The following is a 72089-nucleotide window of genomic DNA, read 5'->3' on the forward strand; positions in this document are numbered from 1 at the left end:
TACAAGCACTGGGTACAGTCAGAAGCGCGGGAGGGTGAAAGAATTCACCAGAGACAGAGCGGGGAGCAGAGCAGGCAGAAGGACCGAAGTGCACTGCTGAGGGGAGCAGCGGGCGGCAGGAGAGGTCTGCGCCCCATGTGGGACCCTCCTCCGGTGGCCGGGGAGCAGCCGGGGATTGAACCAGCGCTGCAGGGGCTGCGGGCAGCTTCGCAACCCAGTGCTCAACCACTGGGCCACCGGGGAGGCCCACATTCTTCAGCCCAATTTATTGAGTGTGTACTATGTAACATTGTTCTGGCTGCTGGGGATACATAACTGAATAAAACAGGAAGTTTCTGTCCTCATGGAACCTCTAATGAGGAAGATTCACTCAATAAACAAACAAGTAAATACACAGCAGCACTTCAAGAGAAAGAGCATAAAGCAAGAAGTGGGTGTTGCTTTCTTATATAAGCAGCCACTGGTATTGGCCTTCCCAGTGTCCTGAAGGCGGCAGGAAAAGCCTCACGGATAAGGTGATGTTTGGACAGAGGCCAGAAGGAAGCAAAGGAGGTGAGTGTGTGGGGCATCTGAGGAAACAGGGCTTGGGCGTGTGCTCCAGATTGAGGGACAGGCCAAACCCAGGATACCCGAGGAGAGAACATGCTGTGTGGGTGCGAGGAACAGAGAGGCGGCCAGTGGGCACAGTGATGTGGAAAGCAGTGGCGCGCAGACTATGGGCCATGCGCAACCATTCCTTAATGACAACGCAAGCACTCACTGCTTGCTTTCTTTATAGCGCGTCTTAAAAATCCCGTCCATTTACCTATTTCACAATGGAGCAGAAAGGAAAACTTGCCTGGTCTTAAGTCGGTCATGAGTATAAATTAAGTTTTTTTATCTTAATATCTGCATGTCATGGCTTTGAGTCATCACCTGCAAAAACCTACCTCAAGGAAAATCTTCTTTCCCAAGTATTTCTAGGGATCTTCAAGGTGTGCACATGACCCTAAATGGGCTGCTCTGGTTGCTGAAGCTTTTGCAACTTCAAGCCCTCACAGTTCCACAGACCAGCCCCCAGGCCGGGAGGTCCACTTCTGTCACCACTCTTGAGGCTCTCTGGTCAGCGGAGCTGCAACTCCAGGGTTCTAGAGGCCATGCCAGTGGATCTGGGCCACCACTGTGCTTCAATGCTGGACACTTATGCTTGTGAGGTGAGAACAGTCCTTCTGGGTGCAGATGTGTGGGGCTCAATTCCACTGTTACAGCATCTACTGACACAGCTTTCGGTTCACAAATACAACTCTCTTTTCCCCCAAGGTGCAACCTACCTCCAACTTGTCTGGGTCAGGACATACCTGAGACTAGTTTGCCTCCAACATTCATCTACTTGGGAAGATGGGGCTTGCTCTGTCAGACTGGTCATTCTCTTAAGGTGAATTTTCTTTCCAGGCTCCCATAATCTCTGCAAGTTGGCCCCTCCAGTCCATCGTCCTATTAATAATCAAACCCAACAATGGACAAAGTTCAAGACTTTTCACCAGAATCCTTAGCCCTGACAAAAATCAATGCATGTGATATCTGAAGGTCATCACCACACTATTTACCAGTTCGGCTGCACCTTAGCTCTTACTCAGCATGACCCACTGAGGCTCTTCACTAGAATATTAGCTTGATCAATGTCCTGAAGTCTTCCATTTATTATTCAAGGTGTGGCTGTCAAGCTGTGTCAGCACAGTCTGGAAAAGAAGAGACACAGATGTTCATTTCAGATGGTATAAGTTTAACAAAGTAACAACTTTAACAGCAGCTACAGATGATACAAAAACTAAGCATGTGATTTCTCTCAGGAAACTCTATAGCATAACTGAAAGCTTTGGAGGCAGAACCTACTTCAGGTACCCGATGGCTTCCTATTAACTGAGTGACTTTGAGCAGTTGTCTAAATGGGAACACATCCTTTGTTATTGAGGGGTGACGATGTGATAGACTAGACACTGGGGCCTTAGCTCCCTTTCCCATCTGGCAACATGACAGGTGAAAAAGCTGAGGAGGCAGCTGCTGAAGTGAAGAAACCCGAAGCCAAGAGAGCTGATGCCGGTGGCGAGGGTAAGAAGCCCAAGAAGGACACCGTAGCCGAAAGCCCGTCCCAGGGAGAGGACTCTGCAGATATTCCCGACTTGTCATAGACCCCACACAGGTCAGGGACAAGCAGCTAAATCCAGGATTGAAAAGAAAAATGAGAAAGTTCTTGCTACTGTCGCAAGACCAGCTGGCGGCAAGAATGGCCACGCACAGGCGGCTGAGCTTGGCAGAACGCCTGACCTTCTCCACTGACGATGTAGCTCGAGAGCTGCTGAGACTCGGGGACAAGCCCCTCGTGAGAAGATCGTGAGGTGCATCACTCCCGGGACCATCCTGGCTGTCCTAGCCCGGCAGCGCAGAGGCACAAGGGTAATTTTCTTGGAGCAGCAGGGCAGCGGCTTGCTACTTGTGGCTGGACCACTGTACTCCGTCGAGTGTGTCTGCTTAGGGCACACTAGAAATTGTCATCGCCACCTCCACCAAAATTCATATCCCTGGTATGAAAATGCCAAAATGTCACTGATGCTTACTTCAAGCAGCAGCAGCGTCAGCCCCGGTGCCACGAAGGTGAGATCTACCACAGAGCAGCGCAAGGCAGACCGGAAAGCTGCAAACCCAAATTCTGCGCAAAACCAAAGCTGTTCTGTAGCTCCAGGACCACCGCCACTGTGTGCGCTCACCAATGGAATTTACTCTTACAAGTTGGTGTTCCCACTTTCCTACAAAGAGTCTAATTAAATAATGAGCTGCTAAAAGAAAGGTAATGATGATTTTCTGTAAAACTTAAACAGGATCATTAACCTAATTAACCTAGTAGGCACAGAGCCACTCCTAGCCTTGTTTTTTGGTAGAGAATGTATAGAATAGTCCTTATAATGCCATCTGTGCTGTGCGATTGACTTACAAAGTTTAGTATTTTTACTTTAAAATGCTTTTAAAAAGAAAATTGGCTGACATGAGATCAATTTTGTTGAATTGATTCTGCTCTGAGCTTACTAGGATTATGCTAAAATTCTATTGTATTTGTATTGTATTGTATTTGATGACTCTTTAAATTTCAGATTGAACATTCTCAAGAAACCCTTTTTAATGGCTTTACCCACCTCATGGTTTTCTAATTTCCTCAATAAAAAACAGAATAGCACTAATTAGAAACACTCAGAAAATAAAAGCCAATGCATGATAAGCCATCACAATAAAAAGCCATCGCACATTTCCTATGGAAAACTGATAAGGTGGGCGCAAAAGCACACAGGATCTGGAACTTGTACACCTGAACTTGAATTCTGGCTCTGCCAGTCAGAAGGTAGGTGGCACCTTATTTTCTTTGTGCCATTTTCCTCTTCTTTAAAAAAAGGGAAATATTATCTCAGAATTAAGTACTATCAATGTAAAAATGTGAAGTGCATGTATCAGTTCAGCTCAAGCTGAACAGAGACAGCCCGGTGGGCCTGATCCCTGGCCCCTGGGAGCTGACAGCCTGTTTGAGCTACACCTTCTCCTGACATGGGTTTCAGAAGAGGCCAACTTGGAAGGGCTACAGGACTGCATTGGTTAATTACTATGTAAACTCCTCAAAAGAAGAATGTGTCCTGACCTCTGCCAGTCTCACATAGAGCTGGTCTGGGAAAGCACCTCTAGACAAAATAATGTAACTTCCTGCTCAAAAAGCATGTAAGAAGAATTACACCTCTCCAGGTGTCTTTATACTGCCTCTTAAACCTGCCATTATCATAAAAAATTCATTCACTGTTTTACTAGAGCCCTCACTCTTTAGTCACATAGGCCCAAGAACTATGACTCTCCTTTCTTGCATTCTTAACTGCAGTTACATCATGGGAAGAACTAGGTCCCCACCCTCAGGTTTAAGGACAGAGCTAGCCTTTGGGAGTAGATTCTAACTGCCCCAGTTTAACTAGTTGCTCCTGCCACAGTTTACAATCCATGTACACAGCCTGTTTTACCCTCCAGTCTTAAATTGTAATCAAATAACCTCCAGTGAGAACAGAGAAGGCCAATTACTACCCTTCCTTGTAATAAAAATTAACAACTAAGGAGAGTAAACACACCCTGCAGCCAGCCCCTCTTGTGAGGGCCGGTGCCTCTCAGTGGGGGTGGCCACAATCTTGGGGGTAAATCACCACTTCAGTCCCAGCCAGCAGCTACTCTTGAGCAAGAGTACTTGATGGTTTCAGCTACTGACATAAGGCACGCGCCACACAGGCTGCAGTCATGGCATTGATCTGCACCATGGCCAGCTCTCACATAAAGGCCTCAAAGTTGTCAGCAATGTCCTTGTTGATGTCCACCCCATACCGCGTGCCTCCTTGGGCATGCCAAATCTGCAGCTTGTGATATCAAAGCCAGCATAGACATGGAGCCGGAATGGGATCATTTCCAAGACCGCAGAATGCCACAACCAACAGCTGCTGTTTCCCTGGAGTAGTCCTTGAATAATCCCACAGGTACGTAGGGAGCTGCACCTCAGTGGCCTCACTGCCAGTCACTCTACTTGACGCCATCATGCATGGCCAGTTCTTTCCTCCATAGGTTGATGATGCAAGTCTGCAGTCAGTGAATTAACTGCACCTCTTGCCTCTTGGGTTTCTTCAAAGACCTGGCAGTGGCAAGGCACCTCTGCTAACAGTATTCACACTGGTCTGGATTGAACCTCTACATGTCATAATTATTGTCTTCAGATCCTTCAGCACAGAACATGTCCCTGTCAGCAAAGTACTGGGTGGCCACAACCCTAAGGGGAGTTTGGATAAGACCAGCAGGCTTCAAAATGACACATCCACTCTAACTTGTCATAATGTACCTTAATAATAATAATGTATCATAATAATCCTTGACTATGTGGACTCGGTCTTCAGCTTTATCTTTCTCAGTTTGAACTTAATATTAAAAGGGCAACCATTGGATTATTGTACTTTTGGGGGTTGCAATTCAAACCCAGTGTATTAAAGTCTTTTTGAATGTGATGCCAGCTACCAGCTACCTCAAAGATTCCACCTTGCACTTTCTTGATTTTAATAGTTTTAAGCTTCAGCAAATCAACCATATGACTGCATCCACTAGCATCTTAGCAATTGTTTTCTGCTGGGAAATCAGCTTGGAGCTCAGCGCAGTCGTGGCACACTTTTCCAGTAGCTTTCTCTGCTTTGTCTTCCTTCAGTCACAGCAACTGCTTTGATCTTGTTAAATGCCAACTGGGTGGCAGTGCACAAAGTTTGGAGGTTGTGGGTTTAAACTTTCCTGCTCATGTTTCCACCTGCTTCAGAAATTCTGCAGACAGTAGTCACTGAGGTGGTGCCATCACTGACCTCCACATTTGGGATTTGTCAGTGTCTCCTGAGGTCTTTGCTGCAGGATGGATGACATCAAAGGAGTTTCAAAATTGAAAATTAGAAATTAGAAACCGCTGCTTTACCTCTGCCATTCACAAAGAGCTTGCCCATGCCATGGGGGCCCAGCACAGTTCTTATAGCCTTAGTAGTCAAATTCTGCTTTAAAGCTCCAAGAATGTTTAAAAAAAAAACAAAACAAAACTACTACATGGTAAACTCTGTTAAAAACTATTACCTCCAAATTTTGGTTAAATATTCGCATTTATGTGTTGAACAAGACATTAAGGAAATTCTGTGACATAGCCCATCTTTGAAATTGATGAACATAGAAGTATACATCTATAGCATAATGGTACCAAAGTAAGCCAATCCAAGACAACTCTACAGGAATCCATGCATTTTTGCAACATTTCTAGCTCATGACTATACTAGGCAATTCTCTTTGGGCTTCTCTAGTATCTCAGCGATCCTTTCACACACAGGTAACATGCATTCACACGACTCCAGACCGCACAGTGACTGTCGCTGATACGTCTAAAGACGCAACATGGAGCTTGATTTCACAATTTCTTCTGCCTGAGAGAACAGTAGCATGTAGGTGGGGCAAGGAAAATATTTGAAAGCAGTGGTTCATCTAATGCCCTCCAAAATTATATAGTACTTTACTTTTTTCCCTCTGCTCTAGGGCGCTAATCTCAGCAGAAACCTTGCAAGCCAGAAGGCAGTGGGAGTATATATTTTAAGTAATGCAAGAAAAAAAAAAATACCACCTATCACCCAACAACACATCACCCAACAAGAGCAGAATACATATTTTTCTCAAGTATACATAGAACATTCTTTGGGTTGAACCATACCTAAGATCGCAAAAAGTCTTAATAAATTAAAAAAGATCAAAATCACGTATCTTTCTGATCACAATGGAATGAAACTAGAAATTGATAGCGCAAGCTGGAAAATTCACAAATATGCATAAGTTATATATAGCACATTCTTAAATAACCAATGCATCCAAGAAGAAAAAACAAGGGAATTTAGAAAGTACCCTGACACAAATGAAAACATAACAAAATGTATGGAATGCAACAACCAGTTCTGAAATTTATACCTGTAAACACATTTCTAAAAGCTCTCATATCAACAATCTAACTTTGTATCTTTTAAGGAACTACAAAAAGAACAAACTGAAAGCCAGAGCTAGCAGAAAAATGATGAGAGCAGAAATAAACAGAAAAAAAGCCACTGTTGGTTCATCAAGATGATGAACAAAACTGATGAACATTTAGATTAAGAACAAGAGAATAACTGTACTAAAATGATGAAAGGAATACTACTAATCTTAAAGAAATATAAAGGATTATGAGAGTACTATGAACACCGGTATGATAAAAAAATTGGGTAACTTAGATAAAATAGACAAATCCCTAGAAACACAATCTACTAAGAAAGAGAAATAACAGCTAGAGTAAGATTAGGTCAGCAGTCAAACCCGCCCACACCCAACAAAGTAAAGTTCAGGGCCAGATGCCTTCACTGAAGTCTACCAAACATGAAAAGAATTATCATTAATTATCCTCGAATTATCCCAAAACTCAGTGAGGGGAACATCCAAAACATTTTTGAGGCCAGCATTGCCCTAATACTATAAACAAACTATGAATAGATGGAACTACATTAACATCATAAAGTCCATGTGTGAAAAGCTGTTGATACTCAATAAAAGATAAAGCTTTTACTCTAAGACCAGAAATTAGAAGCCCATTTTTGACACTTCCAGTCAACACAGTGCTAGAAATTCTATACAGAGCAACTGGGCAAGAAAAAGACATGTCATCCAAATTGAAAAGGAATAGGTGTGACCTTGTATATAAAATGCCCAAAGATCTCCCACCACACACACACCCCGCTTGTAAGAATTCAGCAAAGTCAATACTACGAATAATAAAAATATATTTGGAAATAAACTTAACCAAGGAGGTGAAAGACTGTATCCTGAAAAATGACAAAATGTTGGAACTAAAGGTATCATCTGTGCTCATGAGTTAAGATGTCAATACTACCCAAAATGAGCTAGATTCACTGCTATCCCTATCAAAATTCCAACATGTATCTATTGCAAAAAGAATCATCCATCCAAAAATTGATATAAAATCTCAAGGGCCCTCCCAAATTAGCCTAAAGAACAAAGTTGGAAGACTCATTTTCTGATTTCAAAATTTGCTATACAAATTTTTACCATATCATCAAAAATTTTACTACAGTAGTCAAACTAGTGTTGTATAGACACAAAAATCAGTGGAATGGAGTCCAGAAATGAAGCCAGGCATATATGGTCAAGTGATTTTTGACAAAGTTGCCAAGACCATTCAATGATGAAGTTTTTTCAAGAAAGTGATGGGAAAATTGGATATCCACATGCAAGAAAAATGAGTTCAACAGTTGATTCACAAAGTAAATGGATCAAAGATGTACAAGAGTTAAAGCTATAAAACTCTTAGAAGAAAACACTGGGGGAATCTTCATGACAGTGGATATGGCATGGATACAAAACATACATACATGCAGTAGTTATTCCTTCAGCTTTAAAATGGGAGGAAATCCTGATACATACACCAAATATGAAGCCTGAGAATGTTATGAAGTGGAAAAAGCCAGTCCAAAAAAAAATGAGTTCACGTGAGACACCTGTTAACAGTACAAATCAGATAAAAAATAGGTGGTTGTCAGGGTTGGGAGGAGAGGGGAAGGTAGTTCGTGTTTACTGGGTACTTTCAATTTTGCATAATGAAGACACCTGGAGATGGAGGGTTGCGATGGCTGCACAACTGAATGTCATTTGCTGTGGAAAAGATGGCAACTTTTATGTATTTTACATATTTATAATTCAAAATAAAAGTAAGTTGCAATTCAAAATGTTTTGAAACTGAAAAGGTGAGCTTGCATCACTCTACCCCAGTGGTCAAAATTATTATCACCATGGAATAAAGCTTTTTTTGGGGGAAATATGCTTAATACGATCAAGAGGTAACTTGGCAGCAAATTACTCATGTGATAAAATGTGGCGAAATGGTAACATTTGGTAAATACAGATGAAGAGTACAGGGCTTTTCACTATTGTTAACTTGGAAATATTTTCAAAAAATTTGTGAAAGCTGTTTTGGCTGGCCAAGTTTTAGACTTTCTAAATAAGCCATACAACCAGGATTGCTTATACTTTTTTCTTAAGGAAAATCTAATTTTGAATTCCTCAGGTACAATTATCACCTTATTACTTGGCACCACCAAGTAATCGGTTAAATTTTCAGATAACTGGAGCATATCTCATTAAATGCCAAAATGTTATTAGTAACTTTAATGCTTTAAAAAGCACTTTCTTACCTTTCTTCAGAATTTTTAATTATCAGTCACCATCAGCTGCTTTTATAAATGGCTTATTTTTTGGTTGTTCTCACAAGTGGCTGTGATGGCATTTCTATGGAGCAGGACAGTGCAGGGAAGTTGCTGTGCCATCTCCCTCAAGCAGTTAGTGATCACCTGATGCGCTAATGGGCCTGAGTGTCACATTTGTGCTTTTAAGTTTGTTGAAAGTAAATGTGAAAAGATTCTAAGATCATGAATAAAAACAGCAGGAGTGAACGTCATGCTATCTTGGTTGTTCAAAAGCTTTTATGGGCAGTAAGATTCATTTTTTTTTTTTTTTTTTTGAAAATCAAGGTTGCCAGATCTCTATCCAAATACTTATCAGGGGATTCTACATTTAAAAGTACTATGAAATTTTCTTGCATTTAGTCATTTTGACTAATCAGATTGTTCACAATTAAATCTGCAAATTAATTAGAAAGCATCACAAAAATAGTACAATGTAGCTGTAAGCCATAATTCTTACCTCTACTCCAACTGCTCTAAACTGGTATAGTGATTTTCAACTCTATTCCTATCTCCTTTAAGACAACATTTCTCAACCTTCTTTTCATTATAGCACCCACCAAAGAGAAAATTTTATTCAAATCAAATGGAGTTTTCCTAACAAGAGAAATACTAGGATTTTGCTGGTATCTGGTCTTAACCTCAACTAGAATACTGTGATTCAATTCTGCCACCAACCACCAAAATTCAGAGACTCCACAAGTTTAAGGGCTGGGTCTTCCATAAGGCAGGCCACACTTTTGGATGCCAGCCTCACGTGGTAAGCTCAAACTCCCACTTTTGACTGACAGGCTACAAATTCGAGAGTTTCCTCAGGTTTCAGAATTCACTAAATTGACTCACAGAATTCAGGAGAGCACTATATTTAGGGTTAGTTTTATTATAAAGGACTCAAAGTAGGACTCACAACCAAGTGAAGAGACACACAGGGCAAAGGTGTGGGGCAAGCTCACGAGCTACCACACCCTCTGTGGAATCAAGGCATGTCACCCTGGTTAGCATGTTTGTTCACCAATCAGGAAGTTCCACCAAACTTCACTGTTCAGAGTTTTTAATTTGGGCCTGCCCACTCGTGTCAATGATTAAACCACTGGTGGCACAACTGAGTAACTTCCAAGACTTCCCGCTCCCACAGGTCAGGACTGCCCCAAGTCTTAACCTTATGTGGTAGGTCTTTCTGGTCACTAATGCCCTACTAAAGCTACGCAGGGAGGGGTCTAGCATGAGACTTCATTAGCATCACAAAAACAATACTGTCATCCAGGAAGTCAAAAAGGATTTTAGAAGCTCCATGTCCAAAACCTAGGACAGAGCCCAAATTTTGTATACCAGTTGAGTAGGATTAAAAACAGAAGGGTCATAAACCATTGCAATTTCTAAGTTTTTTCTTTTCACTCAGACAGTTTTCACCCTTTCCAAGACAATGAAGAGACAGCCCCCCAAAACCAGAACGGAATTTTATTGTGTAAAGTTTATAGAAGTATGACTAGTATTCCTCTGTACAAAGTACACAACAAACGGTTTTAAATACCACTGAGAGAAATCCAAGTCCTATGACAACATCTGATACAAGCATAAACATTTACAGATACACTAAAAATTTTTTTAAAATATCTTCTTTCTCCAGAGTCCATTGCGCATTTCTGAGAGACAGGGACATAACCCAGGCAAGGTCACAACGGCATTTTATTGCCCTCGATGCTGATTTTCACTGCGTGTGCAGATCTGCTTTTTTTCCTGATATCTGTGAACTTTCTCATCTGTTTATCCAGTCGACTGATGCCCTTCTTGGAGGTCCCCTGAAACTAAGAGTGGGGTAAAAATTAAAGAGCAAATTATTGAAATAATAAATGTAGCTTTGTCTTCATCTTCTTTTTATCTGAAAGTCAGCAGTTGGAAGAGTTCCTACCTCTAGGAACCAGAATATGCTTTGGTGACCTCAGGAACAACAAAGCAAGCATATACCACAGCATTAAAATACATATTAAACTTTCCCCATGAAGAATACTTTTTTTGTTGTCTGTGCCTTGTTTTAAAATTCTGCCTCAATAGATGGAAATCTCCCAGATAAGAGAAAGGGAGAAAAATAGTAACTATTATTCCCCCTCCCCCATCAGATCACATTTTAACTATGCTTTTCCCCCTCAAAGATCAAACATGGAGCTCGCCACTAGATATAAACACCTTCAAACGTAAAGAATAATGTTCTTCTAAGGCAAGAAAAGTCATCTGAGAAAAAGCTGCAGCATAGTGAACAAGCTTAGAGGGTTAGTAAAGCAAATCCATCAAGGGCTGGGGCTCCAGTTTTACACTTGGGGTGGGTGAACCCTGCCTGCTCCGCCTCAGCCGGCTCTGTAACCCAGGCGAATCGCATCCCTGCTCTGGACTCCCCTTAAGACTGGTAGGAGACGTGAAATAATGTCAAATACAAGCACAAATGCAAGTCAAAGTTTAAAATAAATACCAGTTATTACTATGACTACTTAGCAGTCATTAGTTTGTGTTAAAAAAGAACACGTGACACAGAAAGAAAAGAATTAAATCTTGTGATGTAAAGGACTTACTACTACTGGCATCTCTTCCTTCTTGCCTTTCCTGTTTAAAGATTTGTTGTTAAATTATCTCTTCTACATTTACTGTAAAAAAGACTGCATGTCTTGAAGGGATGTTGTCTCCAGGAAATCAAAACTTTTTAAGAAAAGCTGAGAAGGGTCAATTCTTTTGCCTCACTGGGTTGCTAACAATTCTGATCTTTAAAAATGCTGAGTGGGGGAAAAAAGATGGATTTTCTAATTCTTCTCTGATATTTATTACTGAATCACCTGTGAAACTCAATTCAAAGAATGTTAAAATGAGATAGAGTCTAGGAGACTCTCTGGTTGGTACTAGTGTACAGTTCTTTGGGTGGGGAGCCTCCCAAGTCTTCTTTCTCCTCTAAACTCCACATCCACCTCATATAGAGCAACGAACTCAAGTCGTTTTTGAACAAGAACTATGTTGATCATCTTTAATTTTCTAGTAACAGCTCAATTCCAAATATTATTCTATATCAATTTTAATCCTTAGCACTGATATTCTGAATTTGCATAAAATTACACTATCAGGAGGAAAGAGCTATGGTACCACCACCCTATTATATATCCCAGATTTCCTGGTCAGTCCCAAACATCTGACTTCCTTTCAGACAATGTAGCTTGATTTTCAGTAATTGCATTTAGTCACCTACAGATCTCTGCAGTCACCCAACTCCCAGTAACTCTACACACCAATCTGAACTACTACTTGCACACTCCTCCAGGATTTTCCATGACAGCCGGAGCTCTACCAGCTCCATCTAGCCTCAACAACTCGCATACTCCCTGGCCAGCGCCATCTACTCCTCTTGACAGCTTACAAGGTTGTAGCTGGCAGATGCCTTGTTACATACAGAGACATACCTTAAGACATACCAAACTGAATGACCTCTTTTATGATTCATCAACTCTATATCATTATCTTAGGACAGTAACAATGTATGTAGCACTGTTTTATCAGTAAAAAAAAAAAAGTCCTAAAAACCAAAAAACAAGAGCAGCTTAAAACATGAACAGGATGGATTTGTTTAATAACATTATAGTATAACTGTACCATGATACAACATTTAGCCACTGAAGCATATCGGTATGAGTTTTTATCATGTTAATGAAAAACAAATCCAACAAGGTGTAAAATATGATCACAATTTTGTTGAAAAATTAAAAACAAAATAAAAAACATTTATGTTGTGTACATATATAAAAAGAACTAAAAAGAAATAATATTAAAGTGTGGTTGGGGTTACAAGTGACATTAATTTTACTTGAAAATTTTGTATTAAAACATTAATTTATCTTTGTTATTTTAAAAGCACTCTGGAAAACATTAACATGAGCAAAATTAAACAGTTTCACTATGTTAAAGTATCAGTTGAAAAAAAGAGACAAAAAAATGTATCGGGCCTCCCCGGTGGCGCAGCAGTTGAGTGCTGGGTTGGGAAGCTGCCCGTAGCCTCTGCAGCGCCGGTTCGATCCCCGGCCACAGGCAAGGGTCCCACATGGCGCATAGACCTCTCCTGCCGCCTGCTGCTCCCCTCAGCAGTGTACTTTGGTCCTTCTGCCTGTTCTGCTCCCCGCTCTGGCTCTGGAGAATTCTCTCATCCTCCCGCGCTTCTGACTGTACCCAGTGCTTGTATGTATAAATAAATAAATCTTTAAAAAAAATACCGATTGCTTTTAAATGGTAGGTGATTTCCCTCTTCACAATTTCAAACTCTCCCACAATTATAAACAGGAAAAAACTGAGTTTAAAGTATTACTGAAAATATATTTCACACATCAAATTGTTAAGTTAGAAAAGCAGGACTTTGGGGAGAGGGTTACTCTAGTTTCATATTTACTTGAGTAATTTCAAAAATAAAAATGACATTTAAAATAAAAAGAATTTCCTTGGAAATTCATTCCAATTTCCTTCTTAAATATGTTTTCTAATAACACTTAGTTTGTGCATTGTGGAATGAGTGAATATTCAACCTTCCTGAATAAGCAGTATCACAAAGTTTATGAACAATATTGTAACAAAGGACCACCAGCCCCTCAAACATGGGGTTTTTTTTTGGACACAGTTGGACAAGCCAGATTCAGGAGTAGAATAATACCAACACATTATGATATTGGGAGTATTGGGAATGAAGTGCTGGGAACTCTACTTGCATTTCCTTCCCCTCATGCTGGTCACTGGTGTGCTCTAGCAAGTGAATGGGCCACCTCTTCTCACCTACCCATCAACTAAAGGGAGGGTAGGATCAGAAGCAGCAACACCCACAGTCAGGCAAATGCCCCTGAGGACATAAGGTGTGTTTCCAAAGTAGACTGGCCACTAAGATGTATTATATTTTTTTTGTGATATTGTAGACCTCAATTCTCAGACATAAATGTGCTGAGGAAGAAAAGTATTATGAAAAACAGGGGTAAAAAGACAAAATAGACAGGGGAAAAATGGTGGTGGTAGGGGAGAAGGTTATCAAGGGATATGGATAAAAGAAAAAGGAAAGGAACTAAACTAGTGCTCTTCTACTTTATTTATGCTCAGTAAATAAGAATCAGTAATAAGAAAGTATGCTTTGTTTTGAGACAGTAGCTGAACAGTAAAATGAACTGGCAGAAGGTGAATGCAGTCTGTGGAACTAGCTGCCAAAGCATGGGTCATGATCATGGATAAGTCAAAATATGAAGGCAATACACTCTTGTCAAGAGTACAGTGCAAAAAGGCACTATTATTAATCTTAGAGCACAGCAGGTAGTGACCCTGGCTTTGCCCTAAGTCTTCATTTCCAACCTGTATTGAATATGTATTAATCAAATTTATCTCCTAAATATTCAGTGTCAGGTTTTATACAGTTAAGTCCTCACATGCATGTTGGTAAGCCACTCACCACAGGTAAAGAAGTCACCTCTCTTCTACCATGAAGTGACTAATTCATACAAGGTAGACCACAATGATTACGGGCCTTAATAAAAATGGCTACCAGTCAGGAAGACCAAAATGCTTCTCAGTTAAGTAGTTCTCTATTATTCCCTAGGGTTCTCTGATACAGACTTCCGAATCACTTTCTAAGTAGCCGAGAGTACTTGAATTGGTCATGAAATGCTTGTCAGGGCCATTATTTCAGAAACCAGAAGTGGGCCTGATCTTCTCTAGTTCAGAAACACACACGCACTGTTTTCACTCTAGCTGCTTACAACTCAAGCCCATGCATAAGCATGCTTCCTTGGGGATACCTCTCAGATACACTCTGGTAGGGCCAGGCCTACAAGGGCATCCTGTTGCCTTCAATGCTGAACTTGACAGCACGGTGCACTTTGCTGAGTCGTTTCTGTTCTGCAAATCGCCTTTTATGCTTTTCCAATCGGCTTAGGCCCTTTTTAAGAATACCAGGCTAGGAACAGTAGTTTGAATGGAGAATAAGAAAAGATTACTGAGAAACAATGAAGATCACTCAACAGTACTTACAATGACAGAGAGTGTTTAGTCTACTTCACAACAGTATTACTTAAAATAGTTGAAAAAATAGGGAGGGGGCTGACGATAAATGCTGCTGAATTCTATATGTCATGATTCTGAAAAGATGACTATTACCAAAACCGCTAGGCTTTAAGAGTCTGTTGAAACAAAGGAACTAGAAGAAACTTCCTGAATTTATAATGTAAGTCTGAGTAGTTCATGAGCAATCAATGACCTGGCTACTTAAGACTAGAAAGCAACTCTCTTCAAATCAGATAAACTTTAAGGGATGTTAAGGGCAATTAAACATGAAGTAAAAAACAAAATAGTAATTTGTATCTGACATTCACCTTACTCTCCCCATTTGCTTACCCTGGATGACTCCATTTCCACATTCCACTTTGGCCTGACAACATAGTCCTTGTTTGAGGGCATTGGGACCCTTGCACGGGCACAAAATCCAGGATCTCCAGGTCGAAGAGCTCTGAGGATGGGAAGAGAACGCTACTGTTTTTGTAGCCAACCCCAGCATCCCATTCATCAGCCCACCTTTCTGAAATCATCTCTACCCTCCCGTTTTCTGTCTTAGCTGAGCCTCATCATCAAATCACTATGAGTTCCTCAACTTTCCTCCCCAAGCCAACTGCCTCTGCATTTTTAGGATTCCTTTACAACTCTATTCCGCTTCAAATGTATTCATGCTTCTCTCACCTCAAGACTGGTTTCTCTATCAGATTCTGGAGCCCAATTTATTTCTAGTGGAGTCCTGACTCATGGGTTCACTTATGAGGAAACACTAGGTAGTCAAAATGAGTCCCCCAAACTGAGTATGCCCACAAAGCAGTTTATGGTTTTGTACATGGAACTCGTAACTTTTTTGGCCCTTGCTTATAAAGATATAGATTGAGATATAGATTCACAGGCACTTGGTAAAAAATACTACAAAGAGATCCAGTACAACAAACACAGTACAGTACCAAAACCAGGACACTGATTTTGATATAATCCGTAGATATTTGTAAGTACAATTTTACTTGCATTTGTTGTGTGCGCATTTAATTCTATGTAATTTTATCACTGTGTAGTTTTGTGTGTCCACAAGGATCCCTTCTACTGTCCTTCTATAAATAAACCCACCTCCCTTATTCACGCAGTCCCACTGCGCAGGGACCATGAATATCAGTACCTTTGGCTCCACAATCCTGTCATTTCAAAAAGGTTATATAAATGGAATATACAATGTAACCTTTACAAGTGGGTAAGAAATTAGCCTTTGCTGCATCCATCAATACTTGTTCATTTTAATTGCTCAGTTACATTCAATGGTATGAATGTACCATAGTTTTTCCATTCACTTGGAAGGACATCTGGTTTATTCCAATTTGGGGCCATTATAAACAAAGCTGTACATTTATATACAGGTTTCGCACCAACATAAATTTTTTGTTTCTTTGGGACAAATGCTCAAGAGTGGTGGAATGGTGGTTGCATGGTTAATTTTATAAGAAACTGTGAAACTTTTCCATAGTAGCTGTACCATTTCATCCACAGCAATGTATTAATTATCTCTTTCTCTGCATCCTTACAGGCATTTGTTGGTGTCAAACACAGTATCTTTTATATAGCAGGTCTTTAAATAATGTTTTTATGTTGATGAGGAAAAAAAGATATGATTTCTGGTTGGGGACACTGTCTGGATGGAGTTTGCAAGTTCTCCCTAAGTCTGTGTGTCTTATTTGAACAAACCAGTTTCTTTCCACATCCCAAAGATGGAATTCATCGGCATGTCAAATTTTTCCCAGTCTGCGTAAGTGAATGAGTATGTCTGGGAGTGAAGAGTATGTTCTGTGATGGAATGGCATCCTGTTCAGAGCTGGTTCCAGCTGTGTGCTCAAGTTGCTAGGTTAGGCTCTGTCCACACTTGACCTTGAACAGGAACAAGTGGGCTAGAATATAAATGCCTGAATGAATACAAGTTATTGCTTAATATCAGAAGTGTCTGGGCCTTTATTCAAAAGTTTGGTAATGTTTTTGTGACCAGAAATATGCTGTAGGAACTTAACTCTTTTTATGGTAAAGCTGGTTTCTGTTTACACCACGGCATTGTCGGTTTCTAAGAACTTACTGAAAATGTTTAAGGGAGGACTTACTGTGCACATTTGAGAACTACCAAACAGACCAAAGTGAGACTATCATCCTTCAAAAGCAAAGCCTATTTGCAGATGTCTGGACATTCAAATCATTCAACTTTCAGGTAACTAATCTTCTAATGGTAAATGGGGAGCGGGTGTATGTGGAGGGGTGGAGAAAGAGCAAAAGAGGAAGATACAAAGGTCTGAATTGTTTGTATTTCCTTGTATACTTTATTCCATTCTTAACAACAAACTCCTATAACCCTCATGTACGTGAACAGACTTAATGGTTAACCAAAGAAAATCTCTTATGGCTCTTATTTTCTCCTGGATGTCACAGCTTCATCATCAAACTTAACAAACTACACTCGCTCCCTCTAGCTCATCTCCCATCCTCTTGAAATCTGGATGCTGCCTGATTGCCAACATTCACTATCAATCCCTCTGCAACTGTTTACAGCTTCTGTCACTGCCCACCTCTAGCAGTCTCACTCTCCTTTAGGTTCTCCTCCAACACCAAACAGCAGCTCACCTGCCAGCACTAGCTACTCTGCCTGGCTACACCCACTTTCCAAGATGTTTCGTTTATTTGTTACACTATACTTTATTTTTCTATGGAGATTAACTGTCAATCATGTCTCTAACCCAAATTCGAAGTTCTAGGCTTATGATATTTAGAGGCTAGTTCATTAAACATCTCACAATTAATAAGCTCAAAACAAATCACCTCTATCCTAAATCTACTCCCGTTCTTTATTTCAGTGAACGGTAATACCTGGATCTCAGTTATGTAGGTTAAAATTTTGGTTGGAGGGCCTCCCTGGTGGCGCAGGCAATTGAGCGCTGCACTGTGAAGCTGTCCGCAGCCTCTGCAGCGCAGGTTTGATCCCGGCTGGCCAGGGAGCAACCCACATGGTGAGCGCACCTCTCCTGTCTCGCCCGCTGCTCCCCTCAGCAGTGTATTTCGTCAGTCTGCCTGTTCTGTTCCTCGCTCTGTCTCTGGTGAATCCTCTCACCTTCCCACGCATCTGGCCTGTAGCGGGGTTCTTGTATAAATAAATCAATCTTTAAAAAAATTTTTTTTTTGGTTGGAATCTGCAAGTCCAGGCAATTCCTTACCTACTGTATCACCAAGTCCTGGCAGTGTGGTTCATGAAAAGTCAACTTTCTGCTTCTTCTCTATTATAGCCTCAGTTTAACTGTATCACTGCCTTCATTTCCTCTGACCTCTAACCTGTCCTACACCAACCTGGCCACCAGCTTCAGTGTTCCAAATCATACCTGATGACTTCACGTCCGTGCTCAAGTTTCTGTAGAATCATAAAGTGAAAATTCCTCACCTTGATTTACACTCCTTCAAAATTTGGAGCACAGCTACGTTTCCAACTTTTTCTTCTATCATCATCTCAGGCACCAGACTACTGCCTTCTGTCTATCCGCTAGTCCTAAGAGGCCTTGCCCACTAACCCTTCACATCTTTGCTTAAGCACTCTCTGTTAATTATCACTCTAAAAGTTTTTTGGATTACTTTTGATTTTTGTTCCTAGAGCTTCATACTTCCTAGTACTTCGCAAGTAGCAACAAAATAATTACTGAATTAACTATTTTTCAATCTTCTGTATATCCTCCTGAGCACCCAATATAATGCTGTGTGGACAGCCAACAAATGTAAAGCTTAAATTATCCCCCATCAACGAGAATCTAACATCACTTTACCTACTACTTCTCTTAGAGCAAAGCAGCAGGCAGAACATTTTCTATAAAGTTCAGGAAAAATGAACACAAGAACCTTACTTCTCCTCTCCTGTCAGCACCTTCTCCAAGTCTCTCCGGGGAGTCTGACCACCAGTGCTGGGGAAAAAGCAATCAGCAAGACACTAGGAATGTTAAAAACCTTATAACTAAGAGAAAAAGTAACAAAGTGAAATATCACCAACATAACTAGGTCCTTTTTACTGCATTAGAGAAATAACTTCAACATTTTAAAAGTAGTACTTATTTTAGTGATCATTTGTACATCGAGTTTTCACCAATGACCCTGCCATCCCGGATGCAACTGGTTAAAACCAGTAACATCACTTCTCCTCCTAAGATTTGTAAAAGGATTCGAAGAAAGTATTTTCTACAAGAAGACAAGTTGTTTCAGAAGTTTCCAGAACTGTGGCAGAGGACACATTCCACCAGAAGGAAAAGTCTGGGAGGCGATGTGGGTCTTCATTATAGAGTAATTACTTTTAAATTGAAAGGGCTTATGAACTACACAAACATATCAAGCTGACAGGTAAAACAAAACACTGTCATTTCTCAAAGATCTTTCTTACTAAAAAAATGATTTATTACAACATTAATATTACGCCACTTATTCCTACCTGTTCCCTCATACCTGCTCATTCTTCGTCTTTGAGGCATTTGTTCTAAATCTCTCTGCTCCCTTTCTTCTCTTGTCATTCCTTTGTAGTTTGAGGTAAGACCAAATATAGGGCGAGACCACTCATCTGTAACAAAAAAAAATCAACTATGAATTTAGTTCACAAAGTAGCAATTTCCCCATCATTCCTTAAAATAATCACACACCAGTGTGAGGTCTTATTTCAGGCATGCAGAATATTCTTTCTTTGAAGATATTATTATTTCAGGATCATTTATAGGATGAACACAGGCTAACAACACAAGGACTTTAACTAGCCCAGTTCATTCAGAAAATTCAGTGTAAAAATATCTTCAAACCTGCAATCACTACAGGAATTAAGAGAGTAACATCAGACTCTGTTACATAGTCACCAATCAGCTGTGCTGGTATTTCATAAAAACAATCAAATTTCTGAATTTACTCTACTGAAAGTAGGAAAGATTGAAATTCTTCTATTTTCTTATTGTGACAAAAAAGTCACCATGCTTAACTGTCAAAATAGTCTGTATCTTTACACATCACATTTTAATAGTGCAGATACAGAGGATGTACTCTGTACTTCCTTAAGCCTAAGCAAGTTGTTAAAGTGAAAACAAGTATTGCATGTTCAGTGTTTCATCAGTACCAGTCCAGAGGTGCCAACAAATGATTTTGTTCTGAAACATAATGGAGCTTTTACAGCTACATTTAATACATGATAAAAATGAGAAAGTACCTGTATAAAAAGAACATAGAGGTTGCACTAAAACAGAATCAAGGAGTCTTGAGGGTCTATATGCCTTTGAAAACTGACCCACCGGCTTTGCCTCAGATTCAGAATCACTGTTGTTATTAAGTCATGGGCATGAGTGAGAATATTCTGCTTCTCTCAGTCCAGGGCAAAAAAGAAGGTCTAGAACCATTGCATAAAAGCATCCAAAGTTATCATTGTAAAGCAGTAGCTGGCAGGTTATTAAAAAGTTTAATGATGTACTACTTCGCCAGTTTATGAAAAAATTCTACACTTTTCTAAGTTTTTGATAAATCTTAAAATTTCAATAGGAAATTTTAAAATTGAAGGATTTCATAAATAATATGGCAACTGATGTGTGACAATCATAGATAGCATCAGAGGCTAACATTTCTTGAGGAGTTACTATGTGCTAGGTACTGTGTTTTGTATACGTCCTCTCATTTAATCATTATGATAACCCAAAGTCAAAACACAATTCTCCGTTTTACAGAGGAAGAAACCAAGGTCTGGAGCTTAAATCACTAACCCAAAGATATGTAGTAAGGCAGGTGGTGTGATCAGGGTTTGAATCCAGGTGACTGACTCTAGGACCTGAACTCTAATCCCTTTCTCTCTACATGCTCTTGATCCATTATTAGAAATGGATGATTTTAGTTGCTATATTTAAGACTGGATAGCATACTTAAATATACACAGAAGCATTCCAAGTCTGAGGGAAAAAGTCAATACCTACAGGAAGTTATTAAAATGTTTTCTATTTACTTTGCTGACTCATTTAAAATGAATACTAGTAAAATATTAGCTTTTATACATACATTGTCTCGCTATATACATAAACACAACAAACAAAAAGCAAAATGTACATACTGATTAATTTCCCTGCCATGTCCTTGTTGGACCTTGATTCCTTGGGATGTTTATAGAGATACATCACTGCTCGTCCAATCCCACTATGTTTCAGGGTCTCCTGGCTCACACTAGGTAGCTGGGGAACATAAACACACACAGATATATTAATCACTCAGAGGCTGGGAGTTCTGCCAATCTGTTCTACAGGGTCTCTAAGACCTGGTTCACTTATAACAGAACAAATTAACAACTCAATTTTCAGGACCTACAGACCTTGAACACAAATAGAGTTCAGTATTACCACTGAGTTAAAGCAAACTTGAGAATGTGAGAAAATTTCAACTAAACATACTCATAGGTTAGCAGTTTTATGTAAGAGTAGACCAAATCCTCAGACTCTAACAGATCAAGGTCTGAACCCAAACACAGCCATCTGCTAGTTCTATGACCTTGGACAAGTCATTTAACTTCTCTGTGCCCTAATTTCCTCATCTGTAAAATGGAGACAATACACCTACCTTGAAGATTTGTTGTGAGGAATAAATGAACCAATACAAATGCTAAACACCTAGCACATAGCAGGTTCCTCAGAAATTCCTTCAGAAGTTAAGCAGCTTGCCCAAGGTGTAACAGCCACATAAAGGTGGCCCAACCAAGATTCAAATGCAGGTGTATCTGATTCTAAGGTTGGTACTCTTTCTACTTCAAATACTTCCCCAGCACCTGGCCTCTACAAAAATACTCTTTTTAAATAAATTGTCACTACTTCCAAGATCTTTTTCCTTCAATACTAAAGTTACATGAAACTTTACAAGGTTTCTTACATGGTATGTTCTTAATTAACAAACTTAAGGTTTTACCTCCTCTGGCACTCTCTGGTAGAAAAAAAGGTATAAATATATGGTAAGATATAGAGGTTGCGATAATACAAACCACATCAGATAACTAATGAAGAGCAAACAGTCAGATCATCTGCCTCTAACCTCTTGCAGAATCTTCAACAGCTCCTCTCGAATCTTTAATGCTGGCAAACTCCTATCTGGTAGAGGTGAAAGCCATTCTTTGATGGCAGACATCACACCACTGTCAATAAATGTTTCTTTTAGGTCCTGCCTATAGTAATAATAATAAAAAAAAGGGTCAAATCTATGAACCTTTAGTTTCTATTACAACTTCCTCTGAATTTTCTGACATATTTAGCAGTTTCCAAAAACTGTTTTTAAATAGTTACTCCTAATACATTATTTACCGACAACTATTCATAGGTTTCAAAAGCAATATGAAATTTAGTGCTTGTTTTTAAAAAACATTTAATAGGCAAAGATGATTTCTTAAAAATAAATCCAAATTACAGAAGGCAGGTTAATGCTGACATGAATGGTACAGACAGTAAGAATGAGTTCCAATTAATAAATAAAACTAAAAAATAATATTTAATCTGTCAGAATACTGATTCTCAAACTATTTCAGGTGAGAGATCCCAGAACTGTGCCAGTCCTTGCAGGACACCAAGGAGAATTCTGTATCTTCTACCAGGAAAAAACCCCAATTTAAATTCCTTTTTATGTACTAGAATCAATTATATTAACAGAAAACATGACAATATTACAGCTAAGACAGAGGCAGCAATTTTCTAATAGAAAGTCCTAAACCATGCTGTTAGCTCATTGGTGTACTAATGATTTGGTGGACTAATGTATTTCTTCAGCTATAAGAATGTGTTAACAAGGCTATCAAGAAAGGGTCATTCTAGGGGCCTTCTTGGTGGCACAGGGTGTGAAGACGCAGCACTATGAAGCTATTTGCAGCCACGTAACACAAGTTCAATTCTCCAGCCAGCCAGGGAGAAGACCCACATGGTGAAGCAGACCTCTCATCTTGCCTGCTGTTCCCCTTAGCAGTGTATTTCAGTAGATCCGTCTGTTCTCCCCACTCTGTCTCTGGTGAATCCGCTCACCGCCCCCCATCTCTGGCCTGCACGTCAGCTCTTGTAATTTTACTTTAAAGATTTAAATAAATCTTTAAAAAGAAATCAGTCTTCTAAAAAAAATTTAAAAGGGGTCATTCTTCTAGAAGAACCAATGACATAATTCATTATATAACAGGCCATTGTAAGCCTTATACAATATGTACAAATAAGTTTGTAATACATGTATCAGGATTTGCTCTGTTCTTGATAACATTTGGAAAATACAGAAAAATTTAATTGTCTTATAAAGAACAAAAAGTGGTTTCCAAGTTATTCTTTCACTAATATCAGTTGCATACGGCTTCAAAGGTTTAAGAAATATTTATTGAGGAAGTAATATAATTTGGAAATTAAAAATAAATTTTATTTTATTTAATTATTTTTTGTGAAGCACAACTGGGGTGTAGGCCAGAGGTACAGGGGGTGAAAGGATTCACCAGAGAGAGAGTGAGGAGCAGAACAGGTGAATTTACTGAAATACATGAAGGGAAGCAATGGGTGAGAGAGGAGAGGTCTGCTGTTCCATATGTGGGTTAGCTCCCTAGCAAGGAATGGAACTCAGGCAGTAGTGGTGATGGTGCTGAGACTTACCCCGCTAGGCCACCAGGGAGGCCTTAATTTGGAAAGTTTTACTTGTTTTTCTTTTTGTTTTTTTGGGTGAAAAAAAAAATAACAACCATGATTAATAACAATCATTCCTTAATATCTCCCGACCTCCACTGTATAATCCGAATATTAATTCATTAAAAGGGGCAAAACTTCTTTAAAAAAACAGAATACTTACTTCTTAAGATGCATGACCACAGTAGGTAACAATGTTAATTTTTTCAGTGCTGGTTTTTTTTGATTATTCAACTGTCTGTCTTCCTATCCAGGATGAAAAAGATTAAAAAGGAAGAAGCACCACAACAGTGACTGTTAATAATTATAATCACCATTACTCTAAACTTAAAACAAAACATTCATTTCTTTGAGAAACTTCAATTTTCCTATAAGAAAGACTAAATAGTGGACTTTTTATAGAGTCCCAAATTCTGTACCTACGTTGACCAAACTCACAACACTATTAGCTTTCATAGTCATCAGCTGAGAGGAGCAACTTTAAAATATTGACATTTCAATGCTTTGAAAGAATTTATGATACATATTTATATCTGAGAAAACCTGGCTTAGTATCAGGAATAACTTTCCACTTGTGAGATTTTTATGGTATGTTACTAAAGAAGAGTTTCAGGACTTCCCCATATTTATTAATTACAGAAAATTTCAAATTCTACCAAATAACTCATGTCATACACATTTAAACAATTAAACACCACTATGATTCATCTTATTTTAGCTATTTTCTCCAGCTACTGTTCTCTCTCCCCACCTTGAATTATTTTGAAACAAATTCTAGATACCTATCATTGTATCTGTAAACACTTCAGTAAATATCTTTAAAAGATCAGAATTTGTTTTTAAACATAATGGTTGGCCAATTTTCACAATTTGGGAAGTACTTTAAAATGCAAGAAGTTAAATACAACTCTTGATCACAGACAAAAGTGACATGTCAGTTTATAACACAATAAAAACATAAGTTTGTAATCTTTTATATCTGAAGAAACATCAAGTTTGCCTAACCTAATGGAAAAATCATTTCCTCATAAAACAAGCAATGTAATTTTACTTAACACTTAAGTTTTTTTCCCCTAAATATGTTACTTTAAAAAAAGCAACTTATTTCCATGCCTAAAATTTAGGCCAGTAAGTGCTTTAGTATAAAAGCCAAGGTATCTTAAATGTAATTTAAGGTTAAACCAAAAAATAAACAAAAATAAAGGGCCACACTACCACTCTACCAGCTAAATGGGAAAGAAGTGGGAAAAAGCAAAGATGCAGTGGGAAATGACTCATCTCACCTCAGCAGCTTCATTCATCCTGACAATCATGGCACTCACAACATCGTCGGCGTCACTAATGAAAGTGCCTCCGTCACGGTTGCGTCTGCGTTTGCCACTCATGCTCTTTTTCCGCTGTAGCATCATCTCAAAATCTGACAGGAAGTCCATACTAAGCAGTAACACAAAATTAAAAGAAATACAAATTCCCTTTTAATACACATTTTCTTATATAACTTAACAACCACCAACTTCCTTAATTCTGACTCAATAAATACCTTCTTTTAAAGTGCAAGTACTCCTAACTTCCTTTTAAAAGAACAGGTGATCCTAGATTTTATGTTCAACTTTTATACTAACCCACCCAAACTCTTCATATATTATATCAACACTTGCCCATTTCAGCTTTAAGAAGGAACATTTCAAATGTCCAGTTCTTATTTTTCGGTAGTGCCCACGGTTCAGTTTTAGTGACAGTATCTTTTCTTTCGTGTTCAATTATTTGAATACTTTTGTCTTAACACAGTATAAGTAGGGGGGAAAAAAGAATTTGCTGCATTTCAGTGACAGGAAGGTCAACTCTCAAACATAATCTGATTGAGGCAAAGACAGAAACCTAAAGACCTGCCAAGAGCCTCAAAAACTTTAGTTTCCCCCAATCATACTTAGAGGGCGCTCACTTGCTCTTTTTGCCACTATCATATAAATGAGATCTGATTTATATAGTTTCCAAAGGTAGTGCCAAACATCTTCAGTTTAATTCTTGCATGTCAGTAGGAATTAAAAAGAAAAAAAATGCATTTCAAAGCTTTATATTTACAACTGTAACAGTAAATTATTCTGTTTAACCCCTTTTGAGATTCCAGATTTTTCTGAACACAAATTGCAACAATCTCAACAAAAGAATGTGAAATACAATCAAGTGATATTTTAGTTAAGACTTTAGTCTTATTTCCCTTTGAGCATCTCCAAATCAGCTTTTCTCTTAAAAAAAATAAAAAGGTATTTTAAATTGTTATTTTTCAGAAGTGCTTACTTGTTCAGGTATAAATTAAGAGCCTAGCACCATATAACTCCACATATTAAGACAGATGAACACAGGGCTAATGAAAAAAACATAACAAGAGGAAATAATTTTCCATAGCACTATATAGGGAAGCATGAGGGTGAAAAATGGAACAGATTCTTCCTACACTTAATCAGGAAACAAAATAAGATAAAAAAAAATTCGACAGTCTGTTTTCATTTTAAGAATTCTTCAACAAATTCTTTAAAAACAAAGCAAACTCACTGTTTCCCTCTTTTTATATTATCATCAGAATCTGAATCTTCTGCTTCTTTCACATGTGTTTCACTTTTCTCTTCTTCCAAATCTTCTTGGTTAAAACCCTAAAGGAAGAATAAGTTAGCCATTATGACAACATACTTACAGATTTTATTCTGCGTAACTGCTCTTAACTGTTTCCATCTTTAAATTAATATATTCACAAAGAAAAAAACTTAGAGAGTATCAAAAGGTATAGAGATAAAAGCTCCCTGTTATCCTAGTAGCCATTAGTGATACTAGTTATTTCTACATGTATACATGCACTCCTATCCATATATATACTATTCCCCCTACATTAGTATACAAATAGCAGCTTACTATAGATGCTGGGTATAGTATACTGTCCTGAACGTTCCATATTTAATGACAGAATCCGGAGACCCATTCATGTTAGCTTCAAGTATCCTTATTCTTTTTAGATTTTAGACTAGTTCACCATAACTTCATTCATTTTATTCATTCATTTCCCTGGTGACATTCAGTACTTGAAATTCTGAGAAACATCTGCCATTTAGTGAGGTTTTCCAATTAACTTTTTTTAGCAAAGCATGTGTGCACCTCTTTCCACACTTTCTCATTACTACAGCAGGTTATTAATGACTTATAGTCATCAATCTCTGGACTGGAAAACAAAAGGCATTTCTGTAGCTCTCTTTGCATTCTCTTATTATGAGTAAGGTTTGACTTTTTTTCATGTTCAGAAGTCATGTATAATTCTTTCTATCAACTCTCAAAAGCCTATGCCCATTTTTTTGTGTTGGATCTTTGTCCATATTATCAGTATAGAAAATCTCTCTTCTAAAATGAGGGAAATTAGCCCTCTCTAATGACAGTAACTGTACAACCTTCCCATTTAGTTTGATTTTTATAGTAATGTTTTCCATGCATAATTTTAATTAACCAAAATGGTCTTATACCTTCTAACTTTTCTATCACACTTAGGAGGGCCTTCGCAATGGTTCACCAGGTATGTTGTTTCTCACCGACCTGAGCCTCTGGTCAAGTTAATGCTAATTCTCAAATTAGAGAAATGTATTATTCTTGCAAAGTATTGCTTAACTGAGAGTTAATTCCATGAAGGCAATGTCCAAACAGTCTCTAGCATAGAGACTCTCAAATATTTGTTGAACAAATTCTTCCTATTTTCCTATTATCTTGAATCAGACTTTAAATTCAAGAGTACTATCACCTTCTTGCTTTAGATTACTAAAGCACTGATTTCTTCTTAAACAAAAAGCTATTTAACAAGAAAGTTTTCAATTTCTGCATGGCAAGAGTTTTGTTGGATAATTTTATTAATGTTGTTCTGTATCACATTCAGAACACTGTCTAAACTTTGCATTTTTGATAAAAGCTAGGTTTGAAATTTATATGGAAATGCAAAGAACCAAGAAAATCAAGGCAACTTTAATGAGTAACTTAGAAACATAACCCAAGTATCAAGAGTTATATGTTAAAGGTACATGAAGAAACCAATAGAACAGAAAAGACAATGCAGAAATAGACTGCAAAATGTATCAGACACTTGATTTATGACAAAGATGGCACTACAAAGTAGTGGGAAAGGATGATCTGGGTTGACTGGATATTCGCAAATGTGGTGGGGAGAAATCTCAACTTCTATCTCATATATACCATACACAAAAACCCATTCCAATGTATGGTACAACTAAATATGAAATATCAATTATATCAAGCTTCTAGGGGTAACTCAGGAAACTATTTTCATGACCTGGAGGATAGGCAAAAATTTCTTAGAATTAAAAGACCTTCACAATTAGGGGAAAGATTGGTAAAGCTGATTTACATTAAATTAAGAAATTTTGTTCCTCAAAAGTCCATTAAAAACAGTCAAAAGGCAAAACACAAAAATAGAAGGTATTTTTAATTTATAGCTATAAGAGTGCCCGATTATATAGACTCTTCTGTGGTTTCTGGTCTGCTTGTTCTATTTATCACATTCCACTTATAGATTTATGCATTTCTCTTAACATTTCAGTCAATCTTTGCTTTGTACATACATATTTAAAGCTATGTTACTAAGCTAAATCTCAGTTGATATAAACTCTTTATCGCAGCAATGTTATTTTGCTGTAGTCTATCTCTTTGATATTGATACAGCTATACCAACTTTCTTTTAGTTAGTAGTATTCACATGGAGTATCATTTTTCCTTCCTTTTATTTTCAACTTTAACCTCTGTTTCAGATGAATCATGAAATTGGTATATGGTTGATTTTTAAAATCTATTCTAACATTTTTGTCTTTATAATCTACTTTAACCATCTTTAATGGGAACACTGAATAAATTTCAATTTATAGTAATTTGTGTTATGCTCAAAGTTTTAAATCTGCTCTCTGGTTATATATTGCTTTCTAATTATCTCCCTGTTTTGTATTTCTTTTTTCCCTTTTCTTGTCTTCTTTTGGATTTTTCACTATTTCATTTTTCCTGTTAGGCTGAAAGTTACACATTCCAATAGCTCCCCCCGCAACCTCCCCCCGACTGATTACTATAGGGATTACAACGTACATCCCAAATTATAAAGTCTACTGAAGTACTTTTACATTCATTTACAAAAGCTTACAAACACACTGATTCCATGTATATTGTCAATGTATAACTGCTGCCATGTGTTGCAACTCTAGATACACATTTTAAACCACACCAGAAAGGACGTTATTTTGTATAGTAATACCCATTTAGATTTATCCATACTTGTTTCTCCTTTTCTCCTCCTAATTTCCTAACTTTCCACCTGAAATTTTCTTTCTGCGTTTAGCATTTCTTTCAGTTAGCATATTGAAGAGGGGTCTCTTTATTCTTGCAACTATTTTTGTTGAGTGTTACAGAATTCTGAGTTTGCAGTTATTGAATTTACTGTCTCTGTTGAGAAGTATAATCATTACCCCTCTAAATATAATCCCATCCCCCGTCGCTGCTTTTAAGAAGTCCCTATTTTCTCGCGATTTTACAAGAATGCATTTAGATGCAGAGTTGGTTGTATTTACCTGACTTTTAAGTTACAAGACTTCTAGAATCTATGACTTTACGTAACATTTCTTTAAATACTACTTTTGCTATGTATTTTTTCCTTCTTTTGGGATACCAATTCACTATGTTAAACCTTCTCTTACATAATTTGTTTTATTCTTTTGTTTTCCATAATAATGGATTTCATCAATGCTTCCTTCTAAATAGTTTCTTCTAATTCACCTTCCAGTTCACTGATTTCCTTTTTCAAATCTGCTGTCAAATTTAATTTGTTGTTAAGCTCAACAAGTTTAAAAATTCCACTTACTATATTTTTACAGTCCTATTATTTCTATTTGGTTCTTTTCCAAATCTGCTTTATTTTTTAAACAACTTTTTGCTCTGACAAAATTTTTAACCATTCATCTCTCTGAAAATAAAATTTTTAAAGTGGTATCAAAAAGTCCTATATCTAGACCCCTTACATCTATTTCTGTTGTCTTCTGTTATTGTTTTGCTCTAATGTCCTCGAAGATCAATTATCATACTATGTATTGGAAAACTACAGAAATAATTTGAAGTCTATGATGCTACCTTTGTACTGAAAGGATTCTGCCTGCATAAGCCATGTGCTTGAGAGCTTAAGTCAAAGGGTTAAGAACCATTACAATCAAATTTCTGAGACTGACATTCTCTGCAGGCTGCTAGATGACTCAAAGCTTGCCTTAACATCTCATCATAGTCTATTTTACTTCTAGTTTACCCTTAATTCTAGGAATCCCAATCTGAAGCATGGAGTTTTCACTGCCCCTCTCAACTCAACAGGCATGGACTTCTTGCTTTTGCCTCTGAAGTTCTGAGGCTATCAAAAATACAATAAGTCTCTTAGCCTGAAGATCCCAGAAAAGGCAATTCAAAATGCCTACATTAACTCTAGGTTTTGTCTTTTGTTGATTTTTGGCTTAGTAATACTTTGCTGCATTGTTTCTCTGCTGATGAGCAGGTAGGTTTTTAACATTCTGCCTAGTTTTTCTAGTTGTATTTAGCAGACGAGTTGGTCCAATTACCTAACCTGCTATTGCCAGAAGCAAATGTTTCCTAATTGTGAGTCTTACTCCATAACACAATAAACACCTGTCATTATCTCCTAATGTGTTCCCTCCCCGCTTAATTCAATTTTGCCTGTTATTACCCTTTAACTGCTTAATACACCCTTTCATTTCACTTTCTGAATACCCTTTCTACATTTTTCTAATGAGTGCATCATAGTTGTCTGTTTCTTCTTATTGGAATCTCCCACTAGAGAACCAAGAATAAAAAATAAAGGTCAAAGAGGAAATATTTCCATCTTATGCTTACTGTAAATTCTTCTTCCTCTTCATCACCAGATTCTCCAAATATGTCTGCAATAAGATTTCTACAACAAACATAAAAGAAATTTCATTTCATTTTTTCATTTGCATAGAAACCACAAAATCTTTTTTAATAAGGTATTTTACATATAGATCTCAAAATGTCTATTTCAAAGGTTTCTTACAAAAGTACACACTCCTGTAACCACTGCCCTAATCAAGATATAAAGTTGCCTTGTAGTCCCACATATCAGCAGCACAGAGGTAACAATCACTCTGATTTCTATCATCAGTTTTACCTGAGTCCTCTTTATTTCTCCACTTAAGATGGTATTTTTGAGATTCATCCATTTCATAGTGCATAACAATATTTCAGGAACTCAATCCTGATATCCCCCTAGCCATGCAACTAGGCAACACATACCCCAACACAAAATTTTAATACAAGTTTAAAAAACTCAGAAACAAATCCTTTTTACCACCTTATATGAACCCTTGAAAACTCATACTGTCACTTACTCTTCTTCATTCCCGGACTCACTATCACTCCCAAACAGATCCTTCTCTTCATTTTTCTTATCAGACAACTCTTCTTTCCCTGCATCGTCTTCACTGTCAGAAGCCACAGTCTTCTCTCTTTTGCCTGATTTGTCTGATGTAACATCGCTGTCAGAGTCATCTGCATCAGAAACAACGCGACTCTTCTTTGCCACTGTTGAAAAATAAAGTCATTAATCTTTTTCTGTCATGGTTATTGTATTGCTAAATATGACATGTGCATTCAAACAGCAAAACTCTAAGGTCTTCTGATAATTCAGAATAATAACCAAAAGGTTCATTCAAGTCATCTTAAAATTATGTTATTTAGAAAATAGTCAAAAGATGAAGAATGAAATCACAATCATAGAAGTGGGCATTAATAGCTACCTTTGCCTTTAAAAAAAAAAAAGATTTATTTATTTATGCATACAAGAGCAGGGATGCAGGCCAGAGGTAAGGAGGATGGAGGGGTGGTGAGAGGATTCACCAGAGACAGAGTGGGGAGCAGAACAGGCGGACTGACTGAAATACACTGCTGAGGGGAGCAGTGGGCAGACAGAAGAGGTCTACTGCGCCATATGTAGGTCAGCTCCCTGGCTGGGGACCGAATTTGTGCTGCAGTGGCTGCCGATAGCTTCTTAGTGCTGAGACTTAACTCTTGCACCACCAGGGAAGCACCCTACCTTTCCTTTTGGGGAATACAAGAAATAAGTAGGGGCCTCACTGGTGGTGCAGAAGGCTAAGTCTCAGCACTATGAAGCTACAGGTAGCTACTGCAGCACGAGTTCAGGGAGCTGACTCACATGGCGCAGCAGACCTCTACTGTCTTGCCCGCTGCTCCCCTCAGCAGTGTATTTCAGTATTTCTGCCTATTCTGTTCCCCACTCTGTCTCTGGTGAATCCTCTTACTCCCCACACCTCTGGTCTTCACCCCAGTTCTTGTGTGCATCAATAAAAAATAAATCTTAGAAAAAAAAATGAGGTAGACTGATGTGCAGAATTAGAATCCCTTCTATGTTACCTACTACCACCAGAGCTAAAAAGGCTTGGCTACTCTTCTGAATCCCCAGGTTCCTTAATCACTACTAATGAGTTTGGAATCTCTTGCTCCCTTAGTAAATTGGCATGTGTGTGGTACACCTTTTCCTTCTCCTATAATAACTGTTTGTAATGGAATGTCTTTTTCATAAAAGGCAAGTTTCATAATAAAGCAATCAAGTAAAAATTGTTATACATGGAAACAAAGTTCAGGTAGCAAAGAATATTCTGCAGAGACATGAAGTCTAAATAAGAGCCCCCTTCATCCATTTCTTGTATTTGGGTATTTAACGATGCTAAAGAGAGGTGATGGTGGGGGTCCAGCCACTGTTTGGATGTTTATGTAATACATGAGCTGTCAAGGAGATTCACAGCCAATCTGGTATAGCCAGGTTTTCATGTAAACTTTCTTTGAAACACTCCCCTCCTCCTCCTCTCCCCACAAATCCAATGAAACTAGGTCTAGTTTATATTCTGACATGGAACTTAATAAATGCTGCTGGAACTAAACGAAAATGTAGGTTAGTCAATGAAAATCAGTTTCCTAGATCAAATATAGATCAAGCTGAATGAAACAGAAAAAACAAACATGATCTATCATACCAGAAAAATCAAAAATACAAAAAAACTTCATAATTGTAAGCATAGACATTGAGTAAAGCTTAACAGATATTTACATATGAAATAAAGTCCCAAGTACTTCCTTACATGCTTTCTCATCTTCACTATCAGAAAGCACGGCAGCTTTCCGCTTTGCTTTCTCCTCCTGCTCTTTTTCTTCATCTTCATCACTGTCAATTTTTGGCCTTTTGGGTGCTTCCTCTTCACTGTCAGAACTGTGAAATCTCTTCCTGTCTATGTGGGTATCTGAATGAAAGGAATCGTTCTGCATTTCCGCATCCTCTCCCTTATTCTCCCCATCACTGTCATCTGACTCTGGTTTCTCTTTGTGTCTGGAGGTATCCTCAGTTTCTGAATCACTGGCAGGTCCTTTCTGAGGCTCCTCACTCTCAGAGTCGCTGACTCGGGGCTTGGGAAGCTCCTCATTTTCAGAATCACTGGCCTGGTTCCTTGGGGGGTCCTCACTTTCCGAATCACTAATCCTGGGTTTGGGAAGCTCCTCATTCTCAGAGTCACTGGCTTGGTGCCTCGGGGGATCCTCGCTTTCTGAGTCACTGATACGCGGTTTGGCAAGCTCTTCATTTTCTGAGTCACTAGGTTGATGCCGTGGGGGATCCTCACTTTCTGAGTCACTGATACGAGGCTTGGAAAGCTCCTCATTCTCAGAGTCACTGGCTTGGTGCCTTGGGGGATCCTCACTTTCTGAGTCACTGACACGGGGCTTGGGAAGCTCCTCACTTTCAGAATCACTAATTCGAGGTTTGGAAAGCTCTTCATTTTCAGAGTCACTGGCTTGGTGCCTTGGAGCTTCCTCACTCTCGGAGTCACTGATTCGAGGTTTCAGAGTATCCTCCGTTTCAGAGTCACTAGCAGGACTTTTGGGGAGCTCTTCAATCTCTGAATCACTGGCAGGATGCTTTCTAGCATCTTCATTTTCAGAGTCACTTGCATGCCCATTAAGAAGTTCCTCATTTTCTGAGTCGCTGGCAGGTAATTTCCTGGGCTCCTCACTCTCAGAGTCACTCCCAGGCTGATTGGCATCCTCATTCTCGGAATCACTTGCAGGAGGCTCTGCGTGGTCTTCGGATTCAGAGTCACTGTCCTTCTGCCTATGCAGCTCCTCAATCTCAGAGTCACTGGCATTAAGATGTGCGGGGTCATCGTTGTCAGAGTCTGGCGCACGGCGCCTTTGGTTGAGGACATCTTCTCGATCACTTGGTTCGTTCTGAAAAATAAAGGGGAAAAAAATGAAGCACCAAAAAGTATGGTAGCAAAATGTGAGAATTTTTCAACAATGTTTTAAAATGTAGGAATATGCACATTTAAAAGTACAGTATCTTATTCAATACCTATACCGATCTTGTCCTATCCTGCTTTCAAGAAGGCCATCTCTCTGTGAGAAGACTGACTTAGATCCCAAAAAGGATATCCGGCCTTCACCAAAATAAATTTTGAAATCATTATCCAGATCACTATCTAGGAGATTTCCATTCTGAAGAGCTGGATTAAAAAAAAAAATAGGCGGGGGTGTTTTCAAACTACCTCCTGGGCAGGCCCAAACCATGCATGAAGATGTAATCCATAGGTATTTTTTCATGTATTTTTTAAAAAATGATGAAAAATTACTGCTTGTATATGTTATACAACAAACCAATCACATAGTCTTGCATATCTTGTAATATAATCTTTCTACAAGAGGTTTTCCTTCTAATTCATACTCTTGTGCCGGGATTTTGAGTTATGTGCTAGGAAGGAAATGTATTAATGTTCTATCGTGGAGTTTTGGCCCTTTACGTGTTCTGATTTTATAGTTTGATAAAGCATATGAACAACTGTTGTGTGTTGTTAGTGATTCAACCTGAAAAATAAATTTCTTGTTACTATTCACATCAAAGCTCTGAATAAGTCTAACAGAAGATGCAGAGGAAAAAAAAGGGTTTCCATTTGTATTCATCAATGCACATCACTACTTTCCTAGCTATGTGCACATCAGCACAGAAATGAATGAAAACTACTGAGGTGAAAGTCTATAAATCTCTAGCTCTTAATTTCAAAATCAGGCTTATTAGGGTTTCACTGCATTAACAAACTGACACCAATATTAGTAAAAGAGTCTATTAGAAAGTATAAAATTAAGCTTAAATGTTACCAGAACATAATTTAAAACTTTCAGACTGATTTAGTTTAAATTGCAAACTTAAAATATGAAATAAGATTTTTAAATCAGATGAGTACAATAAATCAACAGTAGAAATTGCCATTTAAATGCCATTTTCTTAATAACATAAGTAAAAAATTCCCTAATTAACTGTCAGAGAAACTGAGTACTGAGGGTCCAGAAATGTCTTATCATGTCCCATGTCACCCCACTCTTACACTCATTCACACTATAGTTAGGGCCACAATATATGTGGCACAGATGTCATTTTTTGAATTACAAAGTAAATAATAAAAATGCCATAAAACAAACATTTGCTTGTAAATTCCAAACTCATACATGAACATCAAATGAAATTCTTGTAAGAACTAAACAAATTCAGGACATTAGTTTCTCATCTACTAAGAGTCAAACTCAGCTGAATTTACATAATAACTTACCTTTAAAAATTGATAAAACAACTAACACCAAGTTACATAATAACTTCCTTGAGGAAATATATCTATTTTTTTTTTAAAGATTTATTTATTTATACAAGCACTGGGTACAGTCAGAAGCGTGGGGAGGGTGAGAGAATTCACCAGAGCCAGAGCAGGGAGCAGAGCAGGCAGAAGGACTGAAGTACACTGCTGAGGGGAGCAGCAGGTGGCAGGAGAGGTCTGCGCGCCATATGGGACCCTCCTCCGGTGGCCGGGGAGCAGCTGGGGATCGGGGATCGAACCAGCGCTGCAGAGGCTGTGGGCAGCTTAGCAACCCAGCGCTCAACCGCTGCGCCACCAGGGAGGCCCAGGAAATATATATATCTATTGAAGCTTTTTCAAATACATGTTTCAATGGGCCTTAGTACCAGAAGATGTGAAATCCTCATCTTGGATTATGTTAATACACACCACCTTAATCAGTATATGAAAGCCTGAGAAATTAATCAATAAAGTTATACAACACTATCGAGTGTAGTTCCTGGGGTGCTGCATGCTTTGACCTTGAGGAACTCCAATTTTAGCAAAAGCATGCACATAATAAAGGGAAGCTGGGCCTCCCCTGGTGATGCAGGTGGTTCCGCACAGTGCTGTGAAGCTGTCCACAGCCTCTGCAACACCAGTTTGATCCTGGCCAGCCGGCGAGGGTCCCACATGATGCGGCAGACCTCTCCTGTCTCACCAGCTGCTCCCCTTAGCAGTGTACTTCGTCAGTCTGCCTGCTCTGCTCCCCGCACTGTGACTGGTGAATCCTTTCACCCACCCGTGTACCTGACCTGTACCCCAGTTCTTGTATAAATAAATAAATCTTTAAAAATAATAAATAAATAAACAAAGGGAAGCTATATACCAGAGTGTCCTTTGTCAAGAGCTGATTGATTTTAAGATCAGAAGAAAAACAAATGCATTCCTGTAAGTACAGGAGAAAAGAAAATTCTACACAAAGATTAAGAGTTTATAATAATGAAGCAAACTCATGCCTACCTGTCCAGACTCATCTCTGCCCTCTCACCAACATCAACCCTACATATGTACTCCAACTTTATTGTGGTAAGAATCACTGGGGGGAAGCTTCTGAAGAAAAGGTCAAAAAATCTGCAGTTTGACATCCAATCCAAGAGATTCTGACCGTACTTTAGAAATTCTACTCCTGATACACGGAACTAACTTCATTGTGGTACTCCATGCCTTTACAAATGTATTCCCTCGGTTTAGAATATCTTTCCCTCACACTGTCTTTTTTATACCTCAAAACTGGGCAAAAATACCATTTCACTGAAGTTGCTTTCATCTTTCTCTTTAATAGAATGGACTTTATACAAGATAATGTGACAGTTAAGAACATGGACTTCAGAGTCAAAAAGACTTGCTAGACTACTTTTCTACTGTGTGAACGAGGGAAATCCCTAAGTCTAAGTCTCAATGCCCTCAACCTGACAGAGTTAGGAATAGTAGCTATACCTTAGAGGGTTATTCTGAGGATCAGATGAATGAAAAACACAGTACCCATGGCTATTCAATAAATTTTTAACCATACAAAATATCTCATTAATTACCCATCACAAAATATTGACCTTTCAAGATTCAGCTCAAATATATCATATGTAAAGACTGAATTGGTTACGTACTCCTCCCTCCTTCATATCCCCAAAGCATCTTGTACCTTGACCTCACTGAAAGGTGAGTTTACACATTTATCACCATAACATGCTGACCATTAAATAGAAAGAGTACCCTTCACCTTTAGTATAAAGAAGACACTCAAAATAAATAAACCAAAATGAAACAGAAACCCCACAATACTCAACAGAAAGAACCAATGCAAAACAATGGGTTTTTTTTCCTCCTCAATTTGGTAGATTCAAAGACACAAAGAAAAATATAGATGGAATCATAAGTACTGATAAGAAACAGGATAAAGAGCAATGGCCACAAAGGATATTCCAGCTACTTTAAAGTTGAAATATAAGGAATGCTGTCCTTACATTCGGCATAAACTCTTTGGAAAGAGGGCCTTCCTGGTGGCGCAGCGGGTTGAGCGTTGGCACGGGGCCCACATGGCACGGTGCAGACCTCTCCTCCCTTGCCCACCCGCTGCTCCCCTCAGCAGTGTCTTTGGTGGTCTGCCTGTTCTGCTCCCTGCTCTCTCTGGTGAATCCTCTCACCCTCCCATGCCACTGACCTGTACCCCAGTTCTTGTATAAATAAATAAAAAAAAAATTAAAAAAAAAAAAAAAAACTCTTTGGGAAGATCCAAAGGAGAGGTGATTGTCATCTTCACTCAATTCAAAGTGAAGCTGAAGTGAATGGGGACTGTCACCAATGTCAGCAGTGGATGTGTGCTTGGGTTCCCACTGTTATAGGGCAGGGAGAGGGGCAGCCCAGACCCTGAAAACCTGCCTGCTCTAAATGGGTTCTGCCATCCGCCACGTCAACACAAAACATATGAGACTTTACTGGGAAGAAACTTTAATACAATTAGGAAACAATACAGGAAAGGCAAAGAATCTAGTTTCAAAATCAAGCACCCAAAGTTACCCATCCCCTCATGGGTAAAAGTCCACCTAAGCAGGATTGGCCCAGAGCAAGGCCCCAAAGCCTGTCATAAGTCCAAAGCATCTTCCAGTGGGGACCCACAGAAAAGGGTCAGAAACAACCAGACAAGCCCGGAAGGAAAAGAGAAAAATCAAAATCAAGATAAAAGCTGCCATGGTCACCTCTCCACGGGTCTCCCCCACATCTGTGTCACCCCGTCCACGACCAAAAAGACAAGCGCAGTTTCTTCACGTGTCTCTAGGCTCCATGCGCCTCCTTTAGGTCTCCTTCTTGCTCTCCATCCTTCGTTCTTCCTTCCTCAGTCTCCTCTGCAGCTTCTTCTCTCCCTGCTCAGCTCCACCCTCCCTTGGGTGGGGCAGGGAACCTGGAACCTCCCCCTTTCCTGGTGACCACCCTGTTACACCACTGTGCTTTGCCTACAGACAGAAGATAAGAAAATCAATGCTTCATTTCCAAGCAACCTCTCCCTCAATGGTTCTACATAATATTTTTTTCTGTGAGACCTTCATAAGGGGTACGGCCTACTTTCCTATACAGACAAGATTCACAGGCTTCTGGATTTTTAAAAATATGTAACTCTCTTTTTTGGTTTTATTTATTTATTTATTTATTTATACAAGCACTGGGCAGTCAGAGCCGCGGGAGGGCGAAAGAATTCACCAGAGCCAGAGCGGGGACCAGGACAGGCAGGGGGACCGAGGCACACTGCTGAGGGGAGCAGTGGGCGTGGCAGGAGAGGTCTGCGTGCCACGTGGGACCCTCGCCGGCGGCCGGGGATTGAAACGGCACCGTGGAGGCTGCTGGCAGCTTCGCAGCCCAGCGCTCAACCACTGTGCCACCGGGGAGGCCCAATATATAACTCTTTCAATTTGTTTTTCATGGAACAGAAACTGCTAACCACAAACCACACAACTAATTTCATGCTGTTCAAGAAAAAATCCAAGTAAAATAACAAAAATTAGAACTACAAACGAGTTATAACTAGATCACATTTGTGCTCAAACTGCTGTATTAAAAAACTGTGTTTTCACCTTTCTGCCATGTGAGAACACAGGGAGAAAGAAAGTGATTATTTATGAACCAGTAAATGGATCCTAATCAAACAATGAACCTGCTGGTTGAAACAGGGCAGTATCTGGGCAAGCTATAAAATGTGTGGCTATCTTTTTTTTGAGACCTGCAAACGAACCTGCATTGTTATTAATACTCTGATTCATGGAAGTTATTTTTTAACAAAATAGAGGATGTCCTCACTTTTGAATGTTGCAATTTTCTGAGTAGACCTCAAAGGGGATTTTTTTCTATGTCAGCTGTTCAAGCAGTGAAGAGAGCAATGAAGAGAATGCATAGCTGAATAAACTGCAGGCATTACAGGAAAAAAAAGAATGAAGAAAAAGTGTAGGGTAAGGAAAAAGTCAGGCTTTTCTGCCCTCCCGCCATCAGGATAGATGATGGAACCCTGCTGTCTTGAATGCATGCCTGATGGCGGGCACCTGGAATAGGGTGTAGGCATAGGTAGATGGGATTCACCTGGGCTGAGACTGGGCTTTTAAGGGTGGCGTCACGGGGATGCCAGCAGAAGCCAGGAACAAACAGAAGCTGAGAGAAGAGGAGAAGCAGAGAGAACGCCAGAGTGAGGATTTGCTGGGGGCTGGGAGGACTGCCAGCCTCCCGGCCCCCCAGCACCCCTGCCTGCCATTTGCCTGGTAAATCCCAATAAAAAGTCTGTAAAAGCCACTGGAGGACTCTGACTCCTCCTTTACCCGGTCTGCTGGGTCAGAAAACCTGCCCTGTGGTCTTTCTGACCCTTACAAAAAGCAAAGTGCAAAGAAAAAAAAAAAAAAATCAAGTTTGAAGAAGAATTTCAAACCAAAAAATGAAAAATTTCAGAAGAAAAAAGTCAAAAAAGGGGAAATATGTCACAAAAATGACAAAAGGAAAAGCATTCTTCCAACCAATAGTTCTAGAATCTCTACAGAGTAACAAACTTTGGCCTACACCATTAAATTTGGGTTTGAAATTTTTCTGACCTTCTTTCAAATTTACTGTATGATTATGCTTTGCAATAAATCACAGCCTTTTCCACATAAATTTTTATTTAAAAAACTGTTTCCAGTGATGACTATTCAAAGACTTCAAAATTTTTCCTCCTTTTCCCTATCTTCCCTACCACAAAAGGTCAGTGAAGATTGTGAGTTCACAAACATACTTGATGAAAATCCCACTTATATCCTTTTAGCAACCCAGGTAAAAAGTGACCTAAAAACAAATAGCTTAAACAAGTAATCAACCAATTATTGCAATTGTTTACACATAGGTTTCTTTTTAAAAACCAGTCTAAGCTCAACAATATCACTTTTAAATTTTATTTCATATGGCAAATCTCTTTTGCTTTAAAAGAATGTGGTCTCATGAAATTAACTCTGGACTAGCCTCCTAAGAAATAGTTTCTGCTCTGGTTACTACAAAGGATAATTGTAAAGTGACTAACAGAAACCAGAATGAAACCCCAAAATATGTCCTTGTGACAAAAAAATTATTTTGAGCTGAAGGCAATTAAAAACAGGAAAAGATCTCTCTACCCTCCCCCTCTTTTTTGCCTAAAAGCTGAGTGTAGGGTAAGGTAAAAGTATCAGGCTTTTCTGCCCTCCCGCCATTAGGATAAATGAGGGAACCCTGTGATCCTGAATGCATGCCTGATGGCGGGCACCTGGAGCGGGTACACTTGGGCTGAGAGACTTAGGGCAGCATCACAGGGACGCCAGCAGAAGCCAACAACGAACGGAAGCAGAGAAACAGAAGCAGAACCACGAGAAAGAACGCAAGAGAAGACCAGAGAGCCCAGACAGAGTGAAGACTTGCTGGGGGCTGGGAGGCCTGCCAGCCTCCCAGCCCCCCTACCTGCCATGTACCCAGTAAATCCCAATAAAAGCCTGCAAAGCCACTGAGGGCTCCAGGACTCCTTTACCCAGTCTGCTGGAGCATAGAAAATCTGCTCCGTGTCCATTCCTGCCCCTACACTGACTAAATTATCCTTTTACTGGGGACAGAATGTTACAAGGGATGTCACTGCAGGAATCTGCAAACAAACTTTACGCCATTCATTCCTTCCAATCTAATTACCTTCCCACATGCTTAAAGGCTAACAAGGTACAGTATAATTACCTTCCCCAAATCTGCTGCCCTTTGACACCTAAAACTGTTTTCCCTTGTCCTGTAATTTCTCCACAAATTATCCCATGTTGAGGACGCTTAAAAACTGGAATTCTAAGCAACCACTTTTAAGTTATTCTTAAGTTTCTCCTGAGTAATGTGTGCTGCACATGTTAACAAACTTGTTTTTCTCTTGTTAAAGAGTTTCAGCTGAAAATTCAAGATGGCATTTCCCTCCCCCACAAAATATAATGGGCATTAATTTTCTTTTTTTTTTTTTTTAAAGATTTATTTACACAAGAACTGGGGTACAGTCAGAGGTGCGGGAGGGTGAGAGAATTCACCAAAGCCAGAGTGGGGAGCAGAACAGGCAGACTGACGAAGTACACTGCTGAGGGGAGCAGCGGGCAGCAGGAGAGGTCTGCTGTGCCATGTGGGTCACCTCTCTGGCCAGCAGAGAATCGAGCCCGCACTGCAGAGGCTGCCTGGGGGGACAGCTCCACAGCGCAGCGCTCAACCCACTGCGCCACCACGGAGGTTCCTATGGGCATTAATTTTCAAAACCCTTACAAAGATTTTTATTTATTCTCAACAATATCTTTTTTTAAAAAGCCTGTTGTCAAGATGGTGAAGCTGAGGCTCAGAGAGATGAAATCACTTTTTCAGAGGCTGACAGTTACTAAGTAGCAACACCCAGGTTTAAAGATACACTCTGGCAATCACATGACACTGCCTCTCACTTTAAAGAGATGTGGAAGTATAAAGTAGTATCATCATCACTCAATTCAGATCTGCTATTACACCATCTAGCCCAAACTTAATTCTTCATTTTCATCTTCCATTAAGCTACTCCATTTCCAGCCACAAAAATTATTCTTGAAATAAAACAGAACAAGTCCCTCCCAATTCCAGGCTCTGAACCTCACTTCTCCATCTGACGATGTCACATTCATTCCTCAGACATGGCTGAGATTTATCTATTTACCCCACACTCCCACAGAACATTGTATGTGCCCTTTATATAATTTTTAATACTTAAAAATTTGATGCATGCTCATAAAAATGAATGATCACATAAAAGTGATGGTGCATTCTCTATAATTATTGTCCCTTTGGTTTATGCAAATACTGAAAAGTAAAAAGAAAATTAAAATCACCATTACAACACAACTCCAAAATCACCATCATTTACATTTGGATGCAAAGATTCTCTTTCCAATCTCTTTCCTTTGTGAATTTTAAAAAAGTAAACTAGGATCTAGAGTCACAACAACTTAATACCTTGTTATCTTTTAAGAAACATGTGAAATTCTCCCATTTCATTAAATAGTCTCTGGAAGTATTTTAAATAGCTACACTGTCATTCTTATAAATACCCTATTTCTATTTTAATCACTCATTTTTTAATTTCATTAATATTTACTGCACCTTTATGTCCCCCAAGCCTCATTTATTCACTTCAGTGTTCTGAACCTAAAGGTGATTATGAATCTTAGAGACCATTTCTGGTTGTCAATGACTGGAGAGGATTGATTATTATGAAACCAAGACACTAAATACTCTATAATACATAGATCTGCCCCCAAATGCCCACTTACACAGAATCTCTTATTAAGGAAAGTAGCATCAGGCTGCTTTCTGTGCAGGCCACAGACAGGAACCATCCGCACACAGGCAGGAGACCCAGTAAGATGGACGAGTTCAAAGGACCCAAGAGAAAATGGAAGAGACTGCAGCAACAAATAAATAAGCATATTGAAACTTTCTGGGGAATTGTGGAATAGGGAGAGGTTCGATCAATTAGTAAAAGATATAAAAGAAGCCAAGTGAAGATTCCTTGTATGAAAGTATGAAATGATCCACTCCTCAGTGAAACTGGTCAACAGTACTTAGAAATAAACACTTAAAACATCTGGAAATGGTGCTAGTGGAATAAAGTCAACAAGTAAACATCTACCCAAGAAGATACACAAAGATTTTTTAAGTCTCTGGTATTTGAACCAAATAACTCCCCTTTTCAAATATCAATTCAGTGAGGACATTTACTTCAGAATGCTGCTGCCAAGAACTTAGGGTAATCTCCCCCTCCAGCTCTGAGGTGGAGAGCTTCCTTCCCAAGGACAGGACAACAGATTCTCAACCTGCCTCCAGCTACCTGTTGCTGAAGTTAACTTCCTAAGTGTGGTTGAGAGGAGGGACCTCCCAACCCATACCATGGGCACAGCACACTGAGAATACTAGTGTTATAGGACGGGGAGAGGGGCAGCCCAAGCCCCGCAAGCCAAATCTGTTATAGGACGGGGAGAGGGGCAGCCCAAGCCCCGCAAACCTGCCTATTCTAAATGGGTTCTGCCATCCGCCGCATCAACACAAAACATAGGAGACTTTAATGGGAAGGAACTTTAATAAAACTAGGAAACAATACAGGTAAGGCCAAGAGTCTAGTTTCTAAATGAAGCACCCAAAGTTACCCGTCCCCTCATGGGTAAAAGTCCATCCATAATGGGATCGGCCCAGAGCAAGGCCCCAAAGCCTGCCACAAGTCCAAAGCATCTTCCAGTGGGGACCCACAGAAAAGGATCAGAAACTACCAGACAAGCCCAGAAGGAAAAGAGCAAAATCAACATCAAGATAAAAGCTGCCATTGTCACCTCCCCACGGGTCTCACCCACATCTGTGTCACCCAGTCCACGACCAAAAGACAAGCGCAGTTTCTTCACGTGTCTCTAGGCTCCATGCGCCTCCTCCAGGTCTCCTTCTGGCTCCATCCTGCTTCCTTCCTCAGTCCCTTCTGCAGCTTTTCCTCTCCCTGCTCAGCTCCACCCTCGCTTGGGTGGGGCAGGGAACCTCCCCCTTTCCTTGGGACCACCCTGTTACACTAGGGGCCTGATCACCTTTGCCTCATATTGTGAGAGAATGGTTCTATGAAAGGACAGTCAAATTCAGATCACCTCAGGTTGCTACCTAGTTCCTACCCACAATGAGAGCTCAGGCTCTAGAGCTAGGGTATCACTCAGTGGGAAAACTTGCCATCATTCCCTACAACCAGTTCCTGATTCCCAGCCGATATTCTGCCTGGGAGAAAAGCATGCAGGAAACTGATTTTTTATTTTAACAATTTTTTTTTTAATTTATGCATACAAGAACTGGGGTACAGGGCCTCCCGGTGGCACAGCGGTTAAGCGCTGGGCTGCGAACCTGCGCGTAGCCTCTGCAAGCACAGGTTCGATCCCTGGCCACTGGGGAGGGTCCCACATGGCGGGCAGACCTCTCCTGCCACCCGCTGCTCCCCTCAGCAGTGTATTTCGTCAGTGTGCCTGTTCTGTTCCTGGCTCTGGTGAATCCTCTCACCCTTCCGCAGTTCTGACTGTACCCAGTGCTTGTACAAATAAATAAATAAACAAATCTTAAAAAAAAAAAAAAAAGAACTGGTGTACAGGCCAGAGGGGTGTGTGTGTATGTGTGTGCGCGCGTGAGAGAGAGAGAGAGAGAGAGAGAGAGAGAGAGAGAGAGAGAGAGAGAGAGAGGAAGGATTCAGAGTGACAGAGACAGAGTGTAGAGCAGAACAGGCAGAATGACTGAAATACACTGCAGAAGGGTTCAGCGGGCAAGACTGGAGATGTCTGCTGCGCCATGTGGGTTAGCTACCTGGCTGGAGATAGAACTCATGCTGCAGTGGTTGCAGACAGCCTCATAGGTTGCCTCTTAACCTCTTGTGCCACCAGGGAGGCCCAAAAGGAAAAAAAAAAAAAAGACTTAAAAGGAAATGAAAACTTCCTCAGACAACAAAAGGAAAAGGAAGTTCTTCAGGATAAAAGCAAACTCAGATGGTAATCTGAATCTACACAGAAAAAACTCTGGACACCAAAAAAAATTAATGTAATTAGTAGAGAATGCCTATTTTCTCCTTTCTTATTTTAACATATTCAAGTTAAAGTTGCATAAAGCAATTGTTGGACCTATAATATGCAGAAATGTAATATATGTATAACATTTGCTAATGACAGTACAAAGGAGGTAGGTGGGAACTAAGCTGTTATTAGGCTAAAGAAATGACTTCAGGTAACAATAATTTTAACAATGTAATGTTGAATTTTTAACATTAACAGATGTAAAATGTATAACTACAATAAACATTAAAAAGGAAAAGAAAATAAAGCAACATTTCTAGTATCATTAGAATTAAGCTACTGTAAATCTTAATCTAATTTCTATAAAATATGTTTGATAAACCCACCACCAAAAACAGTGTTCAAAAAAAACCGAAAATATTTAAAACATTAAAAATGCACAAAAGTAATAAAAATAATTACAACTATCATTTATCAGTGGACACAGATGTTAAAAAGATGTAAAGTGTGACACCTAAAACAGAAAATGTGTGTGGGGAGAGTAAAAATGTAGAGCTCTAGTATGTGTCTGAAGTTGTTTTAAGTTTAAAATAGTCTGATAAATGCTCTAAGTAATCCTAGAAAACCACAATGCAAACACCTATAGTAAATACACAAAAGGCAAAAAAGGAAGGAATCTAAACATACTAGCACAAAAAAGATCATCAAATCACACAGGAAGAGCAAGAAAGGAACAAAGGAGTATAAAACAATCAGAAACAATGCCTGAAATTGGCAACATTATGTCCATATCTATCAAGAATTACTTTAAATGTAAATGAACTAATTTCCCAATCAAAAGACAGAGTGGCTGAAGAAACAAGACCTAACTACTGTCTAAAAAAGACACTTCAAGGACACACACAAACTGACAGTAAAGGGATGGAAAAATAAAATCCCATACAAAATGAAACCGAGAGAGCAGGACTAGCCGTACTTATGTAAGACAAAATACACTTTAAGCCAAAAACTATAATAAGAGTCAAAGGTATTATAAAATAATAAAGGCACACCCAACAGGAGAACTAACACTTGCATATATTTATGCATCCAACATAGAAGTACTTAAATATATCAATCGTGTATTAACAAATCTGAAGGGACAAGTAAGACAGCAACACAAGCAATATATATATACTCTATTTTCGACTACGGATGATAATCATCCAGGAAGAAAATGAGCAAGGAAATTTTGAACTTTTTTTTTTTTTAAAGTTCTTTTTTTTTTTTTTATAGAGGCATGTTTTTATTTATTTATTATATTTGTTTGTTTGTTTTGTTTATACATGCACTGGGTACAGTCAGAAGCGCGGGAGGGTGAGAGAATTCACCAGAGCCAGAGTGGGGAGCAGAGCAGGCAGAGGGACTGAAGTACACTGCTGAGGGGAGCAGCGGGCGGCAGGAGAGGTCTGCGCACCACGTGGGATCCTCCTCCGGTGGCCGGGGAGCAGCCGGGGATCGAACTGGCGCCGCAGAGGCCGCAGGCAGCTTCGCAACCCAGCGCTCAATTTTGAACTTAAAACAACATGTTAGACTAGTAGGTCTTAACAGGCATTTTACAGAACATAACATTCACTACAGAATATATATTCTTTTCAAGCACACACGAACATTCATTCTCCAGGAGAGATCATGTTAGGCCACAAACAATTCTTAATAAATTTAAGACTAAAATCATATCAAACATCTTCTCCAACCACAGCGGTATGAAATTTGAAATAAATTACAGTGAGAACACTTGAAAATTCACTAATATATGGAGATTATGGTCAAAGAAAAAAATAAATATTTGAGTCAAAAATGGAAAAACATAGTAAAACTTTTGGGATATATAGGAAACACAGCTGTAATAGCAAAAGTTCTAGAGAAAAATTATTTCGTTAAGAAAATAAAAGGATCGGGGCTTCCCCGATGGCGCAGCGGTTGAGCGCTGGGCTGGGAAGCTGCCCGTGGCCTCTGCGGTGCCAGTTCGATCCCCCGCTGCTCCCCGGCCACCGAAGGAGGGTCCCACATGGCGCGCAGACCTCTCCTGCCGCCCGCTGCTCCCCTCAGCAGTGTACTTCGGTCCTTCTGCCTGCTCTGCTCCCCGCTCTGGCTCTGGTGAATTCTCTCACCCTCCCACGCTTCTGACTGTACCCAGTGCATGTATAAACAAAACAAATAAATAAATAACCATGCCTCTAAAAAAAAAAAAAAGAAAAAAAGAAAAGAAAAGGATCTCAAATATATAACCAAACTTTAATACTCAAGGAACAAATAAAGTCCAAAGTTAGTAGAAAAAGGAAGATGAAGACCAGATGTGGAAAATAATTAAACAGATCAAAAGAACAGAAAAGACCAATGAAAATATAGCTGTTTTTAAAAAAGATAAAATACAAACCTTTAGCTAAACTTACCAAGAAAAAGAGAACTCAAAATTATAAATTCAACAGGAGACATTACAACTGCTACCACACGAATATAAAGGATCATAAAAGGATCCTTCATAGGATCATAAAAGATTAAGAACAATTATATGTCAACAAATTGGACAACCTAGAAGAAGTGGATAAATTACTAGAAACAAACACACAACCTACCAAGACTGAATCATGAAGAAATAAACAATCTGAGCAAACCAGTTAAGAGCAATTAAGGAGACTGAATCCGTAATCAAACTGTCCAGCAAAAATTCTTTTAAGAAATGACTTCACTGAATTCTACCAAACACTCAAAGAATTAATAACAATTCTCAAACTCTTCCCAAAAACTGAACGGGAAGGAAAACTTCCAAACTCATAAACCAACATTACCCTGACAGCAAAATCAGACATGGACAATATAAGCAAACTGCAGACTAATATCCCTGATGAGCACTAACAAAAATCCTCAACAAAATATCAGCAAACTGAATCCTATAGTACATTAAAAGGATCATACAATATATCAAATGGAATTTATCCAGGGATGTAAGGATGACTCAACATCCAAAAATCAATATACCATACCACATTAACAAAAAGATAAATACCATATGATCAACTCAACAGATTCAGAAAAAGCATTTGACAAAATCTAACAGCTATTCATGACACGAAAAAGAAAAGATTATACAACTGTTAGCAGGGATATAAAGAAAAGGGAATCATGGTACACTGTTAATGGGAAAGTAAATCGCTGTGGTCACTACAAAAAAAGTATACAAATTATTCCAAAAGTTAAAACTAGAACCACCTCATGACTCAGCAATCCCACTTCTGGGTATATATCTAAAGGAAATGAAAACAAAGAGGTATCTGCACTCCCATGTTTTTTGCAGGATTATTCACTATAGTCAAGATATGGAAATAACCTAAACAACTGCCAACAGATGAATGAATAAAGATGATGTGTACCCACAAGCACACAATGGAATAGTATTCAGTCATGAGAAAGAAGAAAATCCTGCCATGAATGACAACATGAATATATCTTAAGGGGATTATGCTAAGTTAAATAAACTGGACAGAGAAAGACAAATACTGCATGGTATCACTTATACGTGTAATCTTGAAAAATAGTTACCAGGTGTTGGGGGGAAAAAGAGAGAAGTTGGTAGATGTGCACAAACTTTCATCTATAAAATGAGTAAGGTCTGGTGACTTCAGTTAAGTAACGCTGCTGTATTTTTTTTAAGATTTATTTTTATTTATAATTTATTAATGCATATAAGAACTGGGGTGCAGAGGAGTGAGAGTATTCACCAGAGACAGAGTGGGGAACAGAACAGGCAAATCTACTGAAATACACTGCTGAGGGGAGCAGCGGGCGAGACAGGAGGTCTGCTGTGCCATGTGGGTAGCGCCCTGGCCAGGGATCAAACTTGTGCTGCAATTAGCTGACGATAGCTTCATAGTGCTGAGACTCTAAACCGAGTGTCACCAGGGAGGCCCAACATGGTTGTATTATTAAAATATGTTTAGACAGTAAAATTTAAATGTGTTCATCCCTCAAAAAAAAAAAAATGAGTATGCAAAATGGTGAATGTGTTCATTAACTGGCGGGAGGGAATCTTTCACAATGTATACATTTTAAGTATATTACAATTTTGTCAATTATACCTCAGTGAAGGGGTGGGGGGAGATCTATAGATGTGTTATGCCGCCCTCTCAAAAAAGATCTGAAATTGTAATAGAACTGGTTATCCCAAAGGACACAATGGCATGAGCTGATTGGCTTAATAAAGATTCAAAAACTAAGCTGCATTACTCTAATGTATCTAAAGTCTCTCATTTTGCAATAAAAAGAACTTCGACCTAAAAAAAAAGCAATATCAGAAAACACAATGAAAAAAGGCGGTAAAAAGAGAGGAACAGAAAAAGTCATGAGACTTATTAAAAAAAAAAGCAAAACAACAGATTACAACTTGATCAATAACATTAGGTGAAAATGAATTAAAAAGCCAAACAAGAGACAAGAGAAGATAAAAAAACATGATCCCACTTTATGTTAACTACAGGAGACACATTTTAGATTCAAAAGGCAGAATATACACATTCTTCTCAAATTCATATTGAGCATTCTCCGAGATGGATCAGATGTTAGGCCATAAAGCAAACCTCCATAAATTTATTTTAATATTTTTATTTATTTTTGCATAGAAAGGTAAAAAGGTGCAGCGGGTGAGAGGATTCATTGGAGACAGAGTGGGAAGCAGAACAGTCAGAGCTACTGAAATACACCACTAAGGCGAGCAGGTGAAAGAGGAGAGGTCTGCTGCATCATGTGGATTAGCTCCCTGGCCAGGGATTGAATAGCTGTTGTGGGGGGCCGTTCGTGTGGTAGCGCTAATTCTTAACCCAAAGGCCACCAGGGAGGACCAGACCTCAATAAATTCACATAAGAAATACAATGTATGTTCTCAGACTGCAATGAAATAAATTAGAATAGTAGGAAAATGTATGGGAACAATACAACTATGAAATTAATAAAACAACTGCACTTACTAAACAACATTAAAGAGAATCACATATTTGGGAATAAATAACACAGAAGTGCAACACTATACACTTAAAACTACAAATAATTGAAAGAAATTTAAAAAGACCTAAATAAATAAAAAGACATTCCATATTCTTGGAACAGTCAGACTTCATATTGTCAAGATGACAATGGTCCCCAAACTGATATAGAGATTTAGTGCAGTCTACCAGGATTCCAATTAACTTCTTTGTGGACACTGACAAGCTGATTCTAAAACATACGTGTAAGTAACTTCAAGGAACCCAGAACTGACAAAACAATCTTGGAAAAGAATACAGTAGGCCTCCTAATTTCTGATCTCTAGGTATGGGCACTAGGATAGACACAGATATCAATGGCTTGGGTCTCAAATTCCAGGGGACAAAACCCACATGCCCCATGGTCAACTGATCACAACAAGGGTGTCAAGACCATGCAATGGTCTTCTAAGTAAGTGGGACTGCTAGAACAACTACACAGTCACATGCAAAAGAATGAAACTGGACCCTTACCTCACAGTATACACAAAAATGAATTCAAAATGGATCAAAGACCTAAAGGTTAAGAGCACCAATGATAACTTAAAAGTTTAAAGCTTTAAAACTTAATAAACTGAAAACTCCTATAACATACAGGTAAATATTTATTACCTTGGCTTTAGCAAAGGAATCTTCGATATGGCACTAAAAGTACAAACAATAAAACAGTAGGTAAACTGGACTTTATCAAAATTAGAAATGTTTGTACTTCAAGGAGCACCAACGGAAAAAGACAATCATATAATGGGAGTAAATATGTGCAGGGTGGTCATGTATTACAGGACCTCAAGAACTCTTACAACTCAATAATGGAAAACACAAATAGCCCAATTAACACAAATAATTAAAAAATGAATGATCTGAACAGACATTTCTTCAAGGATAATATACAAGCAGCCGATAATAAAGATACACACTCACAGGGGAAATGCAAATCACATTCACTAAGATGTCTACAATCAAAAAAATTTGGCAAGAATATGCTGAAATCAGAATCTTTATAAACTGGTAGAGGAATGTAAAATGGTGCAGCCACTGTGGAAAGTATAGTCTGGCAGCAAATAAAACAACCATAAAGTTTACCAATGACCCAGCAATTCCACTTCTCAAAACATACCCAAGAGAAATAAAAACCTGTTCAACAAAAATGTCTACATAAATGTTTATAGCAGCATGACTCATAAGAGATAAAAAGCAGAAACAAATGCCCATCAATTGAAAAGAGGATAATCAAAATATTTGCAATAGAATATTATTCACCATAAAAAGGAATGAAGTACTTACACAAGGTACAACATTGTATCATACATGATCACAAAAGACCACATATAATTCCATTTATATGAAATGGCCAGAATGGGATGGGAAAGGGAGACTGACAGGAAGTAATCACTAAAGACTAAAGAGTTCTGTATTTAGGTGATAAAAATATTCTAAAATTGACTATGGTGATGGTTGCACTTTTGTGAATATATTAAATACCACTGAATTGCATGTACATTTTACATGGGTGAACTGTATATGTAAATTTATCTCAATATAGGTTTATTTATTTATGCATACAAGAACTGGGGTACAACCCAGAGGTACCAGGGTTGAGAGGATTCACCAGAGATAGAGTGGGGAGCAGAACAGGCAGACTGACTGAAATACACTGCTGAGGTGAGCAGCGGGCGAGACAGGAGAGGTCTGGCACGCCAGTGGATAGCTCCCTGGCCAGGGATGGAACTCTGCGCAGCAGTGGCTGCAACAGCTTCGGAGTGCTGTGACTTAACCCCTTGTACCACCAGGGAAGCCCCAATACAGTAGTTTTTAAAAGGCAGGTATGATATTTTAAAAGATCAAATATGATTCAGAATCCGTAATTAACAAATATCAAAAACCTTAAAAACAGATAAGTACTAATGATTTTTCCTTTTGCCTGAGGCGCCAATGTGGACTAGTACAGCACAGCTGCAGATTCTGACTTTAAGATCTCAATGGTTTGCTCATATTTTCTGCATTTATTTTAAAATATCACCTTGGTTGAGTGTTTTCAAAACTCTAAAAAAAAAAAAAAAAATTAAGTCAAGAAGAAACAAGTGCCTAGACAGAATGATTTAGAATTCCTATATCTTGTGTATGTTTACAATAAATTCTCATTTTGGGCGTCCCTGGGGGTGCAGGGGTTAGTTAGTCCCAGGGAGCTACCCACATGGCGCAGACCTCTCCTGTCTTGCCCGCTGCTCCCCTCAGCAGTAGATTTCAGTAAACCCACCAGTTCCGCTCCCTACCCTATCTCTGTTGAATTCTCTCAACACCAGTATCTCTGGCTTACACCCCAGTTCTTGTATGCATAAATCAATAAAAATACATCTTTTCAATAAATAAATTCTCATTTTAAGATTGTCAGAGAGGGCCTCCCTGGTGGCGCAACAGTTGAGCGCTGGGCTGTGAAGCTGCCTGCAGCCTCTGCAGCACGGTTTCAATCCCCGGCTGCCGGCAAGGGTCCCACAAGGCGCGCAGAACTCTCCTGCCGCCCGCTGCTCCCTTCAGCAGTGTACTTTGTCAATCTGCTGTTTCTGCTCTCCGCTCTAGCTCTGGTGAATTCTCTCACCCTCCTGCGCTTCTGGCTGTACCCTAGTGCTTGTATAAATAAATAAATCTTTGAAAAAAAAAAAAGATTGTCAGACAGAAGACTTGCTCTGTTATGTCAGATTTGATTTTTCAATAACTAAAGTATTAACAGTCTATATTAAAAGTAGTACAAAAATCTGCAAAAATTACTCGTCTCCAAATTTTATCAGCAATCCCAATATTGACCACTATCACAGAAAGTGTGTGGGGGGAAAGGAAGGAGGGTTTTATGTGTCTTCTTTAGAGATTTAAAGGCAGGCGGGCAGAATAAACACTACAGGTAAAATGAACCTTTAAAAACTAGCCTAAAGTCTAAAATGCAAATGAGAAAAAGTTTTTTCCCCAGTACTATTATTATTCAGAAAAAGATGCTATGAATACCATCTAGTAGTAGGCAAATAATGCCCTCCCTAAAGATGTCCATGTCATAATCCCTGGACCCTGTGAATGTTACTTTATATGGTAAAGGGACTATGCAAATATAACTAAGGATCTTGAGAGACAAAGAATATTCTGGATTTTTTAATAGGCCCAATGTAATTACAACAGCTTAATAGGAAGGAGCTAGGGAAGTCAGAGTAAGACAGAGATATGATGACAGGAGCAGAGGCCAGAGATTTGAAGATGCTTTGGTACTGGCAATGAGGTTCAGTGAAAGAAAGGGCCACAAGTCAAGGAAAGTAGTGGACTATAGAGTTGGAGAAGGCAAGGAAATAAATCCTCCCTCAAGAGAAGAAAAGAGGGTGGGCCTCCCAGGTGGCGCAGCGGTTGAAGGCTGGGCTGCAAAGCTGCCCGCAGCCTCTGCAGTGCCGGTTCAATCCCCGGCCACCAGGCGAGGGTCCCACATGGCGCAGTCCTCTCCTGCCACCCGCTGCTCCTCTCAGCAGTATACTTCATCAGTCTGCTTGTTCTGCTCCCCACTCTGTCTCTGGTGAATCCTCTCACCCTCCCGCACTTCTGACTGTACCCAGTGCTTGTATAAATAAAGAAATAAATCCTAAAAAAGAGAGAGAAGAAAAGGGGGGCTTCCCTGATGGAGCAGGGGGTTGAGTGAATGCAGTGCTGTGAGGCTGTCCAAGGGCTCTACAGCGCGAGTTCGATTCCCGGCCAGCCAGTAGCAACCCACATGGCGCAGCAGACCTCTCCTGTCTCACCCGCTGCTCCCCTCAGCAGTGTGTTTCGGTACATCTGCCTGTTCTGCTCCCAGCTCTCTGTGGTGAATCTTTCTACCTCCTGCAACTCTAGCCTGTACCCCACTTCTTTTAAAAAAAAAGGGAAAAGAAAAGGAACAGCCCTGGTAATACTTCAACTTTAACCCACTGAGACCCATTTTTAATTTCGGACTTGTGGAATTATAATAAACTTCTATGGAAATAAATTTGTGTCAAGTTATTGTGGGAGCAATAGGAAACTAATGTACATCTTTTAGGTTGTTGATCAATATGCATTCTTCATTTAATACAACTGTACTATTTAGTTTCTAAAGAATATTTTTAATGGGAAAACAATTCAAGAGCCCTCCTCAGAAGTAATTTTAAACAAAGAGGCATTAATACACAACTCAACACTTTAAAAGGGCACTCTCAAACTACTAGCAGTTTAGGATAATCGTCCTGGATGGAAAAGCTATGAAAAGATTTAAAATGTCTTCACCCTTAATCCTGGTTAATTCTCTCAGATTTCTAAGGAAACCAAAAAAGGACAAATGTTCATATGTGCAAAAATAGCCATGGCAGGGCCTCCCCTGGTGGTACAGGCGGTTGAGCGCCATGCTGTGAAGCTGTCCATAGCCTCTGCAGCGCTGGTTCGATCCTGGCCGGCTGGCGAGGGTCCCACATGGCTCAGCAGACCTCTCCTGTCTCGCCCGCTGCTCCCCTCAGCAGTGTATTTCATCGGTCTGCCTATTCTGTTCCCCGCTCTGTCTCTGGTGAATCCTCTCACCCTCCCGCATATCTGACCTGTACCCCGGTTCTTGTATAAAATAAATAAATAAATCTTAAAAAAAAAAAAAAAAAGCCATGGCAGCTTCATTTATAATACCTAAATTTTCTAAATACCAACAATTAGGAAACTGTTTAAGCAATGATACATCCACATTATAAACTATTACGCAACCATTAAAAATTATGCTTAGAATTTTTAATGACATACAGTAATACTTAAGATATCATCTTAAGAGATAAATTTGCAGATAAAAAACACAGTAAAATTTCAAGTAACTTAAAATGTATATATATATGTCATATACATGAGGGAGAAAAAAACAGGAGAAATAATAAAGTTAACAGTCATTTCAGTGACAGGAATATGTTGATTTTTTTTCTTTAAATTTTAATTTTCAAATATTCAACAACATGTACGTGTATTTATTTAGAATCCTTTTCATTACCAAAAAGTAACTGCAGATGCTTAAAGGTAAGCCCACATGTTTATAACGGAATCATGAGGCCATGAGTCAATCTCCTGACTCTGTTTTCAAAAGCAGAGACTTAAGGTACTGCAACATTGAATATACTGTAACAATGTTTACATTCCAAGTAATCTCTACCCTTCAATCACATTAAATAGAATTTACTCTAAATGGTTAGTATACAAAAAACTGAGACATTAAAAAACCTAGAAGGTCAGTTTTTCTCCCAGTCCATTCCGCCTCTCATCTCATCCACCCCCTACTCACTCCACACTGGCCCCACTGGCTCCTCGGTGTTCTTTGAAGACATCAGGCACACCTGACCTGGAATATATTTCTCCTACCTAGCCCACATGGCAATTCCCTCACTTCCTTCCACCATTTGATTCAAATATCACTTTCTTAATAATGCCTGCATGTGACCTTCCTATTTAACACCAAAACCCAATCTCCATCCAGGCACCCTTCACTCTGCTCTTTCTTCTTTCTCTACAGCATTTACCCCTTTTTTAAAAAAGATGTATTTTATTTATTTATGCATACAAGAGCTAGGATATAAGCCAGAATTTGGGGGGTTGGGGAGTTTGAGAGGATTCACTAGAGACAGAGTGGGGAGCAGAACAGATGGATTGACTGAAGTACACTGCTGAGGGAAGCAGGGGGCAAGACAGGAGAGGTCTGCTGCACCATGTGGGTTAGCTCCCTGGCTGCGGATCGAAGTCGTGCTGCAACGGCTGCACATAGCTTCATAGTGCTGACACTTAAACCCCTTGTGCCACCAGGGAGACCCAGCGTTTATCATCTTTAACACAAAAATAATTTAAAAAATAATTCTACCCCTAATGAAAAATAAACCTAAGAAGGATTTCAATGGTAGTAAGACCTCATTAAGTAACTTGTACGGCAAAAGAACCTGACAGAGAGTAGATACTTAACAAATATTTATTGGATATATGAATATACTAATGTCATGTCAAAAGACAATCTCTTAACAACTGTATCTATTACTTAAAATTGGATAATTGTCTGTGCACAAAACGTGCACTGTATGTTCTTAGAAGAAAATCTGGCCATCTTTATCATTCCTATGTGTGACTGCGTTTACCAAAGAATTAGAGCTCACTAACTGAAAAATGTCCCAATATTATTTTGTTAACATTGTACAGAACAGTCTGCAAAACCAGGATGGCAAATTAACATTTTTTCCAAAAAATTTATGTTTTAGGTCAAATATGCTGAAATGCGGTTTCACAAGACCCAATACTACCCTGTGTTAAGAAAAAACAGTCTTTTAAATTACACTTGCTTTACTATTAGGAAACACTATACACATTGCAAGAGTTCAACTCGAGAAAGCCAAATCCAGACACAAATTCTGATAGGTGGTAATCTCTATTACTTTTCATTTCAATTGCTATCTTTTCAGATTGCAAATGCTCATTGCCCCAGTAAGATGACATTTTGAGACTGAGGAAATGTAGTTAAATACCAAAGGTCTGATCCAGTTTTCTAAATTAATATGCATAGTTGAAAACTGCTCCCCTCCCCCCATATATATGCTCATTTCCTTGTGATTTCATAAGATAACCATACCACACCAGCCCATCCAACCATCCACCCACCCACCCAGTTCTCTACTAATTTACAAACCCTTTGTTCCCAGGGTTGGAAGTATCTACCACTCCTAAATAAGACAGATCTTGTAGAATGCAAGGTCAATACCCAAAGGTGTCATTTAACCAATACCTCTGAATGACGTTCTACACTTCCAGTGTCTGATCCGGAGTGCTGCTCATTTACATCATCCTCAACGTCTGACCCTGAATCCCGTTCATCCTGTACTGGGGTAGCACCACCATCATCTGCTTAAAAATAAAACAAGAACCCACTTAAGATGTAAGATGGTTGACATTTACAGTTGAAATGGACAAAATGAGTAAGAGCAAAGGTTACCGCTAATGAAGCATAAGGAATGATGCTAATGCTGTGAACAAAACAACAGTTAACAATACTTACTTAAATACTAACAATCATAACAAGGATAATGACTTATGTAGCAGCAAAAAATACATCATAAAAAGGAATGTGCTTAAGAAACTTCACTAGGACCAAGTCAACAACCTTATATACCTAATACATATACTTAATAGTGTACTCTTTATTGAAAACCATCTATTGCCACAGCATGCATGGATCAATTTCTAATGCACTTAACTACATAATTTGGTTTAATATGGGTGTTTCCTCACTTGAATGAAAGTGCCAAAAGAACAGTGATTTTGACTCACTGCAGAATCCATGGAGTCCAGAATGCTGACTGATATGACATAGTGTTTGTTTATGAAAGAAAACCACAAAGCAACTCCAGTCCAGAAACAGTGTAAATTCATTAAAACATACAGTATTACCAAAAGGTATTAAGAAAAAAAGAAAAGGAATTGTTACTTAGTTTTAACCCATACCTTAAAAATATAAAGCACATTGTAGGGAGAGAAATTTGCAATTGCTGGAGGCTATAGGAAGACTTGGTTGGAAGTTTAATACAAATTACAAAATGAGTAAGTCAACTAACTGCAGGAAAACCAATTTGAAAAAAATGAACTCACCTCATACTAATGAGCTACTCTACTTAAGAGTGAAAAATATTTACAGAGCCCTAATAAAAAAGGTTTTAATTGAAGAAACAATTATGCTGCAACAACATGGGGGAGGAGAAGGCACAGCAGAGGCTAAACCCTGCTGCAGCGGGAGACGATGCAACAGGAAAGAGCATAAATCGGGAACAAGGAGGTAAATATCCAAAAACGGCTGTAGGGTGGAAGGAAGATCGGGAAGCTGGTAACGGCCGGCGTCTTGGAGCGTCCACCGCAAACACGTGCACCTCACACTCCCACTTGCGACCGCGAGCCGGGCGAGGCAGCGCGGCGGGGAGCTCCCCGCGCAGGCAGTGCATTCGCGGAGGAGGTCCGCCATCACCCCCGCGCGGGCCGGGCCCGGCCGGGCGCCGGCCCTAAGTGAACGCAGCCGAGGGCGATGTCTGCTCCCCGCCGGGGCGCGGCCCGCGGGGTCAGCCGCGGCCGACGCGCTCGCCCCCGGGGTGCCCGGACTTCCCGAGGGGGGCAGGCGGGCAGGTAGGCGGCAGGACCGCGCGCCCCGCTCCTCGCACCGGCGCGCCGTCCGGCACCCCGGGACACCCCGGCATCGGACGGCGTCACACGGCCGGCTCGGAGCGGGAGATAGCCCCGGCCGCGGGGCACGCCGGGGGGCCCTCCCTAGGCCCCGCGCGCGGCGGCGCCCAAAGCAGGAGGGGCGCCCGGTCCGCACAAAGCCCGGCCCATGCGCGCCGGCCCGGCCTGCGATCGCCCCCGCGAGGCTCCCCGCGGCGGGCCCCGGCCCGCCCGCCGCTCCCGCCCGGCCCCCGGCCCCGCACCCCGCCCCGGCCCACCTGACTGGTCGCCGCCGTAGTACTCCGCGTCCATGGCAGGCAGCCTGTCCTCGCCCGCGCCGCCCGTCGCCTCCTCCCGGCGGGACCCGCGGCGGCGCGGCGGCGGCTCTGAAGCCCGACCCGGGCGGGGCGGCGGGGAAAGCGCAACAGCCGCGGCGCCTCCCGGCCCGGCAGGAAGGACGCACCGGCGGGCGTGCGGGCCGTCGCGCTGCTTCCCAGAGGCGCCTCCGGGGCCAAAATGGCGTCTGCCCGCGACCCTCAGAGGAAGGCCGCGCGCAGGCGCGGTCAACTGGCACCGGCCAATGAGGAGGCGCAACGGTGGTGACGCTTCGGGCAGAGAGCATTCTGGGAGCACTGGCGCGGCCGTCCGGCGTCAGTTAAGTGCGGTGTCTGGAGGGCGGCCCGGGCCCTGCGGAGGGGGTGTTACTTGGCCGCCGGCGCGGCCGCGCCCAGCTCGAGGAGCTTGTTAACCTCCCGAAAAATGAAGACCTGGGGAGTCTCATTTCCAACGTTCGGCTTTTTGCCTCGTTCCCGCCAGTCAGCGAGGCCGCTGATGCCCGCCCGGGGGCTGGGGCGGGGCTGTCCTCGGGGCCGGGGGGGCTCCCCCGGGGCGCCTGCTGGGGAGCGGGGACCTCTTCTGGGACCTGCGGCGCCGCGCTCGGGCCCCGGACGGCACGGCTGGGCGCGTGGCCCGAACGCCCTTCTGGGCATTTTCCTTCCTCCTTTCTTTAAATGAACCCCTTAATTTCCATCTTGAGAAGCCGGTTGCAAGAAATACAGGGTTTGGTTCCATAAAGATGCTCCGGTGAAGCCTTGGGGCGCATGACATCGTTAGCGGAGAAACCTCCCGACCCGGTATTCTCAGAAAGGGTCGCCGCGAAGAACTCCGGTTCCGGAGACTTCTCGTGTGCCCGAAAGGCTTGCCGACCTCACCACCTCGTTTGTTTGTGACAGCTCGGGTCAAAGATCCTTTCCCATTTTTCCCGAATGTTCTCAAAGGGGAGACCGAGATCTTGGACCTTCCTCCTGTCTCATGAATGATTCGGTGAGCTTAGAACTCTGCTCTTAGAACTCTTAGAACTCTGAAACTGGCTAAACATTTTCTGTTCGCCTAATTGAAATGTCTCCTGATTACAATCCAACCCCAACTATAAATTATTTTGTCTTCCTCCCTATGAAAGTCTAAGGCAAAGCCACCAGAGAGTCATGACCCTGATCATATCTGCAGTGGGCTTCCCATTGCAATACCCTGAATAAAATCCAATTTCTTCATTTTAGTCTTCGACAAAACGGGGAGTATTCTTGCTTTTGATTGGAGAAAGGCGTGTGCAGGTATAAGGAAAGATTCCCCATAGGGCCTTGTTACTTAGCAAGATACACAATCTTGAGCTGGATTTCTGAGCATGCCTCCCTGCTTTAAGGACCCACGTGATGGCCTGAAAGGTCGATCTCCTACATTGGAGTTGAGAGAGGTGGATTCTCTGATGCCAGCTCTGCTTTCAATTCTCAGAGTGCCTTAGTCAAGTCTCATTCCAACTTCAGTCATCTTTGAGCCTCTTGTTAGCCACTCAAAATGTGGCAGAATCCAATTCTAGGCTTCAGAAAAGGACATGGAAAAGGATGGAAGGGAAAGGGATAGTTTCCCTCTGGAAATTGTAATTTTCTTGTAAGCAGTTTCATGAGCATTCCTTCCCCTGTATGGTGGAAACAACTCTGAAATCCAAATTTACCCCTTCAGTTATGGGAATTACACCTTCACAAGCTGTTGAAAGAATCAAAAGACCAAGGAATTGACAATGTCTGGAACTAAAGTCTCAAAATCAAAATACAGTTGACTTCACCAACATGGAAGTTGGGGCTGCTAACCCCCACCCATTCAGTCAAAAATTAACTACAAATAGCTTGCTGTTATCTGGAAATCTTACAGATAACGTAAACAGTCTACAAATGTTGCCCAAGAAGCCAGGTCTTGCTGCCTGTACCTACAGAAAGTCAAGGAGCAGAAACAGGAATTGAATCTATAAGCACTTTTATTTTTCAGATCCCTGGTCATTGATCTGAGAGAATGGCAGGTATTGCACCCTGAGAAACCATTCTGACATGGCCACTGGTCTGAGAAAACAGTAGGCATGGCACCCTGAAGAGACTATTCTGCCATCTCATCTCTAGTAGACTTTTTTATAGTGAGTTGAACAAAAGCAGTCAAAAGTGAGTTTATTAGAACATCCCATCACAATTGATGTTCCTGAAATTCCCAGAACTTGTTACTAGCTTCCCAATTATCTTTTTTTTTTTTGCTATTAGACTCTTTTTTATTTATTTTTTTATAAGTAATAAATTTTATAACTATATTCCCCATACAATTGCAGCCCCCCCCCATTCTGACCCCAATCCCTCCCCTCCCGCCCCCCTACCCCCAAAAAAGTGTCTCTGGTTCATAGTTTTTGGTTGATTTTGATTTTCACTTTCTTATAGTTATTCATTTTCCTGGTCCCTTATTTAAGTTTTCTAGATTCCTGCTATGAGTGAGACCATCCGGTATTTTTCTTTTTCTTTCTGGCTTATTTCGCTGAGCATGATCCCTTCCAGCGCCATCCATGTTGCTGCAAATTGCATGTGTTTATCTTTTTTGAATGCTGAGTAATATTCCATGGTATATATGTACCACATCTTCTTGATCCAGTCATCTATTTTTGGGCATTTGGGTTGTTTCCAAAGCTTAGCTATTGTAAAGAGTGCTGCTATAAACATAGGGGTGCAGGTGTTCTTTGGAATTGATGTTTCTGTGTCCTTTGGGTAAATACCTAGGAGTGCAATTGCTGGATCATATGGAAGCTCTATGTTTAGTATGTCCAGAAATCTCCACACAGCTCTCCACAGTGGTTGGACCAGTTTGCACTCCCACCAGTAGTGCAGAAGAGTTCCTTTTTCTCCACACCCTCGCCAATATTTGTTGTTGCTAGTTTTTTTAATATGTGCCATTCTCACTGGTGTAAGATGGTATCTCATGGTAGTTTTGATTTGCATTTCCCTGATGACAAGTGATGTTGAACATTTTTTCATATGCCTGTTGGCCATTTGCATTTCCTCTTCAGAGAAGTTTCTTTTTAGCTCTTCTGCCCATTTTTTGACTGGATTATTTTCTTTGTTGTTGAGTCTCATCAGCTCTTTGCAGATTTTTGTGATCAGTCCTTTATCATTAGTGTTGGGTGAAAAAATGTTCTCCCAGTTGGTGGGGTTTCTCTTTGTTTTTGTTATTGTCTCTTTTGCTGTACAGAAGCTCTTTAATTTGATGTAGTCCCAGCTGTTTATCTTTGCCTTCACTATCACTGCTTTGGGTGATGTGTCTGTAAAGATGTCTTTGATGTGCAAATCACGTAGTGTTTCGCCTCTATTTCCTTCTATATATTTTATGGTTTCAGGTCTTATGTCTAATTCTTTAATCCATTTTGAGTTGATTTTTGTGTATGGTGTGAGGTAGTGGTCAAACTTCATTCTTTTGCATGTAGCGACCCAGTTTTCCCAGCACCATTTATTGAACAAACTTTCTTTGCTCCAATGCATAGTCTTTGCTCCTTTGTCAAAGATTAGTTGACCATAAATCTGTGGGTTTATTTCTGGATTTTCTATTCGATTCCATTGGTCTGTATGTCTGTTCTTGTTCCAATACCATGCAGTTTTGATGATTATGGCTTTGTAGTAGAGTTTGAAGTCTGGGAGTGTGATGCCTCCATTCCCTTCTTTTTTTTGCAGGAGAGCTTTGGCTATTCGGGGTTTTTTGTGATTCCATATGAATTTCATCAATAATTGTTCTATTTCTTTGAAGAATGACATTGAAATTTTGATTGGAATAGCATTGAATCTGTAGATTGCTTTTGGAAGGATGGCCATTTTAATAATGTTTATTCTTCCAATCCATGAGCAGGGGATGTCTTTCCATTTCTTTGTGTGTTCTTCTATTTCTTTTAACAGTGTTTTATAGTTTTCTTTGTATAGGTCCTTTACCTCTTTTGTTAGATTTATTCCCAAATATTTGATTTTTTTTGTTTCAATTAAAAAAGGGATGGTTTTTTGGATTTCTTCTTCTTCAGATTTATTGTTTGTGTATAGGAAAGCTACTGACTTTTGCGTGTTGATTTTGTATCCTGCCACTTTACTGAACTGATTGATGACTTGAATTAGTTTTTCTGTGGAGTTTTTGGGGTTCTCTATGTATATTTTCATATCATCTGCAAATAGTGATAGCTTGACTTCTTCTTTTCCTATTTGGATTCCTTGGATGTCTTTCTCTTGTCTTATTGCTCTGGCTAGGACTTCCAGTATTATATTGAAAAGCAGTGGTGAGAGTGGACATCCTTGTCTTGTTCCAGATCTTAATGGAATTGCTTTCAGCTTTTCACCATTGAGAATGATACTGGCTGTTGGCTTGTCATAGATGGCCTTTATGATGTTGAGGTATGTTCCTTGTATCCCAAGAATTTCAAGGGCTTTTATCATGAATGGGTGTTGCACTTTGTCGAAAGCTTTCTCAGCATCTATTGATATTATCATATGGTTTTTATATTTCTTTTTGTTGATGTGTTGGATAACGTTGATTGATTTTCGGATGTTAAACCATCCTTGTGTCCCTGGAATGAATCCTACTTGGTCGTGGTGAATTATCTCATGGATACATTGTTGGATTCTGATAGCTAAAATTTTATTGAGGATTTTTGCATCAGTGTTCATTAGGGAGATTGGCCTGTAGTTTTCCTTTTTTGTGTTGTCCTTGTTCGGTTTTGGTATTAGTGTAATGTTGGCTTCATAGAACGTGTTTGATATTGTCCCTTCCGTCTCAATTTTTTGGAAGAGTTTGTGAAGGATAGGCACTAATTCGTCTCTGAATGTTTGGTAGAATTCATTTGTAAATCCATCAGGTCCTGGGCTTTTGTTTTTGGGGAGGTTTTTGATTACCATTTCAATTTCGCTGCTTGTAATTGGTCTGTTTAGGTGTTCTATTTCTTCTTTATCTAGCTTTGGGTGATTGTAGAGTTGTAGGAATTTGTTCATCTCCTCTAGATTGTTAAACTTGTTTCCAGACAAACATCAACAGATACACCAAGATTGAAATCATATCAACCATCTTTTCTGACCATGAAGGCATCAAACTAGAAATAAACCATAAAAAGAAGGCAACGAACTTTCCTACCTCATGGAGATTAAAAAACACACTACTGGAAGACCACTGGACTAATGAGGAGATCAAAGAAGAAATTAAAAAATTCTTTGAATTGAACGACAAGGAGGACACCAATATCCTAAATGTATGGGATGCAGCAAAAGCAGTAATAAGAGGAAAATATATAGCAATAGAAGCTCACATCAAGAAACAAGAAAGAACTCAAAGAAACAACCTAATCTCGAAGCTCAAAGATCTAGAAAAAGAACAACAAAAAAAACCCAAAACCAATAGAAGAAAAGAAATAATAAAAACCAAAGCAGAAATAAATGAAATTGAAACTAAAAAAACAATCCAAAAGATCAATGAAACCAAGAGCTGGTTCTTTGAAAAAATCAATAAAATAGACAAACCCCTAGCCAGGCTCACAAAGGAAAAAAGGGAGAAAGCACAAATAAACAGGATCATCAATGAAAGAGGAGAAATCACAACGGACACAGCAGAAATCAAAAGAATAATTCCCAGTTATCTTGATCCTGATACATCTCATAGTGTCCATGTCCAGCACGCCTTCTGACATCATCAAGGCAGGATTCTCAGTTTAAAGCAAGAGTTTTAGCTTAAAGAAAACATCACTTTGGCTGGGAAAACTGGTAACTCTCTCCTGAGGGGAGAAATCCTGTATTGTAAAAAACTAAAAGAGGATGTTTAAAAATAAGAAAGAGGGAAAATGAGATTTGTCATATAGGATGTACGTACAACCTATGTTACGTGTTGTGCCTTTCCCTTCCTCCCTAGCCCCTGTCATTTACACGTATTTTGTACACTATATGTATTATATACTGTGTTTTTTACATTAAAGTAAGCTAGAGAAAATGAAATGTTAGTAAGAAAATATAAGGTAAGGAAAATGCAATTTTAGTACTATATGATATTTATTGATACCATAAGTTTATGTCATATTTATTTTAAGAATTCCACTTATAAGTGGAAATGTGTTGTTTAAGGGTCAACTATACTCACTTCGCTCCATTTCATAGAAAGACCCCAGGGTCTAAACTTTGCAAAGCAAGTTCGTATGATTATGCCTACGTAAAGAAGACAAAGCAAATAGGGCAGAAGTACAGGAAGCGGTTCAGTGAAAGGAAAACCAGTGCAAACCCTCCCCGTAAAGATCAGTTATAGTATCGACGATCATGAAAGCGATAGGCTAAACAATGCAATTACAAATAGATAATTACTGAATTTTAACTATTCTAACTCGGGTGGTTCAGAGACTGCAGAGATTGAAAGCAGACTGAATGCACAGCAATGTGCTGAGCCCCAGAAGGCTGAAAAACAGTGTCTGATCTAGTACTCAAGAAGCTAATAATTTAGTGAGATAGGACATACCTTTTCAAATAAATGGAGTATTTTGGTTAAAGCAATGTGTTTGTCTGTGCAAACACAGCTCCAGGAAGTTCCCCAGAGCTCCTTTCCACCTACCTCCTGCCCTTAAAGGACCTTCAACAGAGATATGCTGGAGCAACATAGATTTACCTTTCTGAGTCTTGGCTGCCTTGTCTTTTGAGGACTGCTGTCTCCTGAATCCCCAGGCCCACTCCAGACCTAAGCACAGCAGCCCATGCTGGTGGTCATGAGGCTGTTTTTCCCACCTAGGATACTGAAGACAGACAAGAGGGGAAGAAAGATGGGTTTTTAACCATCCAGAACACTCTCTTCCTTGACTGATAACCTAGAGACACTGAGTTCCCTAAGTGAATGCATTCTTTGGCCAGCCATTTGAGACACTATAGCTTGTAGAACATGTCAGTGAAACTGCAAACCTGGGGGAGTGTCACAGGCAGTAGATCCTCATACGCACATGTACAACTGCAGGACATTTACAATTGCAGCTCAAACACTGAGAATAACAACAAAAAAACAGGGTTTATTTACAGGGAAGAAATTGGGAGAGATGAGAAACAGGGAGAGTTTCTAAGGAAGCTAATGGCTCTGTCTTCCCCCAGATGGTGTCTGTGTAGCCAAGTCCAAACCAAAAGCTGCCCATGAATTATGGCATTGTGCCTCAGATGAGAGTTTCAAGCTGGCAGCACACCGATCAAAAGCAGTGAAGCAGGATCTGACTTGTGGTTGCAGTGAGAGGTGACCACAGTTGGCACTGCTTGAGGCAGCACTGGAGGCAGTGTTGATCAGCAGCCGGAGCTCATGGGAGGCATCTCTGGAGAGGCAGGCAGTGCAGAAGACAGGAACCAAAGATTGGCCCCCCAGTGGGTCTGCTGCCCTGGCTTTAAAAGTTTTCAGTGTCCCTCCACTGCCTCCCTTGCTCCCAACAGTCCCCACTCAGGAAGGGGGTTGAGGCTTCATCTCCTAAGGGCAAGCACTTGGAAGAACCGCTTTGCAGGGGTGGTCCAGGAGCCAGGGTTGGTGCCACTTGGCCAACAGAGCTGGTTTGGCTATGTACAAGCAGGGGACAGTAGAGCCAGGTGAAGCCACAGATGCTACCCAGCAGGGTGGGAGGTAGGAGACGAGCTGCAGCAAGCCAGGCCACAAGGTGGATGCTCAGCTCCACCACACCTCAATCCAGTTCCTGACAGCACCACTGAATCCAAACTACAGTGTGTCTCGGTCCCTGTGCTCTTCTTATAACTTCCCCACTTTCACTTTCTGTCACCATTTCTGTGGCAATAAAGGTCAGCTGTCTAGATACCAGGCTGCAACCACAAAAGACAGTTTAGAGGGTTGGTGAAAAGCTGCAATCACAGAATTCAAATGTGTTCTAAGCCTGCTGAATGGACCACTTATCCAATACCTGATGGAGGCCTGGGCTCAGAGTAGCAGTGAGGGAGGCAGCACAGGGGGCCCAAGCAGTACATGTGCTATCTCTGGATGAGATCAGAGTCATCCAAAACACCAAAGAGTACTCAGAGCACCCACTGTTGTCCTGAGACCTGGACTCAAGTTTGCTCCTCAAACCCTCCATGGAACATAAACAAGAGAGACTCTACCATCTGCCAGAGCCATGGCAGCTTCTCATGCTCCAACACTCACTGTTTCAGTCTTCTACATGAGCCCCTTCGTCCCAGTCCATTGGCACCATCTGCCTGGGATCTCAGCAGTATGGGGTCTTTTCCAGCTAATTGCTTTTTTCCTGAAACAATTTCAGTAAATGCCAAAGCTCTGTGTGTCAAAGTTCTGACTAGACTCCACCACCAGCACAGCACTGACAGTCAGTGTTAGTTATTTCTATTCTGTATATCCAATGGGCCAGACCATTTCTCCTACAGTAGGACTTGGTAAGCTCTACTCTGCCAGGTCTTGAGTAAGACCTGATCACTATTACCTAAAAGTGATTCATCTGGAGGCCGAGACGTCCTAGAGAGTACAAAGTTATTAATTACACCTAAAATCTCCTGGATATCTTTTGTGAACAGTTGATCCTTCATTCTTATTTTATGCTTAGTGTGGTGTTCAAAATTGAAGTCTGGGGCCTCCTTGGTGGTGCAAGGTGTTAGGACACAACCTGTGAAGTTGTCCGCAGCCACTGCAGCATGAGTTCCATAACCAGCCAGGGAGCTACCCACATGGCATGGCAGACCTCTCCTGACTCACCTGCTGCTCCTCTCAGCAGTGTGTTTCAATCGATCTGCCTGTTCTGCTCCCCACTCTGTCTCTGGGGAATTCTCTCACCCTCCATACCTCCGGCTTGTACCCCAGCTCTTATATGGATAAATAAATAAATCTTTTTTAAAAATTAAAAAAAAATTGAAGTCTGGAATGGTCTTCCAAAGACAATTTCAAAGGGACTTACACATAGACCACTTCTAGGAGACACTCATGTCCAAAGGAGGGTGATAGACAATACCTAATCCTGATGCAAATGGGCTTCTTGACATTGATTTGCCAGGGTCTTTTTCAGGGTATGGCTCATTTTGTTAAAACTAACAGTAGATTACCATCTGTAGGCAATATGTCACTTCCAAGTAATCTTTAAGTCAGTACTTACATTATGAATGACTTCTGAGACAAATGCAGGTCCATTATCAGTATGAATATATTTTCGCAACCCAAAGCATTGTTTCTTTCAGCCAATGTTTGGCAAACTTTTAAGACTTCTCTGTCCTGGGGGAGGAATGCTTCCACTGATCCTGAGAAGGTATCTACAAAAATCAGCAGATGCTTATAGTTGCCAGTGGTTCTGGGCTTTGGAGTGAAGTTCACTTGCCAGTCTTCAAATGGGCACTTGCCCCAATATTGAATCCCAGTAGTTTTAGAGTATAATTCAGTCTTGGGGTTATTCTTGGCATGTAATGACAATCTTAGGTGATTCATTGAGCCACTGTTCAAACAGAAGACCTTTGAATATGGACACAAAGACCCCAGCAAGTCATCTCTCCACTGTGGGCTCCCTCCTGTACATGTTTCATCACCAGGTAGACTAGGGCCTCTGGGCGTAGTGTTATACGGTGTATGTTATATGCTGTTGTACTAATAAAGTCAAAACTTGAAGTGGCACAGACACAGTGATGGGCTGTAACTAGTGTCACTATTTCTGCTTCATGCAGAATGTCACAAGTGGCAGCTACAGCCAGCTAACACGGTGGTCATCCTTAGTGGTATGGTCCAGATGTTTAGAGAGGTATACAATGGGCTGCACTTCTGGTCCTAATGATTGGATTAGCAGTCCCAGCCAAACTCCCAGTATTTCCTCCACATTGAGTTTGAAAGCCCTGAAGCTGGTATTTCAATCAACCTTCTCTATTTCATCAAAGGCTCATTGGCACTTAGGAGTCCAAACAAAGGTTTGGAGTCCAGAGCTTCGAGAGCTTCAAAAAGTTTTGCTATGACCCAAAATTGGGTTTCCAAGTTCTACATAACCCAGCTTTCCTCAAAAATCCATAAAATTGCTTTTGATTGCTGGGGACATGAGTTAAATCACCTGTTGTCTCCCAGTTGTGCAGCTTCATTTGCCTTTCTTAACTTAAAATCCCAAGTATGTTACTTTTTCCTTGCAAATCTTTGCCTTTTGGGATGACAACTTGTGGCCATACTCTGCTAAGTGTTTCAAAAACAACATAGTATTCCCCAGACAAGATTGATAGTTAGGGCTGGCAATTCATAGTTCATCACTTACTGTACAAGGACACCCTATTTTAGTTGAATTTTTCTGATATTCCTATTATTTCCCCTAAAACAGCCAGAGAATTCTGCAGAAGCACAGCCCAGCAGTATTGTAGAATGCTCTTGAACTCAGGGTGCTACAATTAGCAGGCAAAAAGCTGCTGATACTGAGCATCTACTGGAATGCTGGAAAAAACCATCCTTTAAATACATTATAGAGAACAAGCCAAAACTCCCAGGTATGACATTTAGCAAGGTATGAGGATTTGGTGTAGTTGGATGTATGTCCTGGACAATTTCATCAGTGACTCTCAAGTGGTACTCATTTGTGTGGGGTTGATTTAATGGTAAATTCCCAAGTGTTGGCAGTGGGGAGTGGGGTGCGGGGAGGGGACAACATGGCCAAATAAGGCCAGATTGGAGAAACTTCTGTAATACTGGCCGCATTTCCCTCAAGGTCTTGTTTTTTTAGTGGCTACTGCTTTCTCCTTGGGGTTCTTCTTCCTTCCAACAATTTTATTTTTACTGAGTCTGCATTTTTGGCATGTCCTGGAGTCCCATCAGCCCAAACCATTTTATTTACCTTCCATAGATTTCTAGAAACAGCACTTCACCTTTCAGTGGAGCACCTGAGTGAGAGCCATGTGGCATTGCAAGGCATGTTCTAGGAGTACATGTAAGTGCAGCCTCTGATCTTGGGGTGAGAAAATAATCTGTGCCTTCAGTTTGCTAAGGAGATCATGTCCAAGGGGGGAAATTGAACATTCTTCCATGTGGAATACTATACCAGAGGTTTGTATTACCAAATTGGCATTCCAGAGTTTGTAGGAAAGCTTTTTGTTGTGGCCTTCCCTTAACCCTAGTGATTGGTACCAATCTCTTGGTGACCCAAGCTAATTTAGAATTTAGAACCAAATGGACACTCCAGTCCACCAAAAAGTCAACCAAGAGATCTCCCCACATTAAGGGTTACCTGGGCCTCCAAGAGGTTTATCATAATGGGTTTTTTCAGTTTGGGGGCCCTTGGCCCCCACTATTCCTCATCTGGACCCTCATTCTGGACTACCAATTGCCTTCACTCCTCCCTCTTTGTTTCTTCATTCCTTTCACTTTACCCGTATTCTACCCTGAAATGCTTGCCCAAATCCTCATTCTATAATGGCATCTGCTTCCTTTTCTTTCTTTCCACATTATCACCCCTTCTCCCTGTTCTTGCTCCCAGCCTGGGATACCTGTCTTTCCAATGTCTTTATCCTTATACTATCCACACTAATTCTTCCTTAAAGGTTTTCTTCTCCTGCTTTTTCTCCATGTTCCTTCTCCCTTCTGTCTAAATAAATCTTATTGTGTCTTCTCTCCCTGCAAATACCATTGCAAGCCTAGGTCTCCTTTCTTCTCTTGCATTATAAGCCCTAAAAGCTATATCCACTAATAGGGAAGGACTCATCTCTACAGCACCTTCTACTTTGGTTAATTTCCTTCTTACCCAGGGTACTCTGCTTAGGAATGTTATGTTAATCATTTTCTGGAGTATCAAGATTCACATCTGTGTAGGAACTGAAAGTTTGGACAATCTTTTCAAGAAATTCAGAGGAATCATCATTGGCCTATTTGCTCCAGTATCTTTCGAAAACATTTTTTCTTAGAAATTTTCGTCCTCAGTCATACTAATAAATACCTCTTGTGATGTTCTAACCTTTCCATTCCCCTATCATTGGGGTTCCAGTTAGGGTTTACCTTTGGAATGGCTTCTTTTGGTTCTGGGGTTTCTAGATCCTCCTGGTAGAAATGATGAACCTCTTCACTACCTTCCCTAAAAACTATTCCTTGTCATTGGACATTAATAATGCATTTAATATGGATTGTATATCTTCCCAAGTAGTGCAATGGAAGATTAAAAAAAAAAAGAGCCAAGATCCTGCCAGTACAAAGAGACAGAATTTTTCTAATTAGGTAGCTTCCTGGTGGAAAAGAAACTGTATGAACAATAATATCCAGCAGGCTGGCCCTATTTGTTCAATCCAACTATAGGAAATTGGTGAAAAGGGAACTGTCCTACCCCAGAGTTGCTCCTGTGGTCAAATTAGGTGCCCTGTTTGGTACAAGAAGGAGAAATCATTCCAGTCCTATTCAGGGGGAGAGAGAAGGCAAGGCCGATACAGCCTTCCCAGAAGGGATGCTGCCCTCTCAGAAGGGATTCTCCCCTGATGGATTCAAGATCACCAGTAAATATTGGTCACCCTCTCTCTGTGCCTCCTTGCTACAACTATCAGGGTGAGGGGAAGGTTGATCCCCTTTGCTTTGTGTCATCCAATGGGCCTCTGCCTATTCTAAATCTAATTTATGGAAGGCAGCCAGAATTTGTTCTTGCAGACTCTCAATTAAAATAGAAAGCTCAACAACCCTGGAATCAAAAAGAAAACTATAGAAAATACACACACACACCCCCACACCCAAAACCCTCCAGAAGTAAAAATCCTAAATTAGAGTCTGTAAAACCAGGCACAAATGAATACCTACAGAATATTAAAAACAAAAATGAACTTGGATACACCAGACCTTATCAGATCCACAAAACCAAAACCTAGAACAAAACAGAAGGAAGAGGAGGAGAAAGAGAAGCAGAAGAAGTAGAGCCTCCTAAACTGAGGGCTGAACCCAAGTCTAACTCATAAATAACCCTAAATTAGAGACTAAAAAATCCTGCTATGTGTCCAACAGTTGCAGTGTACTTCCAGTGGTCGGCACAAGTTGCAGAGCCTTGGGATGTTCCTGGTCAGCCACAGGGCTTTGGTCCCTCACTGAGTACCAGGCTGAAATCCGGCAAATGTGGGTGAGTGTCACAGAAGATGGGTCCTCACCTGCACACTTACAATCTCAGGACACACCTAAACACCAAGGGTAACAAAAAAAAAAAAACAGGATTTATTTACAGGGAAGAAATTGGGGGTGGGGGAGGAGAGAGAGATTCTAAGGAAGCAAGTCTTACCCCAGATAGTATCCATATAGCAAAGTTCCAACTAAAAGTTGCTCACAAACAATGGTGTTGTCCCTGCAATGAAAGCCTGCAGCAGAAGCGATGAATCAGGAAATCAGGACATAATTTATGGCAGCAGGAGGTGATCACAGCAGCTCAAATCCAGGCAGGCAGCCCCAGAGACGACAGCAGCGTATGAAGAGATGAGTAGGATATCAGAAGGCAGGAACCCAAGTTTGTCCCCTGAATAAATGTCTGAGTGAGTCTGCTGCTCCGGCTCTTAAGTTTTTAGCATTCCCCCCACTCCTCCCCTTGCTCCCAAAAACCCCTGCTCAGGAAAGGGGTCAAAGGTCTATTCTGTGAGTAGGCACCTGGCAGCACCACTTGGCAAGGAGGTTAGGGTTCTAGAACCAGGCATGTTTG

General features: G+C 40.3%; 1 protein-coding gene across 2 annotated transcripts; it reads right to left on the bottom strand.

Moving 5' to 3' along the window:
• Positions 1 to 10513: 10513 nt before the first annotated feature.
• IWS1 (interacts with SUPT6H, CTD assembly factor 1) lies at positions 10514 to 58444 on the bottom strand (the record flags this gene model as incomplete). Of its 2 annotated transcripts, XM_084236681.1 has the most annotated exons (15): positions 10514 to 10645; positions 15231 to 15342; positions 18785 to 18841; positions 19374 to 19485; positions 21001 to 21118; positions 21966 to 22095; positions 23736 to 23818; positions 24856 to 25006; positions 26126 to 26223; positions 30494 to 30551; positions 31006 to 31198; positions 32773 to 33387; positions 33502 to 33910; positions 56712 to 56827; positions 58411 to 58444. In XM_084236681.1, the coding sequence occupies 15 exons, from the start codon at positions 58442 to 58444 to the stop codon at positions 10514 to 10516; spliced, it is 2418 nt and encodes an 805-aa protein (XP_084092807.1). The 2 variants fall into 2 exon arrangements, with proteins under 2 accessions (XP_084092807.1, XP_084092806.1); XM_084236680.1 differs by having other exon boundaries at positions 32773 to 33910.
• Positions 58445 to 72089: the final 13645 nt, after the last annotated feature.

This window comes from Talpa europaea, assembly GCF_964194135.1.
Source record: "Talpa europaea genome assembly, chromosome: 1".
NCBI classification, from domain to species: Eukaryota; Metazoa; Chordata; class Mammalia; order Eulipotyphla; family Talpidae; genus Talpa; species Talpa europaea.